The sequence below is a fragment of the Mustela lutreola genome, chromosome 1, assembly GCF_030435805.1.
Source record: "Mustela lutreola isolate mMusLut2 chromosome 1, mMusLut2.pri, whole genome shotgun sequence".
In the NCBI taxonomy this organism is placed as follows: Eukaryota; Metazoa; Chordata; class Mammalia; order Carnivora; family Mustelidae; genus Mustela; species Mustela lutreola.
In genome coordinates, this window is record NC_081290.1 from 1,286,981 (window position 1) to 1,358,682 (window position 71,702).

Below are 71,702 nucleotides of genomic sequence, written 5' to 3' on the forward strand. Positions count from 1 at the left end.
AATGTTCATGTTTTCAAATGAGACAAGTGTGTATTTGGAAATTGCTTCCTTTTAAAACTCATTTCATGGGGCACATGGTTGGCTCAGTGGGTTAAGCCTCTGCCTTCGGCTCAGGTCATGAGCTCAGGGTCCTGGGATCCAGCCCCACATTGGGCTCCCTGCACAGTGGGGAGCCTGCTTCCCCTGCCTCTCTGCTTACTTGTGATCTCTGTCTATCAAATAAATAAATAAAATCTTAAAAAAAACCCCAACTCATTTCACATTCAGTTTTCCCTACAGGGGGTGCTGGAAGGGTCCAGTCCCTTGCTGCTCCTCTGGTCTGATGACGACGGATGCAGGGCAGGGTGGTGGGCTCCGGAGGACTGCCTGGTCAAGCTCCACGTCTTTCTAGCTCTGTGACCTTGGGAAGGAAATAAACATCTCTGTGCCATATTTTCCCATTTATAACGCGGGGATTAGGATTGTATTCCCTAGAGGACTTGATCAAGCGATCAGATGTGAGAATGTGTGGTAATACCTGCCAAGTGCCCAGCACAGTGCCTCTCACGTCGTCACGTGGGCCGTTGTTGCTGTCATCAGCACAGAAACGCAGGGTAGAGAGAAACGGACACGTTGAGTCCGCATTCTGGCTTGTGCTCCTTGGCCGCGGGAAGACGTCTGTGGCACCTCTGCCCATGGAGAACGGAGAGGTCAGAGCTGATGCGGGAAGAAACAAAGAAGATAGAAGTGGGTTTTCTTCCTAAAAGCTTTTGTTGAAGTATGCGGCTGTTGAAGATTCGGTCTGACCTTGTGTCTTTTTTTTTTTTTTTTTTTTTTACATTGTATCATTTTTGAACTTGTATTGGTCCTAGTGCTGATGGAGCCCGAGGGGTGACCTTGCCCGGAACTCTTTAATGTGGCTGAGTGTCTAATGCAGAGCAGATCCGGGCGTCTACGGCTAGTTAGGTTGGAAGCAGCCTTTAGTGGGATGGTGTGCTGTGCTTCTGTCCGTGGGCTGACAGCCTGTCCATTCCCCTGTCCCGGCTGTCTTTCAACGGGACTTTCAAGAGGCGGGCCACACCAGCTGGGATGTGGACCAGTCCAAGGAGGGTGTGAATCAATGAAATGACAAAATGGCGTTTGCCTCAAGCCCTTTCGGGGGAAGCTCTTGGATCTTCAGCCTTCTAGCAGATTCCTGTGGGGGATCCCGGCTCTTGTATGGTTAGCTCTGTCCCCGCAGCAGCTCTACGTTTTAGCACTGGCTGCCTTCCCCTGCTCCATTGTTTGTGGCCTTTGTGGCCACGATTGCTTCCTGGGTGGTGCCATTGCCTAGCCCTAGTGTTCCTCTGCCTCGTGTAAGCCACAGTCCCACTCGCTGGTGCCCAGTGATGCACTCGACAATCAGGGCTCCATATGGGTGCCCACTTTTCTCTCTTCTTTTTTTTAAATTAACATTTAATATATTATTTGTTTCAGGGGTACAGGTCTGTGAGTCATCAGTCTTACACAGTTCACAGTACTCACCGCAGCATATACCCTTCCCAGTGTCCATCAGCCGGCCACCCCATCCCTTACAGTTTGTCTCCCTTTCTGGTTTCATCTTGTTTCATTTTTATCTCTATGGTCCTCTGCCTTGTTTCTCAAATTCCTCATATCAGAGAGATCATATGATAATTGTCTTTCTCTGGTTTATTTCGCTCAGCATAATACCCTTTAGTTCCATCCACGTTGTCGCAAATGGCAACGTTTCAGGTGTTTTGATGGCTGCATAGTAGTATTCCATTGTGTATATAGACCACATCTTCTTGATCCATTCATCTGTTGATGGACATCTAAGTTCTTCCCATAGTTTGGCTATTGTGGACATTGCTGCTAGAAACATTTGGGTGCACATGCCCCTTTGGATCAAACACACGATCTTTAGGGTAAATACCCAGTGGTGCGATTGCTGGGAAGTAGGGCAGTTCTTTTTTCAACTTTTTGAGGAAACTCCATGCTGTTTTCCAGAGTGACTGCACCAGCCTGCGTTCCCACCGACAGTGTAGGAGGTTCCCCTTTCACTCCCCCATTCTTTTCTGAGGTGAACTTTGGTTCTCTACCCTTGAGCGGAGTTGGTTCCTAGGGGTCTGGTGTAGCCTTGTTGCCGCTGTGGGTTTTGTCATTGTTATGTAGTGACAGTCCTCTCATGGTCCTTGTCGTGGACCGTGGCACTCCCGCTATCACCGGCACCATGGTGAACCTGACCCTTTCCCACAAGCACGGTAACTCTTATATTAAGCCCCGAACTGGGGGAGGCATAGCTTATTCTCTTAGCTTCTTATCACACCTATAATCCTGCAACTGTACCATTTATTGATTCAATTTCTCCAGGCTGCACCTCTCTCGAGAGTCATAAAACAAGTTCCCTGCAGGGCTGAGTTGGAGGCTGATTGATATCGCTCTGAATGATTTAACCCCTTAAACAGACCAACTTCCTTTTGTGTTGAGCATCAGCCAATTACATTGACCTAAACCTTGACTCTTCCCCATGTTAGGATAGGTCTCCCTCCTACCCCGGGCAGCCAGGGCGTGGCTGGAGAGGCAAAGTATTTCTTTGCCCATTAGAGAGCCTCCGGCCATCAGCTTCAAATACCCGGCAAAGACCCTTCCAGGGAGTCCTGTTATGGCTTTTCAAATAAATAAACCTGAGCAACTAACTGTGACAGGACATGAACCCCAAATTCCTGCATCAGGAGACGAAGCTTGCCTGTGATGTGGGTGTGGTACGTCAAGGGCGTGACCCTGGGCTCTTGTCCCTAACCTCCATGGCACAATCTCTCTCTTTGTTGTCTTCTTTTGTTTTACACCTGAGCCAAAGAACAGTGTTACTTTTCAGGCAAAATCTCATCAATGATTAGAGAACGTGCAGAGTGTCACCACGCTGGGCCCCGAGGAAATGACTCAGTGGACCATGGGGGCTGTCCAGAGTTGGAGAGTCTGGGCCCTGCTCTGACAGTAGGCTAGCTCTGGAAACCAGGGCATTAACCTCCAGGTGCCTCCAGGGGCACCTCGAGGGGAGGGGGATGGAGTAGATTGGACTAAATTCTGAAAACCGCTCTCTTTGATGGGAGTGGGCTTATAGCAGCCAGTGATGGGAAAGGCCTAGTATGTACCAGGCTTTCCCTCCCCTTCTTCTTGGTGAGGCAAAACGGGGGCCCGGACAGAAGCCACAGACTCTCTTGTGCCAAGAAAGAAGCGAGGCAAATACGGAGTTTGAATCAATAGCAGTACTTGAACACAGAAGATGGGACTGTTTTCCTTCTGATTGTTTTGATTGCTGCCAGGAGTTGTATCTGGCACGAAATCCATTCAGATCACCGAGAGCCCGAGGAGCACACGGTGCAGGAAAAGGTGGCGTAATTGGCACCATCGCGACTGTGCAGTGTCTGATCTTAGTGGGAGGAGGGGGGTTGTAGGAAAACTTGTAATCTAATTTTCTTTGTTGTAAAATAGAATGTTACCCATTGTATTCCTGTGGAATAATAATTATAACATCTCAGACAAACAGAGCGCCTTTCTCAGGAGGTGCTTAAAGAGCTTGATAGACATTCATTCAGGCTTGTAAACACGGCGGAGCCTGGCTTGCTTGCATTTCTACCGACTGAAAGTTCCTATTAGCCTGCATCTCCCCTCATCCGTCCTACTGGGATAAATGATTTTTATGCCGGCGAGCCTGATGCCGTGATGAAGTGCCTTCTGCCTCATCAAAGCATTATGAAACCTTTGGTAGAGTTGTGCTGTTAATTGCAATTTATGACGGCCCAATTTTTTGAAAAGTTGTAATTCATGTGTTGCATAGATGATAATTAGTTGGAATGGTTGATTAATCAGTCGGCTCTATTTTTTGACCGTAGCAAAGTACAGTATTTATAGTCACTGCAATACTGGTTCTCCCTGAGAACCACAAAGGAAACAGGATTCTGTCATTGATTATTATTTTTTTTAGCGAGGTATGGCTGACACGCAACATTGTATCAGTTTCAGGTGTACAATGTAGTGACTTGGTATTTGTCTGTTGCAAAAGGATCCCCACAATGAGTCCAGTTAACATCTGTCACCAGGCGAGGTACAGAATATTTTTTCCCTCCTGATGAGAACTTCTAAGACTCACTCTTGTAGCAACTTTCAGGTACTGAATATGGTATTATCAACCGGAGTCGCCATGCTGTACGTTACCTCTTCATGACTTACTTCCTTTATAGACAGAGGTTTGTGCATTTTGACCCCCTTCACCATTCTTTAGAAAGATTTTATTTATTTATTTGAGAGAGGGGGTGTGGAGGGGCAGAGGGAGGGGGAGAGAATCCCAAGCAGATTCCATGAGCTGGGCACAGAGTCCAACACGGGGCTCGATCTCGCAACCCTGAGATCATGACCTGAGCTGAAATCAAGAGTCCGTGGCTCAGCTGACTGAGCTATAGGCGCCTCTCCCTCTTCACCTTTGCCAACTATACCCCCATGGCCTCTGGCAACTACCGATGTGTTGTATGTACTTGTGAGCTTGTTTTAGTTTCAGTTTTTCTAAGATTCTACATGTAACTGGGTCATACAGTATTTGTCTTTCTCTGTCTTATTTCACTTATCATAATGCCCTCAGGGTCCATCCATGTTGTCACAAATCACAAAATTTCATTCTTTTTCTGTGTCTCTGTGTGTGCGTGTATCACATTTTCTTTATCTGTTCATCCATCAGCGGAGGCAGTCGTCTTTATTCTCGGCAGGCGTACATTCTCACTGACTCTGGGTAAATGATGCTTTCCAGAGCTTTATGTTTCAACTTCTGCATTAGTTCCTTTCTTTTTTTTTTAAAAAAAGATTTGATTGATTGATTGATTGATAGCACATGTGGGGGGAGGGGCAGAGAGAGAGGGAGGGAGAACTCGCAAGTGGACTCTGCACCGAGTGCAGAGCCTGATGCGGGCCTCTGTCCGTGAGTCATGTGAGTCTGTGAGTCATGACCTGAGCCGAAACCCAGAGCCTGCTGCTTGACCGACTGAGCTGCCCAAGTGCCCTCAACTTCTACGTTAGTGTCTCAGCTGAGTGGGAAGAGCGTAGGTAAGCGGTAAGAACAGCTCACATGCGCTGCTTATGACTTTGCCACCCTCAGCGTCAGGACAACCCGACTGTTAGCTTTATGATAAAGGTGAGTGTCTTTAAAATTGAATTTGGGTGACATTTAGTGAAGCCTCTTTACAAACAGATCCCTTAAGGAGAGTATCAGTGCGGTGTATTTAGCTGTGTTAATTGGTCTATTGCAAATGTTTTACTAAAGAGATAATAAGGTCTTAAATCCATTAAGATGAACTCGATAACTTTTTTAAATGTCCAAGTTCTTCATCATGAGATTTTAATAAAAATTATTAGAATGAATGTTGTGCTCAGGTTCACTGCAAAGAATAGAAAATTCAGGAATGTATATAGAAGAAAGAAAATAAAATAATTTATTATTCTGTCACCCTGAGGGAACTGTTATTGGCCTTTGGTATATCTCCTCCCCTTTCCTTCTGATGCATCCATGGAAACATTTTACAGAGTCAGTGCACGCTGCACGTGCTGTGTGCTGTCCCCACCAACGTTTTCGTAGGCCAGTGAATATTCTTTCAAAATAGATTTTATGCTGACTGCATTTATGAACTATAATATATCCAAACAAATCTTCCGTTGCTAGATGTTAGAAGACTTACAAATTTTGGCTTTATAATGCAACAGCAAGTATCTTTGTTCATTTATTTGTCCATCTGTCCATTCATTCAGTCAGTGTTTGTCCATCTGTCCATTCATTCAGTCAGTGTTTGTCCATCTGTCCATTCATTCAGTCAGGCCATGGGCCAACAGTCGAGGATGTACTGTTAATCATAACCCTTCTAATAGTTAACATTATTACTATTATGAACTATTGACTAGTTAGTAATAGCATTAGTGTATTAATTATTGCATCTGGAGTTTTTGCTGTGAGCCTCTGCCATGGACATCTTTGCTGTCAGCAGAGAGGAGCATCTATGCCATATCTCATTGGCCATGAGGCAGTTTTGCTATAAAAGATAAAAAAATAACTGGTTGACAGTTTGATTTGATTTCTCCACTGACACAATACTGTTACTTTTATATTATCTACACAGCCTTCATAACGGTCTACACAGTGGTGCGGGGTTTGGGATCTGGGAACGTCTGTCCGCAGACATGTGACAATCTGTCAAGAACCAACAAACACTGTGGTACGAAGCCCCGTTGCGAGCGCGTCCTGGTGTTTGGAAACTGATACCTCTCACGATGAAGGGAGATATTTTAGCAAATAGAGAATGTGATGCTGAACGAGAAGATGAAGTAACAAGCAAAAAAAAAAAAAAAAAGTGTAATACTCTGAATGAAATGCTTTAAAGAAAGTGCTTTGTTAGGTCCAGTCTACCAAGTAAAACCCACTATTTGCACATATTGCCATGAATCTGCACTATACATTTTGAATGTATTCAAACATTTTGTATTTTGCAACAAATCTTTTTGATTTTGTTATTCTTTTTCCTGTTTCTTTATTTCTTCTCTAATGAATACCTGTCTTTCGTTTTCATGATTTTTTTTTAAGATTTTATTTATTTATTTGACAGACAGAGATCACAAGTAGGCAGAGAGGCAGGCAGAGAGAGAGAGAGGAGGAAGCAGGCTACCTGCTGAGCAGAGAGCCCGATGCGGGGCTCGATCCCAGGACCCTGAGATCATGACCTGAGCCGAAGGCAGCGGCTTAACCCACTGAGCCACCCAGGCGCCCCGTTTTCATGATTTTTATCTCGTATGGAGATATCACCTTATGGCCTCTGGGTTATGTAGCAAAAATGCTTGCGGTAAATGTGCTTACGGTGATGCTACTTAGAACCATTAATTATATGAATATATGTTAGTATCGTCACCATCCTGATGTCAGTATAATAGTATCATAGTAGTAACTAAATTCTTAGGAGGTGAGGTGTTCTCATTCCTACTTTCCTGATAAGGGAACGGAGGCTTGCAGAACCGAGCTTCCTTAATCACTCATCCAGTACTTGGCAGAGCCGGGGTTCAACCGTAGGCAGGCCAACTCCCACCCTGCCTTTTTTTTGTGTGTGTGTAAGGTTTTATTTATTTATTTGAGAGACAGAGATCACAGGAGCAGGGACAGAAGGAGAGGGACAGGGAGAAGCAGGCTCCGCTGCTCAGCAGGGAGCCCGAGCTGAAGGCAGATGCTTAACCGACTGAGCCACCCAGGTGCCCCTTAGTCCTGCTCTTTTAACCACGATGGCGACTGTGCCAGTAAAAACGACACTTGCCCCGATGGACATGAGACAATTTAAATGCAGTACTCTTTGAGCGATTCTCGGTTTATTTTTTAGGATAAATTCTAAGAAATAGAAATACTGAGTCAGTGTATGAATAGCCCTTTTAGTGAACTATGTAGGACCTAAATGGGGGAGGACCAGAGACGATGGTGATTTACTTGTTTGCTTTTTTTTTTGATTCTGGGTGTCTGTCATCGTGCTGCTAGCTAGGCAGTCAGCAGAAAGTAGGCGCGGCGCTGACTCGGGCCTGGGGAGGCCCTGTGGAGAGGCTGGGTCAGCGGGACTGCCCTTCGGAAAAGATTTTTTCTCCTTGACCGGCCAGTTGTGACACGGCAGAAGGGAGGCGCCACAGGGAGGAAGAGGTCATCAAAGGAATGAGTCTAGACAAGCAAAGTGCATAAGCCTTTAAGATGAACATCATCTCAAGTGAACGCCTCTGCTCTCCAAAAAGACAGTTAAAGACGGTCTTAACTTAGTAGAGCTTCCCTGACACCCAGACCTTTGGCCAGTGACCCTGTACTCCTCCTTCTGCCGCTCATTACTGCCACAGTCTTCCTCAAGGACACATCCCCACAGGAACCGGTCCTCTGCCCGCCTCCGGTGATGCAGGATCGCGTCATGGCAAAAGCACGGACTTGACGGGCGGCTGTCAGTCGTGTGGGGTCGGACCGTCGTGTGGGGTCAGTCGTGTGGGGTCGGACCGTCGTGTGGGGTCAGTCGTGTGGGGTCGGACCGTCTTCCTTTTTAACTGGAGCACAGCTGGCGCGCGGGGCTGTGTTAGCTTCCGGCGTACAACACAGACACTTGACCGTCCGCAGTGCTCACTGCCATGTCGCTGCCGCCTGTCACCACGGAACACTGTTTCCTACAGCTGACGGCACCCCGTGCCGGGCCGTCTCCTCCCACAGCTCACTCATGCCGCAACTGGAAGCCCGCACCGCGGCTCCCTCCCTCCGGCGTCCTCTGGCAACTGTCCCTTTGTTCTTGCTTTATTTGTGCTTTTGTTAGTTCATTCATTTGTGGGTTTTTTTTTTTTTTTGTTTTTTTTTTAGATTCCACATATAAATGAAGTAATATGGTATTTTTCTTTCTCTGACTTATTTTACTTACTGTAATATCCTCTAGGTCCATCCATTTTGTCCCAAATGGTAAGATCTTATCTTCTTTTTACGGCTGAGTAATATTCTACAGTGTGTGTGTGTGTGTGTGTGTGTGTGACATTTTCTTTATCCATTTAGTTATCAACCGACACTTGGGCTGCTTCCATATCTTGGCTATTGTAAACAGACCTGCAGTAAACACAGGGGTGCATATCTTTTTTTGAATTGGTATTTTTTCTTTGAGTGAATACCCAATAATGGATCATTTGTTATTTCTATTTTTAATTTTTTAAGGAAACTGCATACTGTTTTCCACAGAGGCTGCACCAGTTTGCATTCCCACGAACAGCTCACAAAGGTTCCCTTTTCCCCACATCCTTCCGCACCAGCGAGGACAATCTTTTCGATTCTCAGTGTATTCCCTTAAAATAACACAGAGTCATAATGACAATGAAATGTGGTGCCATGTGCAGAGAAAAATGGCGGCTAACCTCTATCGAGTTTTTACTGTAGGAAGGGAACGGCGTTGTGTCACGTTCTAAGCATTTAAGGTGCATACGTTCACTTCTTCAGAGTAGTCTGTGGTAAGCTGCATTCTAGAAAGCTCTCTCGGCCTTCGCCCTGCCGTTACTTCTGTGATTATGTTACTTCATGCGACAAAGGCGACTTTGAAGGTGTGATTACATGACCGAACAGTTGACCCGAGCATAGGGAGATTATCTAGGTGGCCTGGATATGATAATCATATAATCACATGAGCCACTTTAAAGCTAGTTTTCTCTAGCTATTGGCAAAAGAAGTCAGAGATAGGCAGCACGAGAAGGGCTCAGCTCGACTGCTGCTGCTTTAAAGATGGCGTCCCGTGGAAAGAAGCCGGGGCAGCCTCTGGGAGCGGATGATGGGGCCTGGGCTGGCAGTTAGCAAGGAAGCAAGGACCTCAGACCTACAGCTGCCAGGAGCTGGTTTGGAAGCGGATTCTTCTCGGGGCCTCCAGGGAAGAGCCCAGCAGGCTGCATGTGGGTTTCAGCCTTGTGAGCCCGCCACGCAACCCCGCTGAGCCCACCCACAGAACCGCGACGGAGTAAACGGGGGATGTCTGAAGACGTGAGTTGGGCCAGCAGTAGAGAGCGAACGCAAGCCGCATGCAGTAGCCACCTGGAGTGTATGCCCATTTGCAGATGCCCAAACTGAGGAACAGAGAAGCCATGTCACTTTTCCGAAGTCTCACAGCTATTAAATATCAGAAGTGGGATTTAGGGGCACCTTCGGGGCTCAGTTGTTTAAGCGTTTGATTTTGGCTTAGGTCATGGCCCAGAGTCCTGGGATGGAACCTGCTTCACCTCTGGGCTCCCTGCTCAGCAGGAGCCTGCTTCTCCCTCTCCCCTCCTCTCATACTCTGTCTCACTGTCTCTGTCTCTCTCTCAAATATAAAATCTAAAAAAAAAGTGGGATTAGGTGCCACATTTTTTAATTTAAAAAAGATTTTATTTATTTATTTGACACAGAGATCACAAGGAGGCAGAGAGGCAAGGAAAGAGAGAGGGAAGCAGGCTCCCCGCTGAGCAGAGAGCCCGATGCGATGCAGGGCTCGATCCCAGGACCCCGAGAACATGACCTGAGCTGCAGGCAGAGGCCCAACCCACCGAACTACCCAGGCTTCCTGCCACATTTCTTGATTTTGCTAATGGGGGTTTAGCGAGTCCTGTGCCAGGGGCTTCTGGATGAAGATGGAATACTTGAAGCTGTAGTTTTACTCAGAGGAAAGGTCTTTTTATACCATCATGAACGCAAATATTTCATAGGCTAAAATGAAAAAAAGACGAAACCAGAGATTACACAGACAATTTGTTTTTGATAATCTCTTTACTGTGAAAAATATTTGACTGAAAAACTTGGAGAAGCACTGAGCTGATATGTATTCCAACTAATTTAGTTTAACACTTTTCCCTCCCATTTTATTTCCTGAATTCACAGTGACTTTGCTGCACCAGTTAGAATTCTGGAACCTGAAACAGGAGCTCTAGACCCGGCGACGCGTCCTGCCCGTCTCCTGTTCATTCAGTCAGGCAAGACGTGCAGGGTGCGTCTGTGATGCCTGGAGTGTCTCTCGCACAAGGTCATTCGTGGAGTAATGCACTTTTCTAGCTCTGCTTCCTTGCATACAAAATGAGGTGATTTGACAAACTTTCTTTAGGGTCTCTGTCTATGGCCATACTAATGCTTTCCCGTTCTTGCATGCCCTGACTTCAGGATTTGACAAGGTGGGGCACCGTTTCTCCAAATCCATCCTGGGCACCACCTACATCATAATCTCTTGGGACGCAGAATACCGAAGGAGATCCTGAGGTGGCCCCAAACCTTCCGATGGGAAACCCTGAGAGCTGGGGCCCAGGACTTCTGATCTTGTACCAGCTCTCGGGGTCACTGCCCTGTAGGCTGAGGTTTGAGATAAACAGCTACAGGGATGCAACGGAGGCCTGCGCCCTAAAAGTCATCTCTGTCGTTAGAAGACAAGCCTTATCGGTTTGGAAAGGAAAACAGGGCCACACATGTCTGTGTCGGTCGCAGGGCCTGACCACCCTTTTCCACCGTAAACCGTCACCCCAGCCCAGGCCAGAGGGGAGCTGGGCCTGGTCACGGAGCAGCTCTGGTCCAGCTCTGTTCCTGCAAAGTCACCTCCACTGTCCGGGGCCACACGTGTGCGGCCGCATCTAGCAACAGGGTCAGTGTGAGGAGAGGGTGCGCCTCTCTTTGCTTTTCCCTGAGGAGGGCGGCTGCGGCTGGCCGGGAGCCCCCCCACCCCAACCCCCGCAGCTCGCCCCTTGCACCCGCAACTCTCCCGGGTCAGTGAGCGGCGGGGGCAGCCGCGCTTCCCACCTCGGGTCCCGCCGAGGAGCAGGCAACTGGGGAACCGGGTCGTCCTGGCCCGCCTGCCCGCGCAGACCCTCCCTGCCGTCGCCTCCCGCGGTCCAGCCGGGCGCTGTCACCGGTGCCCCGGGGGGGGGGTGTGTCCGCGCCGCTGCCCGCTGCCCCCCGCCCCCGGCGCCGTCGGCCCTCCCGCCACCCCCTCGGCGGGCCCTTCCCTTACCGCGGCGACACCCGGCGGGGACCTGCCCCTCGCTCCACCCGCGGGGGCGGCGGGCGCGGCGCGGGAGGCTAGTTCGGCGGCAGGTGCGCTCGTCCCGGCCCCGGCGCCCCGGGCCGCCCCTCCCAGCCCCCGGCCCGGGCCACCGCCCCCGCTCCTGCTCCGGCTCCTGCTCCCGCTCCTGCTCCCGCACTGGGCGGGGCCGCCTCGGGCGCTGCGGAGGGAGCCCCGCGCTCGTCTATGGCAAAGTTCCTGGCCGAGCTCCTGGGCTGCGCGCTGCCGGCCAAGGGCGCCTCTCCCGCGCCGGAGGTGGGTGCGGGCGGCGTACGCGGGCCGGGGCCGCGGGAGGGGACGGGCGTGCGCGGTGTCCGCCACGGGTCCGTGTGCGGTCCGGGTGCGCGTCCGGGTGCGGTCCGGGATGTGGTCCAGGTGCGGTGTCTGCCGCGGTTCCGTGTGCGGTCCGGGTGCGGGTCCGGGTGCGGTCCGGGTGCGGTCCAGGTGCGGTCCGTGTCCGGGGACGCAGGAGCAGCATCGCCGGCACCTCGGGCCGATGTGGGCAGTCGGTGCGGGCTTCGGGGACCGACGCCGGCACCGGACTCCGCACGTCCCGCACAGACCGCCGTCCACACCACTCACCTGAACTGCCTGGGTTGGGGCTAACGGGGGGGGGGGGATGCGGGAGCCCTTCGCGGCGCGCGGGCCTGTCCCATTGAGGCGCTGGGGGCAGCGGCCGTTTAAGGGAAACCTGTGCCGGCCGCTGGGCCGCGACGGGCTCACAGGGGGCACCACAGCCCCCTTCCCCTCAGGTCTACACTGGGAACAGTGGATCCTTTGTCTCTGTCTACATGAAGGACTGCCCGACACCGAGGCCTTAACCAAAGGTCAGTGGTGGCGACCCTTCCTACAGCCTTACTCAGTGCTCAGGCCGGACAACCGTTCCCACCGCTGATCCGGGGCCACGCGGTCCACTGCGGCCGCAGTTTCCCGAGGGGCCGGGATGGCAGCACTTGGGGTCCCCCCTCCGCAACGCAGGTCACGCTGCAACGACGCTCCCCTGCCTGCTGTGGAGTCTCTTCTGCCCTTGGCCCCTCTGGGCGCTCCTGCCTTCCGGGGCCTCTGGTCACCGGCTTCCAGTTTAGGGCTCGGCATTGTCCCTGCCCTGTGACCGATCGGTGTCAAGCAGGAGGGTTGCGGTAGTGAGGGAGGAAGAGCAGAAACCAGACCGACAGCCTGGGTGCTCCATGGCCTGAAATCTAAAAAAAAGTGAAAAGCCTGAAGACATAAAGCTTTCCAGGCCTGCAGCAAAAATCAGCTGTGTTGCTTGGCCCCTTAGCATCTCTGCTCATTTCCTTTCCTTCTCCGTGGTGGGAGTGTTAGGTCGCACTTGGGGGTCATTCCAGGGAGGTGAGATGCTCCTTTGAAACTTTCTTTCTTTTTCTTTATTGTATTTGGGTTTTTATTTTTATTTATGTATTTTTAAAAGATTCTGTTTTTAAGTAATTTCTATACCTAGGGTGAGGTTCGAAACCACACCCAGAAGATCAAGAGTTTTTTGCTCCACCAACCAAGCTGGCCAGGCACCCCCTGGATCTTTGTTTTTAAATGACCAACCCACACCAAGCGATGTTGTTGTATGTACTGACTTTTGGCTGAATATTCCTGTTTTGTCCTCTAGCCAACAGACGCCCGACCTTGATTTCTTAGAGCAAGTGGCTCTCCACCATTGCTGGTCAGAGGGCAGCTTAAGAAATACACCAGAGATACACCACGACAATTAAGAAAACGAGTGGCTGTTTTGTCTTTGAAGAGCTCCTGGGAAAGGGAATCCCTTCAGCCTCTCCCTCGTGACTCTGAGTGTCTTGCTTTGTGTCATTTTCTACCCAAGTGGGGGCAGGAGCCTCTGAAGCCTCTGTCTCTCCTCTCTAAAGATGACTGATTGGGCGTTGCTGAACCCCCAGCAGGTACCCCCTTTAATCAGTGTTGCTAGAAGAGTTAAGACATCATCTCTTCCCTACCTATCGGGGAAAATCTGTCCGAACGGGTGTGTAACTGAGTCAGGAGTCTGTTTGCGATTGCTTTCTTCCCAGGCCACACATTCTTACTCATAAAGGAAGAAGCTTTTGTTGCGCTCTCTATATTTGGGAGGGAGAGAAACGTGTAAGAAAGATATTCTTAAACCTTTCTAAATATTCATTTCCCAAAAGCGAAAGTGCTAGGGCGTGAGAAAATTGAGGCAGCTCTGCATCTCCACCAAATGCTCTAATTCTAACTTCGGAGACAACCTTTAGTTCAGGGAGATCAAGAGATGGAGCTTTTCCTAATGAATGGCCTTTGGTTTCATTTTGGTTAGGGGGTGGCCGTGCGCGTGGTTTCTCCGACTCAGGCCAGTGCGGTGTGCGCAGGGGAGATTCTGCCTGAAAGAGGGCTGAGTTCTGACTGGACGTCTCCTGTGTTTGCAGTTGTTCGACACGGGAGATGGGTGACAGGTTGTGGGGAACACAGGGGCAGAGAGTCGCGGGTTGGAAAACCGGTCCTGTGCGTGCCTTGCGTGTCCCCTTCAGAGGAGAAGGGCGGACGGCGCGCGTTTGACACCCGGCACATCGTCATGACCCGTGTGCTCATCTCCCTTTACGCTTACTTACTATTTAAGTTCACAAACCAAGTCCTTGAGAAGCAGTTTTAGAGTTGCAAGAAAAATGAAAGGATGGTGAGTTTACCTCCGTCACAGCAGTGCCCTGAGCCCTGCGCTAGATTTTTAGAATGATGTTTGTGCCTCGCCAAAGGCAGAGCTGCTGCGGGAAGAGCGGCTTTCTGTGGGTTCTGCTGTCTAGAGAGGCAGGACACTTAAGCACAGGACGGTGGTTTCAGACCTGGCAGGTGCTAGCACACGTGTCCCGTGTGCTTAGCCCGGTGGAGTCTGGCCCTGATGTGCATTCCTGCTCCTGTCAGCTCTGACCTGTTGGGAACCTGCCCCCCCAAACCCCCCACCTCAGCCTCAGCAGCGCTTTTCATTGTGCCTTCCTGAAGTCGGCGATGGGTCTGGCTTCGGAGCAGAAAGAGGCAGGACAATTATATAATCAGAGGCGACTGCGTTTTCTCCTTCCAGGCCCCCTTCCCTCAGTCTGCAAACCTGCGTTGCTAGCGCTGCCATCCTCCATGATCTAACCTGGAGGGGACGTTCAGGAGCCACATCCGCTGGGCAGAGCGCATCTGGCTCTCTGGAAAAGGGGCGTTCAGGGGCGCCTGGGTGGCTCGGGTCGTGATCCCAGGGTCCTGGGATTGAGTCCGCATCGGACTCCTTGCTCAGTAAGGAGCCTGCTCCTCTCTCTCCGATAAATAAATAAAATATTAATAAAAGGGGTATTCGGTTCCATGCTGCTGCTTATGAATGTGGTCTCTTCTAGAATCGTCACGTCACACTTCCTGTATGTTCTGCTTGTTTCCGCTTTCCGGTTTCTGTCTCCACCACTGTTGCTGCCTGACTGTGACGACAGCTTTATCTTAGTTCATACATAACACAGTAATAACTGCCATTTATTGTACATTCTGGTGGGCATCGTTCTGAGGGCAGAACACACACGATCTCAGCTCTCTTCCCAGTAGGCCCAATAGAGGTGTGAACATCCGTGCTTCACAGACAAGAAAATTGGGGTTTACAGAGTTCAAGTAATCGGTTAAGGTCACTCTAGTGATGTACGCTAGAGTGAGGCTCTCAGGGGTCACCTACCTTCTTGGTACTTGGTGTTAGGTATGAGGTTAAGTTGTACTGTCCGCCCTGTTTTGGAAGTGAGGAAGCCAGGGCTCAGGGTTATTGCCTGAATTGTCCAAGGTTCCTCCCTACTGTCTGGGAGGTAAATCCTGGACTCTGATTCCATAGCGCTGCTCTGACTTACTTGATCTTGTCCTGGCCTCTGACTGCTGCCTCATCTACCCTGTCTTTGGGACCATTGCCAAAGCAATTTGCCTTAATAGCCCAACTCAGCACAGTGTTTATATGTCCCCAGTTCCTTGGTGGTTTGCCCTGGCTTGCAGATGCAAAAGGAGACGCTGCTCCCCTTGACAGTGTGGACGGTCACTCACAGTGTGGACGGTCACTGACACTGTGGATGGTCACTGACATTGTGGACAGTCACTGACAGTGTGGACGGTCACTGACACTGTGGACAGTCACTGACACTGTGGACGGTCACTGACAGCGTGGACAGTCACTGATAGCGTGGACGGTCACTGACAGTGTGGACGGTCACTGACAGTGTGGACGGTCACTGACACTGTGGACGGTCACTGACACTGTGGACGGTCACTGACAGTGTGGACGGTCACTGACAGTGCGGACGGTCACTGACACTGTGGACGGTCACTGACACCTTGGACGGTCACTGACAGTGTGGACGGTCACACTGATTGTGCTCACGCCCTGCAGTTCCTCTCCAGTCTTTCCTTCCTCTTGCCGTACTGCTAGCACTCCAGCAGCTCTTGCCTGCGCCCGTTTCCTGATCATGTCGACTCACCACCAAGCTGTTGGCTTTGCCCGGAGTGTTCTTCCCCTAAGTCATCTATTGAGTTTCCCTCCTGCAAGGCTCGGTCAGACCCCCTCCAGACCCAGCCCCTCGGACCCAGCCAGCCCTCCACCGCAGGCCCACTGGCGTGTTTCTACAGGAGACCTGTGGCAGCTTTCTGGAGTAGCTTCTCTGTGCTTGGTTTTCTGTCTTCAGTGGAGGTGACAGCAGTGCCATGCGCAGGGCGGGGAAGGTAAAATGGGTTCATGCTGGAAGGTGCGTGGTCATCGCTGAGTGCCTTGCCTGTTGTCTGACCTCTTCAGGCTCAAGAGCCCTGCATCTAGCACAGTGTTGTGCACAGCATTTTGCCTCCTTGAGTAACCGATGGGTCAGATTGATCTTCCAACTCTGAAGGCTGATGGTTTTCCTTGCTCTTAGGCTCCTTGTTGTTTTTCTGAAGTTCCAATTTAACCAGCATCCTGTATTTTTATGGGCCAAATCTGGCAATCCTCTCACCTGCCCCCTTCACCTCAGAACCCAGCCTCTAGAGTCCAATCCTACTCCGCTGTAGCAACCCTGTCCCCATCTTTCCCACACAATGGTCCCTCTTGTGACAGAGATGCTGTCCCAGGCCAAGAGAAGCAGCTGTTGGGACCGTGTGTCCCTACTGCCTCACTCGTGTGGAGATGCCGGAGTGAGCGAGATTTCCTCTGCAAGGGTCGGGTGTGCGTGTGTCAGGGCACCGCCGGCGTCCCGTTTCTTCATCCCTCCCGTGTTCACCAGCTCACACACTCATTCATTCATTTAACAAATGCTATTCAACCCTGGCTTTGTGTTAGGCACCCCATGAAAGCCTTGCTAAAAGACACGCAAACGGTTTCAACCGTGACCCACAGTAGGACAGGGATTGCACACTCGCTGCAGTCCTGAGCGCACGTGGCCAGTTATACCTGTAGCACTGAGATTGAGTTTCAAGAGTAATACATTTACTTATGACAGGGACGTACTTTGATCTTTGCAATTCTATTCTTTCCGTTCCATTTCTTCCATTTTGTTAAGAATTAAACAAGGAAAGACCCACTGAATTGATTTCCCGCGTTCTGACTCATAATTTGAAAAGCACTGCTCTGCAGGATGGTGAGATTCTATTTTTACAGAACAATTTGTAGTACCTCATTATCCCAGGACTATACTTACACATTATTACCCTGTATCAGGAGATTTTTGTGGTCTACCGTGGGAAGCCAATCACCATGAATAATATTATTTTTGGGGGAGAAGATATTTTCAGCGTTTCAAACAACTAACTTATCAAATGACCTTTTGTAAATATTCTGCCTCTGAATTGGGTACAAGGTTTGCCATGTTCCCTGAGCCCGTGTTACGATATGCTTCTTATTCAGGACATTGTAGTTGATTTCTATTTATTTCTCTTTGCATCTACGGACAACAGATGTGCTCCATGGGCTGAATGACTCCTTAGGCTGCATCTGTGGGTCTTTCCAGCTTTATATTTCAATTGACCCCAGCCCTTCTCTCTTGGAAGAACTTACACTTTCAAGCAGGTTTTTTTTTTTTTTTTTCCTTCTAATTTGCCTGGTACAGATCTTGATTTTGTCGATTACAATGAGCCCCTTTGTTTAAATGAATCTTTCGTGCTTTCATCCTCTTGGTCATTCTGACGGGCCTCGGCCATCTAAAGAACGAGCCCAGTGGTCAGGCTGTGTTGAAAGCAAATAATTTGGGTGCATAAGGCTGAGCTTCTGTGATTGGACGTCGGTGCACGATCAGAAGGGAGAAGTTTGCTTTGAGAGTAATAGCTCCTGTTGCACAGCTGGGCTTTCGATGGGGGTCATTTGAATTTTAAGCTAACGGGTACCGAGTTTGTCTTGTAAATTCACGATTCAGCTTGTTCGAGGGCCAGCTGGATCGCTCGCTCACATCTGAGCCATTGTCTACGCACAGGCAACTCTCCTCACCTTTTGTGTTAGCTGCTTTTAAACTCTGCATGCGTTTCACTTATAGGAATATTTGGTCTCTTTATGATTACATCTGTCTAATGGCTTCTTGCTGAGAAACCGTTACATGATTTTTTTCCTTTTTGTATTTTGATAGTAAAGGCTGGTGTTTCCTGTCGGTCAAGTGGCCAGTGCTGGCTGCATGTCTCAAGGGGCAGGAGAAGAGCTTCCCTCCTTGACTGATTTCCTTCCACTTAGTTCTTTCCAGTCTGTGGTAGTCTTCTTGCGCATTATGAATTTCTTTACTTCACAAGTGTTTGATAAAATAGGTCCAGTAGTGACAGTAGGTCCAGTAGTGACATTTGTACTTAAAAAGTTCTTCCTACTTGGAGTTGCCTACAGAAGTAGCCCGTAACTAAAATGACAACTTTTACTTATCTGAATCTCGTGATGAGTAAGGACTACACTTTCTACCCTTGGAGAATCTTAAATGTATCCTAGGCCCGTTTCTCCAAATGCCTGTAATATAGCAAGTGTCGTGTGACCCTGTCAAACCCAAATGGAGGACTTGTCACCTCCCAGGACCCACGGGAACCTCCTTCTCCTTTCCAAGCCCATTGGCAGCCAAAAGCACCACACGTCTTCTTACCTAGGGGAGCACTTTGGTGCCGTTTTTGCTTTCTTCCCTTTTCCTTCTCTCTTCGTGAACATCTGTCTGGGGCTCGGGCAGGCGCTTTCTTTGTACTCCTGTGGGTTGTCCCCGAGCTGACCGGCATTGGTTGAGTACGAACCACGCCCAGGGAGCAGAAGGGTCTGTGGGGGTTTCACAACAGGTGGTGGCAGCTTTGCCTCTGTCAAGCCTTCCTCTTGTCCCCGTTCCCGAATATGCTGCTCGTGTGCTACAACACTTTGTCATTGTCACTGTCCGGGCAAGCGTCCGTCCACACGACTTTCTGTTTCCATGGGCTCAAGTCTTTAAACTCTGCCTGGGTTATTTCTGAGGTTCTCTCTCAGCTGTCCTGCTCTGCCAGGCTGACTGCTTCCTGCCGTTAACTGTCCTCAGGGATCCTCTCGGGTCAAACACAAATTCTTTCTCCGGGGCCTGCTCGTCCTGTAACACGATGGCCTCTCTTCATTCTTTCCGCTCTTCCCGGTTAAACCCTATGCAGTCTTCAGGGCCACCGTGAAGGTCCGGCCCCTCGCGAAGGCTTCTCCAGTTGCGGGAGGTGGCCGAGAGCACACGGGCTGGAGATCCGGATCTTTGTGTTCTGGACCTGGCTCCTCCACCTCTTAGCTGTGTGACCTCTAAGAACATACTTCTTTGTATCTCGCTTTCATTTTCCGTGAAAGTGGAACGACAGTCGCAACTATCTCATGGAGTTTTATGAAGATTAAACAAGACGACTCCAGTAAGACACTCAGCGTAGTGTTTGCCTGTGGGTCATCGACACGTAAAACAATCAGGGTAATGGCGATGATGATAGTCCTGTACTTCACCTTGATCCTGACACGCTGTGGCACCTCTCTCCTTCGACCGTCTTAGGACATACCTTTTCCATTTCTGAATTCTCTACAGTGCCGAGGACAACATAGGTACGCAATCCGTGTTCATTAGTTTTGAAAACATGCCATATGCTGTTTTAGCAAAATCTGAGAATTAATTTATTTCTGAATAGATTTAATTGTGTCTTATGGAAGTGTCACCGCCACTGTCCTTTTGTGACTTGCCCCCTAATCTGTGGGATGTTTACTGCTGCTAACTTGGGCTGCAGCTGTACAAATGTTGATATTATATTTTTTACGTACAACTCTGGCAGAAGGAATACTTGACAAATGTGCCAGTTATAGATTCCATTTAAATGAAGTTCAACCGTAGATTGAAATATAATTAAACACAGAGTATTTTTTATTTTTCAGTTGGTTTGCAAACATGTGTCCTCTAAATAAGTCAAGTGAGGCAAATCCATGCTTTAAGTCAAGATTTTAGTCATCAGACTTCTGTGCTGCGTGTGTTGGTGGAGAATTCTGGCTGGGAGTCAGGTTAGCTTATTCTAAAATTAATTTACTCCCAAGAACACTTACCCAGTGGGCTTTCTTATCATATTTCCAGCGGGAAAGAGGGAGTAATGATGCCCCGTTTCTCTGGAAACTCTGTTGGATGGCCTGAAAGCATGGAGATTTACTTTCATGGAGATTATTTGAACTTGGCTGAAAGTCAAGCGAGGAGCCTGCAGAGAGGCACACGGGGCTGAAGCGGCCGCATTATGCATTGCAAAGAACCTGCACCAGGAGTCTTAGGATTTGGATTCTGAGCCTGGCTCATCTCCACACCGGCTGAATGCTCTTGAGGGAAATATCCTTACCTCTCTGAGTGTCCATCTTTATAGCTCTAAAGTGAAAGTAGTAATATTCAGTTTGCTTTACTCATAGAGATGATGTGAAGCTCCAGAATGGTAATAAATGTGGAAGTCCTTTATACATTGTCCGCCCTACACAGATGTGAGTTGTGATGATGCGATGACTGATGCTGTGAGGGGTGTGCAGAGACGTAAGGTGGGTCCTCGGCATCCCAGGCGCGCAGGGTCTGCTGGGGAACCGATGGTCAAGGACCGTGTGGATGGCCAGGATGGAAATGCTTCCACTTGAAACGCACAGAAGGAAATAGGAAGTAGTCGTGATTTACAGCTAGAGCTTTAACCCCTGGGAAGGCAGTCCTGGAATCGACTTATATCTAGAGATTTCCTTAAAGAGTAAAGCACTTGCTCAGGATAAAATGTAAATGAGTTTATGAATGAAATTCTATCGACATAGGGGAGGGCGGGAGCAGATAGCAGTGGCAGGAGGAATTGCAAGGAGGGGTTGCTGGGCTCTGAAGACGGTTCGAGAGTCTAGGATTGTAGATTGTAGAAACATATAGTGAGAGTCTAGGATTGTAGATTGTAGAAACATATAGTGGCTGTTGCTTAAACTCCCTGCTCTTTCCCTCTGTCTCCCTGTTCAGAAGACAGAACTTGGCCCCGCAGCAGAATCATCACACACTGTTTCCGAGAGCAGAACTCAGAGAAGGGAGCCCTTTCAGTTCACGAGGGGTGCTGACGGCTGGGGCAGAGTGAGGACGGTGGTCCCCTGGTGGAGCCGTTCCGGTTTACTGGTAACCGGGAGCCAGCAAGTCCTTTCTTTGCTGCCTGGGCTGGTTCCCGAGCTCACATGATGTAATCCCTCCGGAGGACGCCTACCAGTACTGAAGAAGTGGGATCCTTGGAAGAGAATCTGATGTTCTCAGGATGGAGGTGGCCAGCAAAATTTGGTTATGTTGTAAGGTTTCATTTGTAACCACATTTAGGTGCAGAATGTTGGTCCATATACTCCTCCTTAATCAGTGTTTTTTCCTATTCCGTTCTTGAATCAGTGTCCAGCTTTTGTGAAATCTAATGCCCCAGGGCTTTTTTTTTTTTTTTTTTTTTGTCCAACAAATTCCATGTTAGCCAAATTCCATGTGTGTTACAGTGTATTGTATGTCTGTTAGGAGAAAGCAGGCTGGTGTGGGAGAGCTCAGAGACACATACAGAGCCACACACAGGCGGGAAGACACACAGCAGCTTGCTTCTGGAATGGCCATGATGATTAAACCACACGGCCAGGGGTTACAATGCATCCAGAATCTCCCTGGCTTTATTTACCAACTAGGCTCCAAAGCCTTAAATATGCCACGTACGTACATGAGACTGAGTGTGTGGGACACTTTTCAGGGGCTCACAAACCAACCCTCTTTTCTTTTGCATTTCTCTTTTGCCTCCTTCCTCTCTTCCAGCTTAGGAAGGTCCTTGCTAAGAACCTGTGACATAGCTCTGTGCGGTTTCATTTTCTCCATCTCACTCTGCAAATAGAAACCGATTTCATTTTTTCTCATGTATAAAGAAATAGTGCATCTGATTTCACAGGCCAGAAAGAAATGATTGGAAGGCATCCAGCCAGGCCCTGGGGAACCCCCTAAAATTATCCTCTACCTTATGGACCGTCCAGATTGTTTGTATGTGTGGCTAGGGAAGAAGGGGGCAGGGAAGTGGGATTTGGGAAATAAAATTTTCTCATGCCCAGATGCTGTGAGTGAGTCAGATGGCTGGGTGAGGACCCTGACGCCTCCTGTGATTTTTAGGAGTTCATTTGCTCGGTGCCAGGTTTGGATGTCCAAGCAGCAGGGCGAACCCCCCGGGGGTTCCTAGTGAATTCAGCCCCCTCTCTGCACATTGTGTGGACTTGCCTTATGTGCGAATACTTCCTAGATAAGTGGGCTTCTTTACGGCTGCCTTTTTGATTTGGAATTGCTGTGGGCTAGAGAGATGAAGAAATATACTCTCAGTTACTAGCAGAATTGACAGATAATGGACAATAATAGAGTTCTTTTGAATTTACCAAAACACCTTACACACATAATTTTATTAGAAATGGAAAACCAGTAGGGGATTATTTTACTCTATTCATGGATGGAAAAACTAGGGAACAGGGAATTAAGAAATACTATCTTTAGAAAACAGCTTGGGTCTAAAATTGTCTAACCAACTTTGCACCTAATAAAAATAATTTACCAACTTTTCTATATGTAACTTCCTCCTTCATAGGATTAAGAAGATGGCACTATAAAAATACCACCAATTGAGGGGTACCTGGGTGGCTCAGTCAGTTAAGTGTCTGCCTTTGGCTCAGGTCCTGATTTCAGGGTCCTGGGATCCATCCCTATGTTGGGCTCCCTGCTCAGTGGGCAGTCTCTTTTCCCCTCTCGCTCTGCCTCCTCCCCACCGCTTGTGCTCTCTCTCTCAAATAAATAAATGCAATCTTTAAAAAGACCACCACCAACTAAAATCATTACTATGAAATTCTATGCAAAAATCACAAAGTGGTACTAAAAACTGGAAAGTATCTTACCTCAAATACAGTTTGGAACAATGCAAGGTATGCCTAAGTACCATAAAATATTATTAGTTAAATGAAAAATTAGGGCCTCCTGGCTGGGTCAGTTGGTAGAACATGGGATTCTTGATCTCAGGGTCATGAGTTCAAGCCTCACATTGGGAACAAAGTTTGCGTTAAAAAAAGAAAATGAACGAAGGGATGCTTGGGTGGCTCAGTTGGTTAAGCAGCTGCCTTTGGCTCAGGTCATGATCCCAGGGTCCTGGGATCGAGTCCCACATCGGGCTCCTTGCTCGGCAGGGAGCCTGCTTCTCCCTCTGCCTCTGCCTGCCATTCTGTCTGCCTGTGCTCGCTCTCTCTCTCTCCCTCTGTCTCTGGCAAATAAATAAATAAAATCTTTTAAAAAAGAGAATGAAAAACTAATTCCTTGTTAGTACAGTTTTTCTTCCCATTTCTGGCCTTGGTGATAAATGTGGTAACAAATGGGAGCACCTTTGGTTATCTCTTTCCAAAATCATTTCAAGCCCTTCTTTGTTGTGGGACAAAAATCCCGCCTGCTATTTCTAACTGCCCCCACCTCTTCCTTCAAGTTCCTTATATCACTGGATGAGTATTTCATTCCTTATATCGTTCCTTAGATCATGGAGCCAAGCCGTGAACTACAAAGAATAATTCGATTTTTCTTTCTCAACAAACCGTTCCCAAGGCACAGCATGTCAGGATGTTTGCCCAGGATTTTAGGCTAAGGGTCTCCTGTCCTGCCGGTGGCTGCGTGTTCTCAGTAGAAGAGAATAATCAACACATTTTGTGGCACAGTGCTTTCTAGATTGTAAAGCACCGCGACTGAATCCTCTTATGGTTCTCAGAGAATTATTATCCCCACTGGACAGACTTAGAAGCTGAGGTCCAGAGAGGTAAGCAAACGATAACCCCAGAGAACAATGGAGCTAGGTCTTCAGCGCTAGCCCTTCTGTTCCCAGGCGCCCCCACTCTTCCTGGGGCAACCTGAAGTGTGAGTTGTAATGCCCTCACCAGTGGAAGGGAGCGGTAGTAACTCTTGCGTTGGAGAGAGAGCTCCAGCGCAAAAGTTGATGCTTCCCACTCCCTGTATCTTTCGTGATATTAAAGACTGACTTTAAAAAAAACCAAGATACATAACGTTATATTAGTTTCAGGTGTACAACAAAGCAATTTGATATTAGTACATATTGTGAAATGATGACCACAGTAAGTGTAGTTAACATCTGTCACCATGCAAAGTGACTGAATATATTTTTTCCTTGTGATGAGAAGTTGTAGGATTTACTCTTAGTAACTTTCAGACTCACTCTGGTCAGCACGCCGTGTACAGTGCGTCCCAGGATTTATCTATTTTATAACTGGAAGTTTGTATTTTTTGACCGTCTTTGTCCATTTGCCTACCCCGGCCTCTGGCCATCACCCATCTGTTCTCTGTATCTATGAATCTATGAGCTGCTTCTTCTGTTTCTTCTGCTGTTTTTTTGTTTCCACACAAAAGTGGGATGATATGATATTTTTCTTTCTCTGTCTCTGACCTATTTCACTTAATACAGTGCTCCAAGATCCATTTATGTTGGACAAATAGCACAATTTCATCCTTTTTTAATGGCTGAATATACATCACATTGTCTTTGTCTATTTGTCTGTCAGTGGACACTCAAGCTGTTTCCATACTTTGGCTATTGTAAATAATGCTGCAGTGATCATGGAAGTGAAAATTTGTTTTGAGTTAGTGTTTTTGTTTTCTTTGGATAAATACCCAACTGGAATTGCTGGGTCACTTGGTAGGTGTAGTTTAAATTTTGAGGAACCTCCATACTGTTTCCCATAGTGGCAGCACCTGTCTCTTGTCTTTTGGTAATGGCTGCCTTTTGATGATTACCTTCTGGAGTGTAGCTGGATCTTTATTCTGTCACTCGTCATTTATTATTCGTGTAACCATAGGCAAATTACTTAACTTTGCTAAGCTCAACGTCTTCATTTATAAAGCGAAGACAGTAATTGTTATAAGGGTTAAATGAGAAAATACGTGTGAAGAGTTAGGCACTATGCTTGGCACATAATTAAGATTAGATGTTACCTTTCTTATTTTTCCACTTTGTAACACTTTAGCGTCGTTCCTGCTGTATTAATTATGTGGAGGTGGTCGATTTTGAGTGGACATGTGGTGGCTGTGGAGAAAGCTCCGCTACAGAAAGCTCCTATTCTATACTTTTTCTCTGGCCCACATGGAAAGCAAATTAGATGCCCCAGCCCTAGTGATGAGAAAAGATTGGTTTAATTTCTATCTTTCTTGGATAAATAAATCAATGTGTACTTTTCTTTCTGAAGTCTCTTGCCTATAACATATTGTGCTCTGCTGATTACTCATTGAGCGAGTATTTATTTAATCAGTTATGTGTCCTAGATGTGTGCGTGGTATTGTACGGATTCGAAAAGAAACAAGACATGGTCTCTGCCCCAGCTTACTTGAGGAGGGATTGGTTTCTAAGTGTAAAAACAGAGGAAAACCAGTATGCCTATTTTAGGGAAAAGATTTCACAGACTAACTCTTCCCAGCATGCTTCCAAGTGCTGTGACAACCCCTAAAAATATTTGTCAAAAGAAGAAGTCAACTTCAGAAGAAATTCTCCTTTTCTAGATTGATGCTATAAATAGGCAGAATAAGTTATTTGTGTCTTACAACTTTTTGAGACATAGCAACGATTAAAAATGGTAAAAAGGTGGCTTTATATCTGGGGTCACATCAAAACCTGCCCATTATCGTATTTTTTTAAAATTTTGTTTTGTAGTGCCTTAGGCAAGTTATTTTCTGCATATGTAAAATGCTCTAAGGAAAAATACCTCACTGGGCTGTTATGCAGATTATATGAGATATGATGTAAAAGCACTAGGCACAGCACGTGATCGCAAGTATCCAATTAGCAATAGTTTTCTTTCCGCGTTGGTGGATATGCTCCTTGTCTTTGTAGAGCAGAGGTTCCGATGAGTCCTGCTTTGGCAGCTCCTCCTCCCGTCATCTCCTCTTAGTCTTTCCCCTGGAGCGTTTCAGTTCCGTGTGCAGCTCAGCGCGGCCTTACATGCATAGTCCATCCAAGAGTTAACAACACCGTGCTCCAGCCTTTCTCGTTTCCTGGAGCTACTTAATCAGAGAAATCACTGTGGCCCTTTCCACGTAACTCATTGACGTCCAGAGCAACTAATTAGAGAGAGGGAGTATAGAAAATCAATCTTTACTAACATTGACATTTCTTCCAATTTAAGCAATTCGTTTGCTTACATTCTTTGTGAAAACCTGTTGAGATCTAAAATTATCCCAGATGACTACATTAGAGAGTCCTAATGGGTTTTAAACATTAGAATAAAGATGATTTGGACATAAAATACATAGTCAGAATTGGGAAGGGATCCAGCATATTCCACGAGCTCAGTAGACAAGTCGTCTGTACTCATGACATCATTGAAGAAGTCTCCTCTCAAGTTAGGAGGCAGTCAACTCTTTGAGAATGTAGCCTACCTAGGGGGAAGAGGTTTGTGGTCGGTGGTTCCCTTTGCACCTCTAGTTCTTGATCCTTCTCCTCTCTGTTCTCGGAAGCCAACCTGTATGAAATATATCCACGGGGTTCTCTTGGCTTCAGCTTTTAACTGGACTTGGCCAATGGGGATCATTGGTCATAGATGGAGGGAGTGGAGATTGTGAGGGCAGGGCGTTAATTACCTCAACTCCCTATATGCACCTTGAGATGCAAGGTCAACCTGAGTTGGCTGTGTCCCTCTACTTACGATCACCTTCCTGTAAGGTGGTCCTGTCCATGGAGCCCACCCCTTGCAGCTCTCCTTTCTCTTGTTACTTTATGCGTGTGGGCCGGGTGCCTAATGGGACATGTTACTGGCCCTAAATATTGTACTATGCCTCGTGGTTTTTCTTATAGCCTTTCTGTATCTTTGTAAATAGCCAAAATTTTACTGAATTTTTCTTAAATTACCCAATTTGAATATGTCATCTGTTTGCTATTAGAACTTCAAATGATAGAGAGCAGTAGCAACTTCTTCTTGAAAGATAGAGTGACTCTCTGAATTACTGGTTTGAAAAAAAATTCTGCCAATTCATAAAAATTCTGTGTGCCTCATCACATATTCAGGTAAAAGTGGGTAAATTCACAAGAATGGCATATAATGGTGTGGCTTGTGTTGGTTGTGTTTTGTGGTTGAATGGATGTCATTTGGGTTGAATGAGAACAGTATTAGAAGTTCAGTGAATGCCAGTGTCTTAAAAGAGTTAGAGATGAGTAGAAGCTGGGTGAATTGCATCTTAGCTTCTTAACTTGCACGTGAGGAATCTGAATTGCCTGGAAGTTAGATGAGTTGCCCAAGGTCAAATAATTAGTATGTGGCAAAGCTGGGTCTCGTGCCACGTCTTGCAACTCTAAGGCTAGTGATTGTTTTAGTGCTCCAAATTGTGGAAAAGAGTTAAATTTCGTTTTCATTATGCAAAATACATGGCTTTGACTTTAATTGGTCAGCTTGCAACGAACCAGAAATGTACTCCAGTGGAGAATTGCGGGTTTGATTTGTTTTTAAATAGGAAATTAAGTGCAAGGAAGGAATTTCAGTTTACAATGACCCATCTGTCACAGCAGCTCAGCCAAACAGAACAATGTTATAAAGATGTTAACATTGTTTTAGAATTTGTTTATTCATAAGGGAATTTTTTGCCATATAGTATTTTTAATTTCAGAAAATATTGTCTGTAGTATTGCTGAGTGATGAATTATAAAGATACTCAGAAAAAATAGTAAACCCTTTTAATAGTTTATTATTAAAGGAGTTTTGGGGAGGGGGGCCTGAGTGGCTCAGTGGGTTAAGCCTCTGCCTTTGGCTCAGGTCATGATCTCAGGGTCCTGGGATCGAGTCCCGCATCGGGCTCTCCGCTCAGCAGGGAGCCAACTTCCCCTCTCTCTCTGCCTGCCTCTCTGCCTGCTTGTGATCTCTCTCTCTCTGTCAAATAAATAAAATCTTTAAAAAAGGAGTTTTGGAGAAACTGGTCTCACTGTTTTATACTAGAGAAATATTTTATTTTCTATTATATATACTGTGTAAGTACCCAGATAATTGGAATAGTTGTTACGTGGAAGGTGTCAGTATCTCTGCCCTTAGGATAGCAACAACCTAATGCAGGGGATATGAGATAGAGATTATATCCAAACTGGAAAATAAACGGTAAAATTTTCTGTCTAAGCCAACTGTTAGGAGGGCCTACAAGATAACCCCTTCAATTAAAGTGTAAGTACCTGAAGTCCAGGGTAAAAACTTACATTTCTTTCATGGCAGGCAGGGAAAATGATATTTAGTAGATATTTGACAAATAAATAAAAGAAATAACAAAGGTGTTCTTGTAGGATTTTAGGAGTAAGAAGGGAGTTTGGTCCAATCTGCTTTTTTTATCCAGTTCATAGTTACAAGGTTAGATGGTTTATATGTTGGGAATATTACTTTCCTATATACATTGTATATGTGAGGAAAAAAGTTTTTTCCTATTTAGGTTTGAATATAGAAAAATTAGATTGTCAATTCAGTATTGTCTCTTTAATAAATAAAAAAGTGAAACTATTTATGTAAACAAATCAATAGCAAGTTGATTTAAATCTATTTTACTATGAAACATCATCAATTTTCTCATACAGAAAACCTTGAAAATTAATAAATCTAAGCAGTTTATTGGCTTTAGTTTTTGTGTTTTGATACTGACCCATGATAACAGTAACTAACACCAGTCGAATGTATCAGTTTTCCTTACAGTTTTGAAATACAGTAAGATGGTCTTTGCTGTAATTCTGCTTTCCTCGATAATGCTGCATATTACTGTATTACATGCATATTTTAGAATTTTGAACTATTGATATGCCTCTGTGTAATGCAGGTAGGTGCCATTCCCCTTAAAACATAAATAGGTCCTTGTTTTTGTAATGTCAAGATTGGCTCAATTATCTTTTGAAAGGTGGAGCTTTCAGAGAGACGGATTTGTTGACCATTATCTAATGGTCAACTCTATGCTCATCCAGACATGAAAATTCCATTTCGACACTGATATTTCCTCCAAAAAGAAAGTTATGAGAAGTTACACCATGGTCCTCCAGAGAGACTGCTCAATGCTCCCTTATCACTTATTCTATCAAATTAATTTTCTTCCTCACTTGACCCCAACGTGGAGGACTACAGATCTGACAGGTCACTGGACCCACACTGGGCCATACCTTCGAGGGGAGGATTCTTAGTGTGCACGTGTCCGTCTCTTTCTCCTTCTTCCTCCCAACAAGGAAGGCCACTGTGAAAACACACAGCTGACCCTCTCATTTCTCTTTTTCTCTCTTTCCCTTCCGTGTTGTGTGGTAGACACCAGCGAGCTTTCTTGCTATGTCTAGATTCTCTTCATTCCACAGAGCAGCGGAGGTGGAGTTCCTGTCCTAATGGGAAGATGAACACGAGACCATGAGAAGAACTATGTTGATTCCTTCACTGTTGTGTCTCTAGAACTAGCAATGTTTCCTGAGTAGCAGTGTGGTAGAACTAACACACTAATGAACAAATGCATAAAGCCATGCCATACCTTGTCCAAGAACTTCCTCTTCCCCCACAATCAGGGAAACTTGAAAAACATTCTATACTCCACATGTGTGCATACTAAAGGATGTAAAATACCGTTTTGGTGGACTTCTTCCTCCTTTCTCTTTGGCCTTGAAGGCTTGCAAATTTGACTTTCATATTAACCTGACTTCATCTGCTTTCAGATATTGAGGACAGATAGGAAGTTCTGTTATCATCACCTAATATGATTTGTCCTTCTTTGGAGAAGGCCCTGGACCCTGAAATACCTTAGGATAACATTGGTTATAAATTATAATATCTGTTATGATAGAAACTTTAACATTGTTTAAATTGCTTAAACCTCCATCAGAAAGGATGAATACCCAACTTTTGTAGCAACATGGACGAGACTGGAGGAGATTATGCTGAGTGAAATCAGTCAAGCAGAGAGAGTCAATTACCATATGGTTTCACTTATTTGTGGAGCATAACAAATAGCATGGAGGACGGGGAGATGGAGAGGAGAAGGGAGCTGAGGGAAATTGGAGGGGAAGACGAACCATAAGAGACTATGGGCTCTGAAAAAAAACCCTGAGGGTTTTGAAGGGGTGGGGGGTGGGAGGTTGGGGTAACCCCCAGTGGTGGGTATTAGAGAGGGCACGGATTGCATGGAGCACTGGGTGTGGCGCAAAAACAACGAGTACTGTTACGCTGAAAAAAAAAAATATTGTTATGTGGCATTTTTAATTTAAGTAGTTGAAACTCTTCTTTTTAAGTTACCAGTATCATTCAATTGAAGAGAACAGAGCGTAAAACGTAATGTGGTTTTATTTACTTTTTTTGGTAATTGTTCTGTTGGCCCATTTAGATTTTTTTGATTTTTAAAAAAATTTTTATTTGCATTTATTCTGTGCAAATTTACTCCCAGGCCATAAGTTTTTGTTTCTTCAGTTTCTTCTGGGATATATTTTTCTTCTGTGCAACCTCCTCTTCTGGTTTAGGAACAATCTGCTCTTTCTCAGTAAGGATCATCTCAATGTGGCAAGGAGAACTCATGTATGGGTTAATCCGACCATGAGCCCTGTAAGTCCTATGCCGCATCTTGGGGGTTTTGTTTACTTGAATGTGCTCAATGACCAGAGAATCGACATCTAAACCCTTAAGTTCAGCATTACTCTCTGCATTTTTAAGCATGTGCAGTAAAAATTCAGCACTCTTCTTGGGCCACTGACCTTGTGTCTAGCCCCACTGTTTGAAGCCTGGGCACATCTACCAACTCCAGCATTGTAGCGACGGAATGGCACACACTGCTTCTGCAAAGTGACATCTTTCAGACACTTGGTGGCTTTTCGGATATGCATACCCTTGATGGCCTGGGCAGTTTCACGTGTGTTCTTAAAGCGAACACGGAGATTTGAACCTCTTGACTTGCATGGTTTCGTAGGTTTTTCTGGGTCAAGCGAATAGTGAACCATTTTCAGAGGTCACCCCAGGCCGCTGAGAGGAAGAAGACTAGATTTTTTTGATTTTTTAAAAATAAATCTTCAATCACAATTAATTGGAACCTTTAGGTAAAAAAATACAGAGGTTTTCTTCACAAGACAAATTGTTTCTGTTATATTCTACCATGTTCATAATTTTGAAAGGTAGTTAAAAAAATGAAAATGGAAAATTTATTATTAAAAAATGCCACATTAACTTGAAATATTAAACTCTCTGTGGACTTTTGCTACAACAGTTTTTAAGACAACATAATTGGCTTTTGTGCTTGAGTCAGTGTCTTGTTCCCGGTTGTTGTGACTGTCCATGGTACTGAAAGTACCATCTTGTTTTAGATATAGTCGCAAAATGACGGTGATGTGAGAAATTTCTAGACTCATCCCTCCATTTTCAGTGAAAAATTATAGAGCATTGAACTCATTTACTACAGCTTGTAGTGACTGATCAGGACAAGTATCCATGTGTTTTTTCCACTTTGCCTGGGAACCCAGGCTTCAAATCTTAGAGAACCCCAGTAGAGTTAAATGCATAAAACTCTGGGGTTCAGTCTGAAAAAGCAGTCTCTGTATTGTGAGTCTTCATAAACCCTTTGGATGCAGGGAAGTATGTAAGTATCTTTTTCCTTGTTGGGTATGCTGATGAGATTTCACCAACTTGTAACAACCCTACTGGTGAGGGCTATGCATCCTGTTTGGAAAAACAAAATAAAACAAAACAAAACAACAAATCATTCTGAATTATCCCTTGGCTTTGAGTCTTTTGAGGGCCTTCTTAAAAATCTGACTGATTTTGGAGTACTTCCCAAATGAGCAACTACCTCATTATCTTAGCATAATGAGATAATGTTAATTTAACTATTTAAATTCAGTGTCCTTGAATGGTCTTTAAAAAAAAATTTGGGGGAAGTCAGAAGATTTGGTGGAATAAATCTTGAGACAACTAGGTAAAAAAATCCAAGATAAAGTATGAGCCACCCTTAAAAATAATTCCTAGAAGAATTTTATTTGGTAAGGCTTTATTTCCCTTCCCAGTTTAAGATGTTACTTTGTTCTTGTAAGTTAGATTGCTAATTTTATTTTTCACATAATTTTTATCTTGGTTTGACTGTCTTTAGGAAACATTTAAAATATGTTTTGGTACTTCCTTTGAAAAAATTAATATTATTTTTAGAATATAGGGAAATTAAAAGAAATGTAGACCTTTGTGTTCCAAATGTATCAACATTTGGGGGAAAAGAGCAATCCCCCCAAAATATCCCCAAAACCAAAAAACCCACCCTTTAAGCTATACCTCTGTATTCATTGTATCACTTATAAGTGCATAGTATTTACTCCTAACTGTATTAGGAAAAAATTAATTCATGACATTCTCCTGGCTTGTCCTTTTTATCTTGTACTATAGATTGTTTAAAAATGAATACTCATTTTTATAAACCTTTATCATGTTATAATCGACATAGAGTAATTTGCTATTCATGTGTACAGTTGCTGTAAGCATATAACTTGATAGGTCTTGACATACGCATATACATACGACATGATCATAATCAGGATAATGAACATACCCATCACTCCCAAATTCTTTCCTGTATTCTTTTATCGTCTTCCCACCTGTCTCCAGCAACCACTCATTTATCTTCTCTCTTTAAGGGTTAGTTTGCATTTTCTGGAGCTTTACATCAGTGGAAACCATAGTTTGCACTCATTTTTCGAAGTTTTATCTTATTCTTTTTTATGGAGCGTAGTCCTCTTTTTTTTTTTTTTTTTAATGTTCTTTGATCTCTGAGTTGGTTTCTATGCATTAGATAAAACAGCCAACTCTCCGACTTGAAGGAATGGCCTCATGTAGGAGATGGAACCTTGTTATCAACTCTGTAGCTCTTGGTTGTCTCTTAAACCTTGGTGATGGTCCAGGCAGCCTGCTTTATTCTTAGTGGCTCTCAGTAGTTAAACATGTGCCAAGACTTGTTATTGTCCTAAAGGGGAGGATCTCCATCAGCACCAGAGTTAGGTTGATTGGAAGCCAGACCCATAGGCAGCAGGTGTAGGGTATGCAAAATACACCTTTCTTTGGGGAAAACACCCAGAGATGTGTGTTTCTGGGTATTCCTTCTGTGTTGAGAGTTTTACTCTTTTTTGTCTTGCTTGTCTGTCATTGTTTTGTGATCAGTCCATGTTTTGTGTGTATCAGTAGTTCACTCTGTATTTTTTTGAGAGTGTTTTTTTATATAGGTATGTCAGAATGGGTTTATTCATTCACCTGTTGATGGACATTTAGATTGTTTTAGTTTTTGGATCTTAAAGTTGCTATGAATATTCATGGACAAGTAGATGTGTACTTTCATTTCTCTTGCATAATGCTTAGAAGTGGAGTGGCTGGGTCATTGGTAGGTGTATACTTACTGTTTAAGAAATCACCAAACTGTTTTTTAAAGTGGTTGGCTGGTTTTGCATTTCCATTAGCAGTGTATGAATGTTTCGGTTCCTCTGTATTCTCACTAGCGCATGGTATGGTTAGCCCTTGTAATTTAGCCATTCTAAATTCTCATGTGGCTTTAATTTTTATTTTCCTAATGACTAGTCATATTGAACATCCTGTCATGGATATGTTGTCTTTGGTGAAATGTCTGTTGAAATCATTTGCCCATTTTGATTATTTTTATTATTATTGAGGTTTGGGAGTTCTTTATTTATTTTGGATACAATTATTTTATCAGATAAATGATATGCCAGTATTTTCTTCCACTCTGTGGCTTATCTTTTCATTCTCTTAGCAGTATTTTTTTCACAAGAAGAACTTTTTTTTAATGAAATTCAATTTACCATTTTCCCTTTTATTGATCATGTATTTGGTGTATCTAAGAAATATTTAGTCCAAGGTCACAAACACTTTTCTCCTGTATTTTCTTGTAGAAATTTCCATTTTTCATTTTATAATTAGGTCATTGATCCATTTTGAATTAGTTTTTGCACATAGTATGAGGTGTAGATCAAACTATTTTTGCATACAGATATGCAGTTATTCCCACCATTTGTTGAAAGATGATTCTTCCTCCACCAACTGCTTTTTAAATTTTTTTTAAAAGACTTGTTTATTCCCTTTTTTTTGAGAGAGAGAGAGAGAGCATGAGTGGGGGTGACAGAGAGGGAGAGAGACTCTCAGGCAGACTCCCCCGAGTGCAGAGCCTAACATTGGGCCTGATCTCACAACGGTGATCATGACCTGAGCCAAAACCAAGAAAAGGGCCCTTAATTGGCTGTGCCACTTATGCGCCCGCCCAAATTGCTCTTTTATCTTTATTAAAAATCAGTTGTCTATGAAAATACTCTATAATTTCTACTCCATTTTGAACCTATATCTTCTCTAAAAAATGAACTCTTTAAAAAAAGAAGCAGCAAAAGCAAAAAAAAAAAAAAGGTTTATATAATGTGAATCTATTTTGAGGCTCTCTGTTTCATTGATTTATTTGTCTATCTTTGCATTAATACCATACTATCTTGATTATAGTAGCTTTATAACAAGTCTTGAAATCAGATCCTATAGCTTTGGTACTCTTTTTCAAAGCTGTTTTGGCTCGTCTAGGTTTCTTACATTTCCATATGAATTTTAGAATCAATTTATCAATTTCTACAAAAAAACATGACGGGACACAGTAATTTTGTTATCTTCTGATCAATAAGCACAATATATTTTTCCAATTCATTTAGGTCTTTTAAATTTTTTCTCAGCAATGTTTTATCACTTTTAGTGTTTAGGCTTTATATATCTTTGGTCAGATTTATCCCTGAGTATTTAATATTTTTAATGTTAATGTAAATTGCATTGTTTTTTGAATTTTAATTTCTTCTTCCGCTTTTTTTAAAGATTTTATTTATTATTTGACATACGGAGAAATCACAAGTAGACAGAGAGAGGGAGAAACAGGCTCCCTGCTGAGCAGAGAGCCTGACATGGGGCTCGATCCCAGGACCCTGAGATCATGACCTGAGCCAAAGGCAGAGGCTTAACCCACTGAGCCACCCAGGCGCCCCCCCCCCTTTAAAAGTAGGCTCCATGCCCAGTGTGGAGCCCAACATGGGGCTTGACCTTCTGACCCTGGGATCAGGCCTGAGCTGAAATCGAGTCAGATGCTCAGCAAGATGAGCCACCAGACACTCCTTGAATTTTAATTTCTGTGTTCATTGGGAATATATAAAAATATAGTTGGTTTTTGTATGTTGATCTTTGATCCTACAACATTGCAAACCTCACTTCTTAGTTCTAGTTGCTTTTCTGTAGATTCTGTTTTATTTTCTGTGTAAGCAATCATATTGACATATTTTTCATCTGTTTCTTTAAAGATGTTACTTCATTGTCTCCTCCTGCACCTTGTTGCCCGCGGGAACCTACTGTCGTCCTTAGAGTTGTTCTTGTGTAGGTAATGTGTCTGTCTTTCCCCTGGCTGCTTTAACATTTTTTCTTTTTTATCACTGCTTAGAATAATTTGACTATGGTATATATTGGTGTCATTTTCTTATGTTTCTTGTGCTTGAGGTTAATGGGCTTTTTGGTCCTGTGGGTTAATATTTTCATCAAATATTTATCCAAATGTTGTTTTATTCCCTGCCTCCTCTCTGCAGGGCGCCAGTGCACACACAGTAGACCTCTTCAAATTGTTCTACAGTTCCACTGCTCTGCAAAGGCTTTGCCATTTGTTTTTAAAATTCTTTTTTCTCTTTATGTTTCATTTTGGAAAGTTCCTATTAGTATGTCTTCAATTTAATAATATTTCCTTCTGTAGACCTGATATGCCCATAATCTCTTCTAGTGTATTTTTTCTTTTAGACATTGCAGTTTTTATTTCTAAAAGTTTGGTTTTGGTCTTTTTCCTGTCTTCCCTGACTTTACTAAGTTTTTGGAAAATATGAAGTATGGTTATAACGACTGTAATGTCCTTCTAACGTTTGTGTCAGTTCTGGATTACTTTTAATTGGTTGATTTTTTCCCCATTAAGATTTGCATTTTCCTGCTTTCTTGCGTGGTAGTCTTTGATTGGATGCCAGGCATTGCCTTTTTGAGTGCTGGACATTTTGTATTTCATAACTATTTTTGTACTTTATTATTTAAAAAAATTGGTTAGGGTCACCTAGAAGTGTATTTCATCTGGGGCTGATTATTCCTCACTTCTGAGATGATACTTCCAAGCGTCCTGCTCCGTGACCGCGTCACGATGCTTCCTCGTCTGTGGTGTGGGAGCAGGAGCTCCTCCCCCACTGGGTGGGCTCTGGTCCTCTTAGGCTGTTCTTTCCCTGGCTTCGGCTCATTGTCTCACATTCGTGTTCACATCAGTTCCCTGATGGATTATTTTTACAGATACCCTCTGTAGATCTCTGGAGTCCTGTTTCTGTGGAACTTTTTCCTTTTCGGTACTCTGTTGTACAAGTTCCAGTCGCCCTGGTCTCCTAGACCCTCAGCTCTGTCTTTTCATCTCAGGGAGTCAGCTGGGTCCCTACGGATCTCCCCAGGCTGCGGCCTGAGCCTTCTCTCAAGGCACTAGACCGGCGCAGATGTGGTCTTATTTCTTGTCTCCCAAGGAGCATCGTTCTTTGTTGCCTGCTGTCCAGTGTGTTGACAACTATTGTTTCATGTATTTTGTTGGTCAGCTGATGTTTGTTTTTCGGGGTTTCAGAGAGGAAGGTAAATCTGGTCTCTGTTACTTCAAGTGCTCTTGGAGAAGTTACGCTAAACCATGTGCTGCACGCCGTAAGTACAGCTGCAGGAATTAAGTAAAAGGAGAAGTAATCTCCATCCAGACTGATAAAGCACACGGAAAAAGGGAATGAGCTGCCATGAGCAGGTTAGGTAGATGGGTAGATCCAGTGGGAGTGTGGTAACCTTGCAGTCACAGAGAGCCCTTCTTCTGTCCCAGAAGAGCTACGGAGACGGGAATGAAGCCTCTGCTGTTGGCTGTTGGAAGGCACCGGTCTACATACTTACCTCAAGGAATTCTTTTTGCTTTTCTGCATCTTTTAGATGGAAACTATCAAGAGATACAGTGAAAAACAAATACATTCTCATTTGAGAATGTGTTGTTTGTTAACATGATACCAGGTTTTAATTTTCAATATCATCTTATTTTACTGTATGAGTTTTTATTGTAAATAATACACAAATGGTACACAAATAGGCTTTGAATCAAGCACATCTGGATCTGAATTCTGCTCTGTCACTTACTAACTGTATCTTCTCTTAGTTTCAGTTTCTTCATCTTTAAAATGGGAATAATGAAAGAAAAAAAATAGAATGGGGATAATGATGATTGTTAGGATTAAGTGAGGTCATTCGTATAGAGAACATGGAACAAAGCCTGGCAAACACCGAACCCTCGGTAAATGACTGGTGCCGTTACACGTCATCCTCTGACGGCGGGGTGGTGGTCATGGGGTGGCGGTCACGTGGTGGCGGTCACGTGGTGGTGTCACACGTTATCCTCTGACGGCAGGGTGGCAGTCACGTGGTGGCGGTCACGTGAAGACAGTTTGTGGCATTTACCCTCTGGCACAAAAATGTTTTGTTTTGTTTTTCTGGTCAACTCTTTGAGCTGAAAAAACTATATTCAAACGTAACATGACTCTTTCATTTCTTAAGTTTCATTTTATTTAGTATTCTCAGCCTTTGCCTACATGAGAATAGACATCTGGGCAAAGTTTGAAAAAGTGTTAGATTTGGACAACTGGGCTTATTTTTTTAAAAAAGATTTTATTTATTTATTTGAGATACACAGAGTGAGAGAGAGAAAGAGAGGGCAAGCACAAGCAGAGGGTAGAGGCCGAGGGAGAGGGACAAGCAGGCTCCCTGCTGAGCGAGGAGCCCAGTCGATCCCAGGACTCTGGGATCACGACCAGCCTGACTGACGGAGCCCCCAGGTGCCTCTGACTAGCTGTACTGGATTGACCAGGTGACCTTGACTGAGTTGACTCTTATTTATGTGTGTTTCTCTTCCCCACTTTTTATCCAGATTCTTTCTTTCTTTGTCTCCATCATCCCTGTCATGCTCAAGCTGGCGTCTTTTCCCAACAGTTTATCCTTTGTGGGTGTCACTCTGGGAGGGCTTTGGCCGGTGGATCGCAGCGTTTGTGGGAACCCGGCCCCTCAGCTCCTTCAGACCTTGCTGAGAACCTCTCGCACACAAGTGGGAATGTCCCGAGTTCCGAGTCCAGCCGCTGTCCTCATACTGATCCCCTGTGCTCTCCAGTAAACACCCGCTGAGGACTTCGGGGTTGCCGCTTCTCTGATTCATCAGCTGCCCCTTGGCCTTTTTCTCTTTCCTCCTACCTGGCACAACAAATGGGTCTTGTGGCTGCTGGTGGTTTAACCCCATCTACGCAGATTTCAAGGTTCCTGGGGAAACTGTATCATTCAGTTGTCACCATCTGATGTAAATACTGCTCGTGAGTTTTTGGTTTTGATATTCTAGTTGCTCTGTCTTTCTTGACGGAGGGCATTTGGGGAGATTTAAAAACGACATCGTGGCTGCCATCATATTCCCAGAATTCCTCCCCGATCAGTCTATTTTTCACATTTATCTCTTCATTTGAGATATAGCCAACAGTTTTCTGGAAGCCTTGACCCAAAGGTTAATGAAATGGAAACTAGATTGTGATAAAAAAAAAAAAAAAAAAAAAAAAAAACAAACTAGCTTAGCTGGAGGTGGCTTCTTGCTGGTGGGATTCTTTTAATGCAGGCATTTAATTTTTCTGGATGTGTCTGTGGCTTAGGATACATTACTTCCTTATTATTTAATTTGCAAGTGTGATGACAGTGTATATATATTATTTTTTATGCACTTCAGATATGCCATGTGTCATTTCTGTTCTTCTACTCTATAAACATGAGAATTGCTCAAAAATTTCTGATATAGCATCATTAATTCGAATTCAGGTATTGGTTTTGTTCAATATCATCAGAATTATAAATGCATTTCACTTTTGCTATGTTGAACACTTTTTAAAAAAGCTTTCTTGGTGAGCTGAGGTTGCTTTCCCTTCTTTCCCTGATTTCTTATTTTTCTTTGTCTTAAAAATCATTTATGTTAGAGTTGGAAGAGGTGAAAGATTTTTTTTTTTTTTTTTTTTTTTTTTTTTTTTTTTTTTTTTTTGGGTTTTCATTGGCTTCACGCATGGAGAGTGTCAATTAAACCAATCCAATTTCTTTTGGAACTTTGCCCTTTTTTTTTTTTTTTTTTGAGGAAATTAATCACTGTAGAAATAAACATGTCATCTGGTCATTTGCAACCTTATGGATTTTTGTTCAAGTTTAAAATTGATTAGAAGTAGTGCTGGTGGTGGTCTGGGGTGAGTGAGAGAGGAAGGAAGCAGAATTAATTATCCCCCCAAATCTATCACACTCCAAGGGCATTTTCTGCAGAATCATTACTGTGAGCGTATTGTCAGACCGTGAAAGGTGAGTGTATTAGCAATTTTACCTGATTCACAGGAGAAGAAAATAGGAATCTGAGAATTTTTAAAGTCCTGGCAAGTCTAATTAATCCCCAAACCTCCTCCTTGGATTCTATGTTCTGCTGTAGAGAAGGCTGGGCTTTTAACAGCAGTAATCGCTAATGACTTAATATTTGCCTCACAGTAACCACTTTCACTTAATTTTCAGAGCAATTCAGAAAGGCCTCATTTGGAAACGGTAGAAGGTGTTGATCCCATACGTTTTGCGTGCAAGCACATTTCAGTATAGCTGGATGATTTGCATCAAGAAGAGGATTTCTCCTCGTCTGACCTCACCTCTTTGTCCCCAGTACAGCCCACCTGCTCCTCCCGCGTCGCGCCGAGTGCGGTACAGTTTAGGGCAGTTTAATCCCCAGTTCCCCACGCTTGCCAGGCTATTGTCTGCCGGCTGAAAAGCCTCTCAGCATCAGCTGCGTTAGAAAGAATTAACCTTTCCATTCTTCTCTTGCTCGAAACTCAAATCCCGCGGGAAGTCTTCTCCTGTTAAATGCTGTTTATTCCCCCTAATGGCGCCGTTGGACCACATCCCCCAGCACGTGTGTGTTTCATTGAATGATGATACTTCTCATCGGACATAATAGAGCTTCCAATCCAAACTGAACTCTTATTAAATGATTATTAACTAACTAACCTATCACCTTTCCTTATAGGAGAACCAGTAAGTAAGCCTCGTATGTCAAAATTCTGTATTTATTCAGGTTTTGAGTATTTGAGGGTAATACAGGTGATTTATGTACACAAAAGAGGATGAGTTTAGATGGACTGGGTGTTATACTAGCATTTGGTTATTTGCATACTACCTCTTAAGTATAGCACGCAGTAATAACTCTTTAAATGTATTTTGAATGCCAAACTAGCTACTACTTAGCTAATTTAGCTGCTAGCTATTTTTATAAAAATCACTACTATGTATTACTGTGTGTCAAGCACTCTGCTAAGGAAACGATTATTTTGTCCAGTCTTCCCAACACTGGGAGGTTTGTACTGCTATTACACTCATTTTATGGGAGGTGACCTTGGTGCTTAAAGAAGCTAAATACCTTGCCCCAAATCACCCAGGTAATAAGCGGCAGAGATGTGGCTTTCTTTTTTCTTTTCTTTCTTTTTTTTTTATTTGACAGAGGGAGAGATACACCGAGAGAGGGAACACAAGCAGGGGGAGAGGGGGAAGCAAGCTTCTTGCTGAGCAGGGACCCCAATGTGGGGCTCTATCCCAGGACCCTGGGATCATGACCTGAGCCCAAGGCCGCTGCTAAACGACTGAGCCACCCAGGTGCCCCGAGATGTGGTTTTATTACAGGCAGTCTGCACCTAGAACTTTTGTTTTTAACCGTTCTATTCAACTCTTAGCGTCAAGGCTAAGAACACCATGACAGAACATCTTTTTCCTTTGTCCCTTTCGTCATACCCGGGCAGATTTAAACGGTCCAGAGCAGCGTTTTACAAAACCTTTTCCCAGGCAGTCTGCTTCAGATTCACTGTATTCCGTAACCAGTTCATGGACTGAGCATGGCCTGTGGGATGCAGATTACAGCTTGAGTTCTTTCTCCCGTTATCCTGGTTTCATTCAGAGAGCCATACCAATCCTTGCTTTAGGACTGCTTCTCGTTTCCTTGTTCAGACGAAGCATTCAGTGTCATGGAACTCGTTTGAAACGTTTCTTGTGTAAATTCTGCACATGGAAGGGGAGGGGTGTGGTGTCTTATCTATCACATTGGTGCCTGTGCAGGATATCTTCATTTTGTCCCTCTAGACCTGCTCACCATTTCCATTCATCCTCTTGCGTGGCCCTGGAGAGTGATGCGTACGGCTTCACGAGGGGCTCCCTCGAGTCTGGTCAATGAGGAGCTTGGGAAGAAGCCAGGAAGAAGGGAGCAGCATGAGGTCGGGTTAGTAATTCCGTGGCTCCGTCTGCGCTGGAATTTTGGGGCTGCTGCATCCCTCAACAAAGGCCATCGCTTCTGTCAAGCAGTTCTTTCTGCTGGACTCTTCCTTCTGGTTCTTCCTTCCTTTGTCCTTGGGGACTGACGATACTGACTGGGGCCGTACTGCCACGACACCTGAGGCTCCGCATTTCCCCTTGGCATTTCCTTGCACTCTGGCCTCACGCTGGGTAAATACTCCCTTTGTTACGCAGCCTCAGCGCCTGTCTGTTTCCTGCTGGATCCTACTTGACATGACACCCTCGCTGGCACTGATGCAGAGATACTGTCACTTTAACATCCTGTTATGGGCTTTAAAAATACAGGTCCCTTGGACCCGTACTAGACTGACCGAGTCCCAGCCTCTGGGAGTCTGTGTTTTGAACAAGCATCTCTGGTGAGTCTAATGCTCACTAGAGATTCAGGCTTAACCCAAGTCTGATGTCAGTTCAGGAAGTAGAAACCAAGTTTGAGTGAGTCCTGGCTGTGCAGATTTAACCATTTTGCCGGTGTGCGAGCTTCCTGAGTCCACGTGACAAAGTGCTTTGAGATTCAGTAGTTGAGAAATACTGTTTGTTCATACTGTCCGTGGAGCATTTGTAGTTTTTATTTGTTCTTTTGTATTCTTTCTAAAAACTGGCTTAATTCTTTTAAGTGAACTGATCGGTATTTCTGACTGCCGCACCGTAGCTCCTTTTCATGGTTATTCTTTATACTTTTCTTGAGATTATGGACATGGATTACTAGCATGTGTACAAGTTAGTTGTTGTCCTAATACCGTTTGTTGTTAATAAATCAACAACAGTGTTTGAAATAACCATCACTGTTAATGTTTTCTAGGACTTTTTTTCTTTTTAAGGGAGAGTTTTGAAATTACTCTAAACAATGGCCCACCAGAAATGTCAATGTCCTAATCCCTGGCACCTGTGAATGTGTTCGGTTACTTAGCAAAGAGGAATAGCATTGTTGATGAAATAAAGTTGCTAATCACAGGACCTAGAGACGCTGGGATTATCCTGGAATATCTAGCTGGTCACAAGGGTCCTTCACAGTAGGAGAGGGACGCAGAAATCAGGGCAATGTGACCAGAGAAGGACTAGACTTTTTGGCTTTGAAGATAGGAAGGAACTTGGAGCCAAGGACTGAAGACTTTTCCTCTAGAAGCTGGAAAAGGCAAGGAAATGGATCCTCCCCTAAAGCTTCTGGGAAGGGGCACCGCCTTCTAACACCTGGATTGTAGCTTCAGGGAGACCCATGCTGGGTTTCTGACCTACAGCAATGAAGTTAAGATGTTTATATTGTTTTAAGCCACTTAATTAGTGGTATTTTATCACAATAATAGAGAACTGATACAAGGGGTTAAGGGAAATGAGGGGAGGGAGGTTTCAAATAGTAAATCAATACTTAAACTGGGGTCATTTACCCTGCAAACCCTTGAAGTATGGAAAGGCTGTAATTGCCATGTCTGAATGTTTGAAAATTTAATTCATTCCTTTGGAGCTTTAGTGGGTGACATCATGACTTTTTGATATTTTAATTATGAGGTCTGCACGAGAGTGAGAGCTGGGGACCTGTGGTGTGCTATTGGACCCATTCCAAGCCCGGGCCCGACTATCTAGAATGTAGCTGACTCTCCAGGAACGGCAGGTCTGCCCCCAGGGACCAGAGCGCCACAGAGACCCTGTTCTTCTGTGTCTCCGGGAACGCCTCAGCGCATCACTGAGCCGGTATAGGAGGCTGGGCAAGGAGCCCGAGCGCTTGAGTCTGGTTAAGTTTCTCATCTTTTCCCTTTTCTGTTGTATTTTTTACTTTACTTATTATCTCCCGATTCTCATACTGAAATTTTTACATTTTCTGTCATTTTTAATTCCCAAGAACTAAGTTTTGACTTCTGGACGATGACCCAACTTCGGTCAAACTCTGCTGAAGTCTTTCCGAGGCTCTTGTCGCCGGCAGGAGCCCCGCCAGGCCGGTGTCGTGAGAGCCCGCCGGGCCGGCGCTCGGTGCTGGTGCGGCTCCTCAGCCTCGTGCCTTCCACACCTCCACGCGTCCTCGTGTACCGCCTCGGCTCTCCGCCCGCCGACTCCCTCGACTCCCTCGGTGCAGCCCGTCGGCCACGAGTCCGGGGCTGTCCTTCGCACTCCGGCTTGAGCTCAGCTTCTCCCCTTCCTGGGATGGTCCTGAACCCCTGTTGCCGTCGTCGTGAACAAAGTCTTCCCTGCAGCGCAGTTTCCTCGGACAGCCCGTCCTTCATATACTCTCTTTCTCGTATTTCAGTTCAGTGTCTTCTTTTATCAGTCAGAGAGCATTAGTGACTTTTTTTTTTTTCCATTTTCCCTTTTTAAAAAAAAAAAAAATTTATTATTATTATTTTTTTAATAAACATATAATGTATTTTTATCCCCAGGGGTACAGGTCTGTGAATCGCCAGGTTTACACACTTCACAGCACTCACCAAAGCACACACGCTCCCCAGTGTCCATCACCCACCACGCTCTCCGTTCCCCCTCCCCCCAGCAACCCTCAGTCTGTTTTTTTCGAGTCTTTTATGGTTTGAGTGATGGGTTTTTTTAAAGACCTTTTCTCTGGGTGCCTGGGTGGCTCAGTCGTTAAGCATCTGCCTTTGGCTCAGGTCATGATCCTGGGTTTGAGCCCCACATTGGGCTCCTTGCTCAGCCGGAAGCCTGCTTCTCCCTCTCTCGCTCCCCCTGCTTGTGTTCCCTCTCTCTCTCTCTCTCTCTGCATCTCTCTTTGTCAAACAAATAAGTAAAATCTTTAAAAAACAAAAAACCAAAAAACCCCTTTGCTGTGTATTTTTTCTATAAATTTTGAGATTTTTTTTTTTTTAAATGTTTTCTGTTTTTCACTTTGAAGAGTGAGGCACTAAAATGCTGATGGGAAGTCCTCTGCATGATTGGTGATGTGAAGGGCTTTAGTGTAGGGAGATGGGCCATTTCATTGCCCCTCCCCGTCCTGCAACCCTCCCCCCCCCCCCACCCGGGCACCATGGCTCCTTTCTCTGGGGGTGGCGTTTGTCCAGAGAGAAATTTCCCAAACTCTTGCCGGGAGAGAGAGAAGTAGAAATCTAGCTGTGTGAGTTCTGGAAGCGAAGGTGAATGAGAAGCTGAGAATCTCATCTTTCAATATGTGGTTTTTCTGTACCTCACCTGTTTTTGTGTCAGATCCCTTATTCTCGGTGTCCCTGGTGACCCCTAGTTCTCAGCCTCCTGGATGGAGACTGTCCTCAGGGTGGGGAGGTGACGCAGAGAACTCGCACGGTCCCAGGCAGACCCCTGGCCAGTCTTTCGTTTTAACCCTGCCCAATTTCCCACTCCTTTGGAGGTACTTAGAACCTCTAATCACCGAATCTTTTCAACATTCTGAGGAAGTAATTGGTTGGTTCCTTGGTTTCTTTCACTACCATGTTAGGGTTAAATACTCCTCAGATCTGCTAAGTCAGTACCACGCGTCTGTCTGGTTTCCATTCTCTAATATTTTGTTTCTGTCTTTTCTTAAAAAAAATTTTTTTTGACTTTCCTAAAGGTGGAGTGTGAGAAGGTGTTCAGTGCATCATATTTACTGGAAGTAAATGCGTGCATTTGAGGAAGGTTTTCAGGATATTAGCTGATTATCTCCTGGTTTCCTCTAGGTCAGCAAGAAACTCAATTCATGTTACCATTCCCAGTCCCTCCCGACAAACTCAGAATTAATAAATGGTGATGAAACTATTGATTTAGTATGTAAATAGGTGCACTATGTTTGCTTGACACTTTTTAAAGGGTATGAAGCAGCACTGTATTAAATAAATCCAATTTAAGGAACATAATTCACAATGGAGAATAAATTACGAAGCAGAAACTACACCGCCCGCCATATTGCATTAGAGCTTAGGGTTATCTCAGTAATCACTTAACAATAGGGGTCCGTATTGATTCTAACTGCTAATTATGTCAGGAATGTGCCCCCAAGTTAGAATTTTAGATTTAATTCTGTGTAATCTGAAAGTACTCCCTGAACTCTGAGTTGTAATTTAAACAGAAAAAAAAAATTGCAGAACACAGCAGAACAACAGATCTGACTCGCTCATCCCACCACGTGCAATGATGAGGAACTTTTCCATCATCTTGAATCATGGCAGGATCTGGCCTTGTCCTTTGGACCAATCCTAGTGGACTAAAGCTCCCAACCAACGCAAAATTAATTCACGACCCCAAACTATTCCACGGAACTAAGCCATTAAGATTGGCTATTTCCCCTGTTCGTCTGGGGTATTTGAGTGAAAAATAAAACCTGGTCAGGACTGAAGGAGAAGAAAGAAGAATCACGAGTAGAGATGTAGGCCTCCTGTTTCTCTGGACTAATGCCCTGAATCTCTGCCCTCCTCGAAGGATGATGGGAGCCAACATTGATGCCAGGAATGACTCTTGGGTCAACCTTGGTCATATGCGTCATTTACATAAATTAAATTTGGTTGCGGCTGAGATTTTGAGAAATGTTTTAGGTTATTATTGATCAGCTCAGCTACCCAAAGGACTCTGTTTATGCTTCCTGAAGTGTCGAATGAATAGTACATTTTCTTGGATGTTTGGATCCAACACAGGGTTTTAAATACCTCGTTAGTAGATGGATACGAATTTTTGGCTGTCAGGGAGATGCAGCAGGTTAGCTGAATTGACTCCCACTTCGCTTCATTCCAGACTCATGTTATAATATTCCAGAACCTTCCCAAATTCGAAAAAATGCTTCTTATTGAAATCAGAGTTCAATGACTTCATGCCAGGTGGTTAGGAGAAGAGTTTCCAAAGAATCTTCTGGCACAGGTACATTTTGATGACTCAGATAACCTTTCAAAATATCCTTTCGGTAAACCTCTTTTACCTGTCAAATAAGATTTGTGATCAGATACTCTTTTAACAATGCCCAAACATTTTCCATACAAGGGAAGGTGGGTTTTCATCCTATGTCTTTAGCTTCAATACCATGAAAGAGACTTAATTTTTTTTTTCTCAAACTACCTTTGCTAAATATCTGACTAGACTATTGTATTGTTAATATTTCAGTCTGTAAGTGTGTGTTAATTAAATGTCTTAACAAGCCCCAGGCTACAGAAAACATGTTTTCTTCTTTAATTTTATGGAAGCACCTACCCCAATGCTTGTCCCATGGTAGATGCCTAATGAATGTTTTTTGGACTTCAGCACTTGTTAAATTTGTGGACCACCCACTTAAAATAAAAGCTCTTCAGAAATAAAATATTAAATGAGACTTAAGCCTTTTAGGCAACTGAAGATGAAAAAACGTTTAAATCATAATGTAAATAAAGTAAATACGTAAATTAACTATGACCTACCCATAGGCAGAGTTGATATTTAATTAGTATCAGACAAAAACATAAACTGCTCTGAGCACATCCTCCTCTGGGTGCCCCCAGCACCCTGGACCTCCCTACAATACAGCGGTTAAAGAATCAAAGTCTGGAAGACGGGTTGCGGGGGTCGGGTGGGGGTGTGGGGGTGTCTTTAGGGTTTACAGTCGGTTCTGATCAGTCCATGTCTGGGATACAGTTATTAAGTTCTTGGCTACAGGCTTCTGTACTCACCAGGTGCTTTTTGTTTAGGGAATGCAAATAAATTTCAGTATTAGCTGGATGCAGATTTCTATCAATAAACAAGGAAGTTCTTTCTGGGGGGAGTGTTTCAACATTTCTCAGGCTCTTTTTGATGGAAATTTCGTTCACTTGCAAAATGCTGCATGGTACAAAGCTGTACCTATTTCTTTGGTGTAGGACTTTTTAGAGCTTTTACTATGTGGCTTTCCATGTTAAATCTTGCGGGAAGGGGTATCTCTCTTTCCCAAACTTATTTTACTAAGGAACCCTTTTTTCCCCTGTGGAACACCGATTGGTTTCCACTGACACAATGTGTACTGAAGTCCTCAGTACCCACAATAGCCTTGCTTCTCCTCATAGATGCTAAAACAGCAGCACTCTTCCCTCTTTGAATGATCAGTTTTCTGGCAAGGCAGAAGGAAGGTTCGATTTGACTGCTGGTTGGTCAGGCCAGGCTAGGTCGAGTCCTGTTAGAGGAACGCCGGACCCCGCGTCTCAGTGGCTGAACAGAGCAGTCGCTGGTGCGTGAGTGCTGGGGTTTGAGACACTGTCCTTCCAGCGGTGGCCCCAAACCAGGGCCGCTGCTTTTTCTTTATGTCAGGGAGCAGAGGGAACGTTTGGCGAGCTCTGCTCTCTTTACCAAGACCGTATTGTGAAAGTCAGGATTATGTAGTTTCATATGTGAATCGTCCATTTTTATTTTGATAAATGAGTAAGAAGCTACATGTTGTCACCTTCCTCCACAAGCTGATTTTACCACTGCAGAGTTGCCACTGGCAAGAGTCACTAGGCTTTCTTAGCTACCCTCAGAGTGTACACCATTTCCACCATTACGTGTTCAGGTGGTTAGCCCAAGTTTTTAAATATTCAACCTGTGCTGTACACATACTGCATTGAGGGTTTGGTTTTCAGCATCCTGGGATTGAGTTCCACATCAGGCTCCGTGCTCAGCGGGAAGCCTGCTTCTCCTTTGGCCTCTGCCTGCTTGTGTGTGTGCTCTGACAAATAAATAAATAAAATCTTAAAAAAAAAAAAGATTTTATTTATTTATTTGACAGAGAGATCACTAGTAGGCAGAGAGGCAGGCAGAGAGAGGGGGAAGCAGGCTCCCCGCTGAGCAGAGAGCCCGATGCGGGGCTCGATCCCAGGACCCTGAGATCATGACCTGAGCCGAAGACAGAGGCTTTAACCCACTGGGCCACCCAGGCGCCCCACTGATATCACTTCTTAAAGTGGTATCTTGGGGACAGTTCCTGTTAGTCATCTTTCTACTGGAATGATGCAAGACTATACACATACTCTGTGTATTAGTTTCCTGTTGCTGCTGTAACAAATTGCCGTGAACTTAGTGGCTTTAGCCAAAACAGATTTATTATATTTCAATTCTGGAGATCAGAAGTTCAAAAATGTATCTCACTGGGCTAAAATCAAGGAGCCAGCAGGCTTGTGTTCCTTTCTGGACTCTGAAAGAGAGAACGTGATCTCCTGCCTCTTCTGGGTCTAGAAGCTGCCCTTATGCCTTGGCACCTGGCGCCTTCCTTCACAGCCAGCAGTGGTCATGTTGGATCACTCTGACTTCTGTTTTGGTCACTGCTGTGATTGTATTGGGCCCTACTGAATAATCGAGGGTAGTCTTCCCGTCTCCGGGGCACCTGATTAGCAATCTTAATTCCATCAGCAACTTTAATTCCCCTTTGCTGTGTAACCTGATGGTAGTCCCAGATTCAGGACAGTGGGACAGTAGTCCCAGATTCAGGACATCTCTGGGGGACCATTGTTCTGACAACCGTATGAAGGCTTTCCACATACTACCATGCTTGTGAGAGACCCAGGATCTGAAGTGGAATTGCCTGATTTAAGTCTGAACCCCTTGCTTTCTCACTGTATGATTTGGGGCAAGTCAATTATGTTCTATATGCCTGGGCACCCCCATCTATAAAACAAGAACAGTAATTTATTTTGGAGACTGAGGTATTGCATGCAGAGTGCTCAATACGTGCCAGCATATTGCATACAGTAGATGTCCAATAAATGCTGGTTATGACTATTTACAGCACATCACATGCACGCACGGTGCTTTGTGTGGCACAAAGGTTTCACAGTTGTTGTTTTGTTAGATTTCAAACCATGCTGTGGCATGTATTGTTAATATATTTCCAGGTAATAGTGAACTTTATTTTACTGTTTTTTAAAGATTTATTTGTTTATCTTAGAGAGACAGACAGACGGACAAGGGGGAGGAGCAGCAGGAGAGGGAGAGAGAGGATCTCAGGCGGACTCAGTGCTGAGCGAGAAGCCGGATGTGGGGCTCGTTCTCACAACCCTGAGATCATGTCCTGAGCACAGATCTAGAGTGGGACACTTAACCGACTGAGCCACACAGGTGCCTCTACTGTGAATGTATTTTAAGTCAATGCTATAGGGGCACCTGGGTGGCTCAGTGGTTAGGCATCTGTCTTCAGCTCAGGTCATGATCCCAGGGTCCTGGGATTAAGCCTCCAGGCTCCCTGCTCAGCGGGAAGCCTGCTTCTCCCTTTCTCACTCCCCCTGCTTGTGTTCCCTCTCTTGCTATGTCTAAATAAGTAAATAAAATCTTTAAAAAAAAAAGTCAAAGCTGTGATTGTTTAAAAAAATGTGGCTTAAAGGCAACTTAAGGGGGAGATCCACCATCTCAATACCTTGTCATGATTATTTAATTTTTAAGTATGTGCAACTCGTTACCTTTGCACATTCTGTAGTTATTTGCCGGCTTCTAGGGAGCAGGGACAGGTTTGTTCCTGCCGTAGACACTGGGCATCATTAGGATGTTTGGAGTTCAAGGAAATGTCTGAAGGGATCCCCGGAGGCCAGCACAGCCAGACTGAGGGCACGGGCTGGGACGTGAGGTTTTGCATCCTCTCATGTCTTCTGCTCCATTGAACGTCTCCTCCTGGGTCCCCTCACCGTGATGTGTTCAGATCTTTTCAGCTCAGTGAGGACACGGCAACTTATTAAGAGCTGACTTGATCAATTCAGTGAATTTGGCTTTAGCCGTGTGCGAGGAACAGAAAACTAGTCTCAAGCGGGCTAAATCGCTGAGGTGTTTATTAGGTCATGTCACTGAGAAGTCGCAGTTAGGTCAGGCTTCAGGTCAGGCTGGAGCCAGTGGTTCACTGATACCATCATTTTGTCTCAAACTCTCTCTTCGCTGTTTTTGTTAGGACTGTTTTAGCCCAAGATTGGCCTCCATGTGTGGTCCTAAGAGCTGCCAGCAGCTTCTAGGGGCTCCTTGCCTCCTTGCTCACGTCCTGCCGGAGGAGACAGTACAACTCTCCGTGGTCGTCCCTTAGAGGCCTTCGAGAAGCAGTTCTCCATCTCATTGGCTTGGATGGGATCTCAGCCTCTGCCGTCATCCCTGAACGGACCCTAGGGGCCATGAGAGATGGCGTACGCCAGTGCACGGTGAGGAGAGGAGGCTTCTGAGGAGCCAAACACAGCGCATGTGAAACAGCTCAGTGTATGGGGCATGAAGGAAGAAGGTCTCCTGGGGAGCGAGATCCGGCTGAGCGGGGGTCCCAGTGCCTTATACCTTCACGAGTGGCTCTCTTTAGTCATGGTTCTTGCGCACCATCGCATTAATCCACGGGCATTTCCTAAAGGGGTTGTTGCGGAGATCTGCTTTTAAAGTGCTAAATACCTCGTTTATTTATTTACAAGGATTTTTCAAACATACTCATGCCAGCTGCCCTTCTAAGCCCTGGGGATTCAGAAGTGAACAAAACACTTAACTCTAATCTTCCCCTAAAGTTTTGAATCTTACCACCCAATAGAGCCTCTGAACTGCCAGGACCCTTGGTTAGTTTCATGGGTTAATCCCCATCAGATTCTCATATGTTTATTATTGTGTCAAGAAAGTTAAGTCTTCGTATTTGTACTTAAGTAGAAAGAAACCATTCACTTATCTCAGAGGTAGCAGTTTTGGAAAGGAGTCAAGTAATCTGGTTGAAAGGTGTGTAATCAGGAACGGAGATTGACATGATTTAAACTTCTTGAGTTAAAGTCATAAACACAGGGGGGTTGGGAGGCGGGACAAAGTGGTTGGGAGTGGACCGTAGAAGGAGCTGGTAGCCTGAAGTGCGTCGCATGGGGGCCTGGTCTGAACTGAATCGAAAATGGTTTGAAGCCATGCAGTTGCATCCCAGTTCGTGACCTCTATTGGGAGGCCCTAGAGAGGAACCTGGGATTGAACCTGTCAATTAAAGTCCTATTTTCTCTGCAAGAAGTAGGTCCTCTGGGTCATTCTGAGAGCTTCCACTGATGATGAACTTCACATTTTAACTGCTTTCTCTCTAAATAACTACGTCCTGAGGGTAAAAGGTGCAGCTCCCACGGTACATACAGAACTTACTTAAGCCGTGAATCGACTTTCTGTGGGTCAGTACAGGAAACCCCTTGGGGCAAGAGTCTAGCCTCGGCCAGGACCGGAGTTGAACCAAGTCGCTCAAACTGTATCCGCTCCTGTGGTTGTCATTTTCTCTCCCTTTTGTAACGTGTCAGTGCTAGACGAACAAAGAAGCCTAATGATATGGAAGCACATTTGGTGTTATAATCAAATAAATTTCAAAGAAAATAAGATGACTGACATTAATGGTATTTTTAGTAGTTATTATACATATGACAATTAGTCATGATGCTATTTTCTGCCACTTCTTCTAGTTAATATTACTTTGACATAGCTGGGTCGCTTTTGCGTTCCCCTCTGCTTTGTTGGTTTTCAGGATCCGTAAGTAGCGGTGAGGCTTGCTGGGATCCTGAGGGGCCTCTGGGATACTGTCCGCCACCTTGCCTGAGGGCTAAGAGAAGGTGAGAAGTCAGACAGCAGAGTGAAACATGAGCGTTCAGAATACTGTCTGTTATTCGTGAGTGCTCAGCTGGAGGATGTATTTCATCATACTCTCCCCCTCAGTTATCGGCTCTGCTGGACCAAGGCTGACTCTCTGTGAGTGGGGGAGGGGACCTGAGATGGGGGATTTTAGGGGGTGACTTGGGGCTGCCTTGGGGAAACAGCCCAAACAACCCCACGAGAAAGAAGAGTTCAACTGAACACGTCCCGCTCATTCCTCCCAGTGCATCCGTCAGACAGGTCCCTCCCGCCGAGAGGTCGTGGGTGTTAACCCCGGATGAGCTCCTGTCATTGGGAGCGAGTGTTCCCTTTAACTGCATAAACAGTTTTTCTAGATGCTTTATGCAGTTTGATTCCCTATGTGTGCACTGGCGCAGCTCTGCCTCCCGGATTCCCAGCAGCCGTGGTTCTTCTTTTCTTCTGCTCATCCTCATAGACTAAGTCCGGCCTCTGGGCTCTGGCTTCTCGAGGTCGTCCTCCACATTCACCTACATTATGTCATTTTACTAAGTCCCGTCTTTAGTCCTACTCAGGTTTGTAACGTGTCATGTGCCAGTCATTTTATGTTCATTATCCTGTTTGAGCCACAAGCAGCCTGGGGACGAAGGCATTCTCATTTCCAGAGGCAGAAACTCTCAGAGAGGGTAATTCATCCAAGGGAAGGAGGGACTGAGCAGCGGAGAGAGGGCTCAGACACGCATCTCTGCACTCGCAAGCCGAGAGAGCCTGGGAGCCGCACCTCGTAGCCGTAGTGATGAGTAGGTTTGAACTGGGACGAAATGAATCCCCTCTGCCTTCCAGATGAAACGGGTGAGTTCACAGAGGTCCTGGGAGAGGCGGGAGGAGACGAGCCCAGCTGGACCCCGAACTCCCTGAAAAGGTGGCGGGACAGTAAGAGAAAACGAACTTACATTTCTTTTTTAAATGACAGTATTTCTCTTTAGATTGTGTTTATTTTGGAGAGAGAGAGAATGAGAAAGAGCGAGCATGAGGAGGGGGAGGGTCCGAGGGAGAAGCAGGCTCCCTGCTGAGCACGGAGCCCGATGCGGGTCTCGATCCCAGGACCCCAGGATCATGACCTCAACCGAAGGCAGTGGCTTCACCTGCTGGGCCATGCAGGCGTCCCCTAACTTACATTTTTATTATTTTTTATTAATTATTTTTATTAACATATAATATATTATTAGCCCCAGGGGTACAGGTCTGTGAATCGCCAGGTTTGCACACTTCACAGCACTCACCATAGCACATACCCTCCCCAGTGTCCATCACCCCAGCCCCCTTCTCCCAAACCCCCTCCCCCCAGCAACCCTCAGTTTGTTTTGTGACATCAAGAGTCTCTTAAGGTTTGTCCTTAACTTAGATTTTTAAAAAAAGACTTTAAGTCTCTACACCCGACGTGGAGCTTGAACTCACAGCCCTGAGATTAAGAGCTGCAAGCACCGCCGACTGAGCCAGGCAGGCGCCACTTACATTTTTAATGTAGGCATCTGCCCTCCTAGTCTGATTTTACACGGACAGACGTTAAAGCTGGGCAGGCTTTAGAGTTCATTTTTCTAGCTTTCCTGCAAACATGGATTTGGGAAAGGCTTTGCTTTCCTTTGGGTGGGCACCCTGGGGTAGAGAGAAGGTCCGGTGTGTGCATAGTTGAGCAGTTTGCTGACCTGCTGTCCTCAGACAGGCACCTGTTCTCCGTTGTTGCCGCCAGAGGGGTCATTTCTCCTAAGACAGCTCTTCCCTTTCCTCCTCTCCTTTGGTCCAGGAGGCCGGCAGGAGGGAGTGTGTGTCAGCCTGCCCTGCCAAGAACGCTTACGGCTCCATGGCCAACAGGAGCTTCTCTGTTGTTGACGGAGGAGAAAGAAAGAAAGTGTGTATTCAGTTTTTTTTCTTGGGGGGCGGGCGGTTGTGCCCATGCGTACCTGATTCTGAGGACCCCTGGTTTCTTGACCATCTTTGTCTCTAGAGCAGGATGTTTGCCTTCATTTTCTTCTTGGCGGATGATGCCATAAACCTTGTCTTACTTTCTTCTGTGGAAGTGGTGTGTGTCCCTACCCAAACCTCTAATCTAAACATGAGGACGACCAGTCAGACGCATCTACCTATAGACGTGCACTAGGACCAGTCATCAGGTCTGCTGCCCCATGTGCACAACAACTTGCTTTTGGTTTCAAGAGAAGCTTGCCAACGTTAAAGCTCAGGGCTGGTGTGCTGGTGCGTTTATAATGACAAGTTTTCTTTTTTCTTCCTTATCTGGATACCTAATAAGAGCAACGAGCATCTCACCCAGAATGATGGGGAAAGCCCTGGGTCTGTGGTGTGTGAATGACTAAATATTCGGCTGAGGCTTGGAGGCTCCAACTGGGATTTATTGGCCTATTATGTGGTACGGGACTGAGTTACGCTGCAAAATCCTTAGTTCTAAGAAGGGTGGCAAAAAGAGATTTTAGAACATTATTCGTAATATTTCTTGAATATTTAGGGTTTCTCATAGCAGGCCGTCTTATTGCCAGATTTTGGTACATTGGTAATTCTTATTGGCCTTTCAGATTTACTCATTTCTCCTAATACTAAAAAGCAAAATAAATGAAAAAAAAAAGGCAATAAAAATTCATTCTTTTCATTTCCACATGGCTGAAGGATACTATACAGTGAGTACTCTAGGAGATGTAACCTGATTTTAAATTCTATCAGTAGATGCCGAGAAGGACAAAACCACGTTGGATTGATTTCTCTCACTTTGCCTCCATCTCCTTTGCAAACCAACTGGGAACAGCGACACAGTTCTATTCCATCGCTTTCTTTCTTGGTGGGGATAGTGAAGGGGTCCGTCGGTCATTTCTTTAGATTGTGTCTTTGAGATATTTGTGTTGTTCCTGGAGTAGTTAAGAATTTTGTCCTTGAACTGATAGCCAAGCAGGGACTCATTTACAGAATTCAGTAGAAATATGTAACCCACATGTCCTGGACTTCGGCAAGACCACTGAAAACGTGCTCACAGGTCATATATGATCTGTTTTCCTAGAGGCCACCTTAGTGCCCTGTCATAGATTGAAACGGGCAAGGTGATGCTGGCCGAGAACATGGAGACTGTTAAACTAGCCAGGGATGGAGAAATTAGGTTTATGTTTAGCTTGAAGAGGTCACCAAAAGTAGTTTGTCTCAATTTTCTTCGTGTAATTGCAAAGAGTTATTTGTGGTCAACAAAAATTGGGGGATAATCCTTCACTCCCAGAAGGTACCCTCATCACCTGTCCTCCTGATAAGGGCTCATAGTTTCTGAAAGCTAGCCATAGGCTACCCGTTGTGCTAAATGCAGTGGGATACTGGGAAACGTTAAGCAGTCACTCTCAAAAACAAACAAACAAACAAACCAAAACCCAAAACCAAACCAAAGCAAACCAAACACCCAAACAATTTTCATTTTTGGAACCTGCCAATTTTCTGTGATGTAAATATTCTTTCTGCGGCCAGTTGCAAGCCGTGGCCGTGATGTTGCTGAAAGGGGAATCGGGAAGAAATGCCGCTGTCGGCTCTCAGGAGCCAGTAGGAGTGAACTCAGCCTACCACGGGGCAGTATTTCAGTCGTACTGAACTCTCACGACGACGACTGTGGTTTAGCTGTGGTGCGAGTCTCATTTCACAGCGGAGAGCCCTGGAGCTCCCAGAGGTGAGCTAACTAACTCCCCCGTGTTGCCCGGCTGGTGACCGGGAGAGCCGGGCGGTGCTCAGGACGGTCTGGCTGCAGAGCCCGTGCCCTTCCCCACAGCCCGTGTTACCCACAGCCCGTGCGGCGGTTCCACCTCCAGGGCAGGAACTTGGTGCGGAGTCGTGTTGGGACTACGAGGTTGTGGAGCGTAAGATTTTCAAGTGAGACGCTGCATTGCTCGATAGATCTGTGTCTGTGAAGTTCATCTCTGTGAGTTACTGAGGCTAGTGGCGAGGAGAGGCCATCAGCTGGCGCTAAAATAGTGCCCACCGGGGGAATATCTGGAAGAGAAGTGGAAACTGTCCCACCCCAGGTGTTCAAGTAGAAAGATGGAGGATGGGGAGACCCTGCGGACAGATGGTGACAGCAGGGGAGGGCTCTGTCAGCAGGGACTGATGACGTCTGCCCGCCGGCTGGCACGGGGTGTGCACAGATTAGGTCACAGTCACGGTGCTGATGGTGGCATTAGACTGGCTCGCACGCGTGTAGGAGAGCGTCTCCGTCTTCCTATTTTGAATACATTTAATTTCACCAGTAGTAACCCATTTTTAGTATCTGTTATGCCAATTAAAAGCCACTGATTTCACCCATGAAAACCATTTTCAACATTAAGCGAATTGTGAAAACCTCTGGTGTTGGTCAGAAGCAAGGATAGCTGAAGGCTTGTCGTCGTCGCCTCGGACTGAGGGGTCGGAGGTTGACGAGCGCCGGAGTGAGTGTCCAGGCGGGGCCGCTGGCCTGACTTACTGTGAGGTTTAGCGGGCAGCAGAGGGTAGCCTGCTGGCACCAGACGGGAGTTGTGCGGGACGCAGCCCTTGTCCGGGGCTACTTAAGTATTCTGAACGCTCTTCGTGATCCCAGGACGCCATGACTCCCTCCCTCTCCAGTGTCTCCACGATGACAGAGACCAAACCACGGCTTTCCGCGGTGGTGGAAGATCACAGACAAGGGCAGAATGTGCTGTTGTAACAGGCTTGAAGGGAGGCCCTCGGGTTCGACAGAAACGACTGGCAGTCACGGTGACGGCTGAAACCATAGAACTTCCTAAAGGGAAGTTTTTCTGGCATGTGAACTCTTCTTCCCTAAAAAATGAACTGGAAAAAAAAATGCTAGAAAAATGCAGAAAATAACCCCCCAGAAGCCTCTGTGTAGTTCCTTGTTTTTCATTTCTTTGAAATTCAGTAAATATTGCTTATGACTTGAAGACCAAATGAAATGCACAGTAACAGGAAACTCTGCCTAATACTGAGTCTGTTGTTTTATTCCTTGTGATTTTGTGTGTTAATTCAGACAAATTGATGGCTCGTCCCATTAAAATGAAAAAGGAAAATAAAAAGAACAGACAATTACCCTTCCTAACCAACCTGCAAAATAAAATATTTATAGAAACTAGAGTTCTTAATTAGCCAGGGGCCATGGATAAATGAGTTTATGAAAGGCCACTTGAAAATTAGGATTGCAAACACATCTGAATGTTTACATTGTTCAGGGTAGATCCTAATGGGGATCTCAAGTAATTCAATGATAAAAATCAGTTCCTTAGGAGGTATTAGATATGAGGTGATGATTTTGTTGATACCTGTGCCCTAGAGAAGAGGGCTCAAAATTTGATGTGCAGCATTCGAAAGACAGATTTGAATGGATGGATTGTTACCTTTCATGGTGGGCCGCTTATGCCTGGAATAATTCTACACTTTCTGGCTGTAACATCGTTGAGTAGATTCCTCCTGTCTGCACTGTCTTGTCTTTGCTCTCTCCCTGACTTCCCCAGCGTGAACTGTGGGGGCCTGCGCGTGTGCTAAGTCTGGGATTTCTCCGACAGTAGGTAAGGGAAGTCAGGGAGGACACTTGGATTCAGATCTGGGTCCGTTCTGGGTCTCGGTGGTTGGTTCGGAAGGACAGGTCCACCTGTCAGTGCTGGGAAGTAGGTGAAAGTTAAAACGGTACCCGGTGAGAGGTCAGTTCAAAGGCAATGGCCCATGAAACATGGATAAGAAGGATGCGGCCCTCTTCCCCGCCAGGCCTCCCCTTCCATGCCAGGATAGCCGTCGCTAACGGATTGTGACATCCTTTTCTCTAGAACTGGATGTGGCCTTGGACTTCTTTCAACACGGTGTTCTAGGCAACGAGGACACGTAAATGAATGAAATTCGTGCTCTAATTGGGTGACTCATGGGGCGATAACAAGTCACAGATCAGGCACTGTCTGGAACAGCCACCAGCCAGGCCACAGACACTGTTGGAGCAGACTGTTGGCTGCTGACTGGCCTGGACGCCAGTCCTTGGAAGAGTGACAAGAAGGCACAAAGCACTTGCTGTGAAGGGCCCGGGCTGCGGGCAGGTCACCAAGACGGAGAAAGGACTGAATCCTAGCACTCGACGAGGAAGTGGAGACCGGGTTCAAGAAGAAAGAAAAGCCCTGTTATCAGGACTGGGGAACAAGGTCAACGCCGAGTTCACTGCCAGGAGAGCGTCCTATTGCTCCCCGGAACAATGGCGAGAAAGGGGAGACGGAAGAACAACCTTATTGGGCTCCTGGAGTGTGCCAGGGACTAAGCGATGCTTCATGGACCCGATCTGACTTCAGAGGCAGCTTCTATAGTCCCTTCTACCTAAGAGGAGGTTTATTCCTGGGCTGCCTCCAGGCCTAGCTACAGAAAACTAGGATCAGGCCATCACCTGCCACCTACTCTCATAACTTATCTTTTAAAATCCCCCACGAGAAATAAAGCTCTTGAGGGAAGACTAGGGACCTACTGCTTCTTTGTATTCTTCCCAGGGTCCTACTTGCCTTAGGTACTCAGTAAATATTTGTTAATCGATTGCTATGTCCTGGTACACGCAGCACCTGCTTTAGAAGAAATGTATTTCTGGGGACGGTGTCTCAAAGCAGATCTCTGTGAGACCAGGTGCTGACTGTCCTCGCACGGTGGTCTTGTGTGGTCACCGAATGAGGAGGTAACAGCAGGGAGAGATGAAGTCTGTGAGTGAGTGGTCAGAATTCTCTCTGTGGGAAGCGCTCCACGTTGAGCCTCTATGGGACGAAGAGTCTGGGCTGAGAACTGCGAAAACCAGAAGGAAACACTGTCCTGAATTCTGACAACCTCCCTAGGCTGGGACTTGGCAAGTGCCAGGATGTGTCTTCCACACCCCGTGTTCCCCTCAGGATACCTTTAGTGCCGAGATTCCTGTGTCTCTGAGTCCACCCAAGGGAGTTTATGTTCAACATACGCAGTGTCTGGAAGGTTTAAATGAAACCAGCATTAGTCCTCTGTTTCGCAGAATGAAGATTATGATACGGCAGGGTGTCTGACTCTTGATGTCAATTGAGGTCTTGATCTCAGAGTCATGAGTTCGAGGCCCATACTGGGCTCCGTGCAGGGTGTGAAACCCACTTAAAAAAATACGATACACTTTCTGTTAGGGCTGTCAGGTTAAGCTTGGGATGGCAGAATAATTTAGGAAGAAACTTGTGTCCAAGTAAAAAATAACTAATTCTAAGGACTGGCCCAATCAGCCTTTTTTAATAGGGGCCAGCCCCCCTTAGATATCTGTGGTGGATGCTGAGATATGCAGGTGAAACAACATGGGCTTTGGGGCTGCGTTATATTTTTATTTTGTCACTTACTTATTTGGTAAGGTAATAAGTGTTTCCGAATCCTGGTTTCTTCATCTCTAAAATGAGGATAAGAGCGCCTGCGCATGCAGTGTTTATAAGGATTTAAGAGAAGGCGCACAACTCCGCGGCACGAGTAGATGCCCAACAAAGTGTGGGTGTCCTTACCAAACTTTTGACTGGTTTTTGGAAAGTGGGAGACGCACCCATTCTTAGCTGTTTTTATTCTTTTCTGACTTCTCCTTTATCAAACCAACAACATGTAAAGTCATTGTGATATATCACGGTGTTTTTTGGTATCTTTCTTCATTGGAGATGGAAATATTTGTCATTTATTGTCTCGTCACTCGGGTAACAGAGCGTAACGTGTGTGTCAATGCAGAACCATGCAGTACGCGCTCACAGAGCGTTGGATGCAGGCCATTAGGAAATTCACGCCGGAGAGCGGGGGCGAGGTGAACCTCTGAGGTCCACGTGCTACTGCCAGAAGCAAACACGAATCCCGAAATGCGGGTATTGAGGATGTCTCCCTACTGCAACCTCAGCTCTGTCACGTGCCTCTTCCAGAATCAGAGTGTCGGGTATTTTGTCGCTTTCAGTCCCCGTCCCGTCTAAGTGATGCCCTTAATTCGGCGTGGTCCCTTACATCTGTTGGGTGTCGACGCAGATCAGTGAGACGTACGGGGCAGTTCTAACCCATTAACATCTTGGTACACTCTTTTCTTCTTTAGAGAGAGCGAGAGAGAGCGTGCGCACTGGCGGGGGACGGTGGGGGGAGGGGCAGAGGGAGAGAGAATCCCAAGCAGGCTCCAGGCCCAGCATGGAGCCCAGCGCAGGCTTGATCTCGCGACCCTGAGATCATGACCTGAGCTGAAATCAGGAGGCGGAGGCTTAACTGACTGCGCCACCCAGGCACCCCCGCGTTTTTAATTTAAAGAAAAACATAAAAGCAGAATAAAAGGGAGCTTGCTACGTTGTATGTGTGGCCCTAGTCACTATAGAGCTGTTTAATATTCTGGGAAAATATTTTTACAAGCTCAGTTCCAGTTACCATAATCATGACAATAATTTTTCACACCCCGGCCCCTATTACATTCGCAACCAAGTTCTTTTCTTGAGCCATTATTCAAATGGATTCTGTCTGCATTCAAATTAATCTCGAGATCGTAGAAATTAACAATGGGAAAGGCGCATTAAATCACCTCGTCCATTTGTTTGCTAGGGGAGAGGAGAATTGATCTTTACATCATAATCTCCGGTGCTTTGTGTAGTCTGTTTTAAATGCCTTGAGTAAGTGTTATTCTGAGTCTGGGTGGTCAGCTCATCAAATTCCAGGGGAAATTCTTTTTCACAGTCTACTGGAATATATATGGATTTTCTGATGCTTTGCAATTTGCCAGTGCTCAGAGCTGCCAAGAATCAGGCAATGAATTTTCTAGAGGAGTATGAGTGTGCGAGTGTGTGTGTGTGCGTGTGCGCGCGCATGGAAGAGGGTTGGGTAGATCATGTGAGGGGGAGAGAAAGACAAAAAGAGGGCAGCTTGAGAAGGATGATACATTTGATAATATTTGAGGTCTGACTGTTGTTTGCCCTGTGTGGCGTGGGGAGTTGAGGGAAGAAATAGGCAGAGTCACTCGGCCGGGGAGGCAATGAAAAATGTGGTGGGTCTGATGCCGGTTTGAGTGGTAATTAATGAAATTTTGTGAGATCAGTCATCTAAAAGCCAATGGAAAAATTCTTTAACTTAAGGTTATACTTCATTAATCTTACACATGTATAGTTTAACTTACAGGCTCTCGAGTAGAAGGTCCGAGTTTGGGCATTCTAATGTGAGCTGTTTTTCTTTCTTTACAAATCCAGTGGCAGCATTCCGATTGATGACAGGTGGATGACAGACAGATGACAGGTAAGAAGGTAGTACAGGCCTCAATATGCACCATCAGCTCTAGAAACAGAGCATTATGAGCGCAACGAATCCTTGGTGGCTGTTTTGTTGAACTCAGGTGAGATGGGAAGCCTGAATCAACCTCTGTAAGGGTTAGAGCACGAGGGAGCTCCACCAGATTTTATGGTCTTACTGCAGTGTCCTCCTTATTCACACGAACACTTACTAGAAGCCAGAGAGGGAGTCGGGACACTAGAACAGACATGAAAAGCCTGAGACTCTTTCTCATGGAATATTTAAGCGTCATAAAGGACTTGGAATTCATTCGCCCTCTGTTGTGCTGCCTGAATTGCCACTGGGATGTCCGGGACCAGCATTTGTTCAAGTCCTTCTGTGGTGACAGCAGTCGTCAGCATGCACGGCTTCAGTTCCAGTGGCTGGAAGGTCCTTATCCCCTGTAGACTGGACCCTGCGTCCTCACCATGGCTGCCCATGGGTCCCACACTTAATCTCTTACGACAACTCCTCACACTTTAAAAAAAAAATAAATTATTTATTTGAAAGAGAGAGAGCACGAGAGGGGAGAAGGTCAGAGGGAGAAGCAGACTCCTCATGCAGCTGAGAGCCGGATGTGGGACTGATCTCGGGACTTTAGGATCATGACCTGAGCTGAAGGCAGTTGCTTAACGAGCTGAGCCACCAGGACACCTTCCTCATGTGTTTTAACACCTTGTTATTCCCCTTCCTTCAACCCTCTAGTGTTCCCAGGCCAGTTTCTTAAGCTAATTCACTCTTTCCTAGGCCCGGTAACCCCCCTGCCTGGTTCACCATGACAGGCAACCCCATCCTGCACAATCCTCCTGAAATAGATGCCTTCAGTGCTTGAGGCATCACGGGGGCTGAACATACAGCCGCTGAACAGCTTAGTCGCCCTGTGGCACGTCAATCTGGTACTGGAAACCTCCGCCTACACCAGCACGTTTTCCTCAGTATCTCCCATCTCACTCTCTTCTCGAATCTCAGTCCTCATTAGAAGAAACGGTGCAAACACCACCTTTGCTTCCAAGCCCTTCAATCTCTGAGGAAACGATCCATCTTTTTTGATAAGCCAAACACACAGCAAGAATCACTTCAAGCCTTCCTCTCTTCCGTCTTCTCGTCAAAGAAAGGAAACCAGCTGGTATTTAACAGCTAGAGAATTCTCTCAATGCCAGCTAAAGTGTACGGACTCTGCACTATGCCCCACCTACAGCGCCCTACTGTGACCTTCAGAAGACGTTAGCCTCCATGTCACAGCCGCGGCAAGGTGTCTTTACGCAGGCTACTGGTTTAAGGGAGGTCCTCGTGCAACGGAGGAAAGGCGACCCCCACCCCCCACGGGCTCCCAGACAAGCCCTCCCTGTCCCTGCCCCCTTGGCTGCCCTATTCCCTCCTCCAGGGCCACCTTTGTGGGCTCACACTCAGACAAGCCAGCAAATCAGATGGCTGATGATAGAGAAAACTCTTGGAAACTCTTGCTGGTTAAGGGATGGTGTTAGGAAAAGAAACAAATCAAATGCTAAGAATTGCTTTCAGTGGAATGAGCCAAACGAATTTGTTTCGGTTTGGTCGTGCCGGCCAACCAAACCCAGTTTGCTCAGACATGTACTATTTTACAGGGAAACATATTACCAGAGCCCCTAAAGGATGAGGCAGGCTTACAATTTGAAGGTGGACTGGCTTTGGTTCCTGCGGCTGTGGGGTCCACCAGTCCGGGACCCCTGGCCCTGCCCTGTGTGTGGTGCTCAGACAGAAGGCAGAGGAGCCGGCCCAGCAGGCTGTCTGCTGCTTGATGGTCCCGGCTCTCAAGGCCAGATATTTGTTTGGAGACGAAAAGCTGAGCTCCTAAGGCAGTGGAGAGTGCTGGAAGAAAGAATTAGCACATCCCTCCTAGGGAGGCCAAATGTTAGATCAATCACGTCTTCTGCGGGGGAATGAGATGTTAATTTATGCGCATCCCCATCCGGAGACTGGGAAGCAGGTTCTGTAATCTGCCTGATGCTGGTGCTGGCTGAGCTGCTGCTCTGGTCAGCTTTGGGCTCCGGTCCCGGACAAACGCCGCCACTGCAGTGGTCACCTATGGGATCAGCAGACCAGGCCCTGTTTCCTAACTTTCTTTTCCCTCCGCTCGCTCCCCACTGTTTCTTTCTTCCTTCTCCCTGTACAAGTCTGAGATGCTCTGGTGATAGGATAATCAGGAACACTGCGTCCACTCAGAACAATTCGTGACTGACTGGAAATGCTTTCCTACACCCTGCAAGGAAACAGTGAGTGAGCAAAAAAAGAAATAGGTTTATTTCATGTGGTTTTGAAGAGGCCATTTGGAACCATGGAAAATAACAGCCAGCTTTGCAAAACTGGAAAGTTGACCTTGCAGTTTGTGTAGGACTTTTTTTTCCTTGTCAAGAAAAGCCTACCGTCTGTCTTTTCTGGGGAGGGGGTTGGAGAAGAGGTAATGAAACCATCAGCAAGAAAAAACGGAATTTACCCCCTAGCAATATGAATAATTGGAAGTTCTTAAATGGAAACTGGCATGGTTACAGATGACATAACATTTGTTGATGCAAAATGGGTTGTCCCCAGAGGCACAGATGGCTTAAATTGTTCCTGTCCCAGAGCTTTTATGAGCCCAGGAATAAACTATATTTTGTAGTATCTTTGTGGCAGTGCCCCAGATAGCAACAAAGATGTGTTTAATAAAGCTCTCTTTCTAGACAGAGCCGGGAGGCTCACAGAGCAGCGCTTTGTACTGAATTGCAAGTGTGATACGCCACTTGCTTTTTGTTGGTGTCTGTCTCATACGGGACACCCTGTAGGATTTAGCCCTGTGCTTCACCTTGATGAAGTTCTCACTTCGATTTCTGATCCATTTCCTCCTCTTGGAGTGTTTCTGACTCAGAGGCGCAGGGGGGAAAGTCTGTGTGGTTGGACTTGTGAAGAGCAGAATGGAAGGTGTGCTTGGTCCGGTGTGTGGCAAGGTCCGACTGCGCAGACCGAGTGAGGGCTTCCTTCGGGTGGAGCCTCTCATGCGGATGGCTCCTGCCAACCTCGCAGAGCTTGGAGAAATATCGTGGCTGCGGGCTCTGCGGGCCGTGGAGGAGAGGTTTGCGTCATTCTTTCTGCGGCTGCTTGGGTCTTGATGTCCGTTTGCCATGGTTCCCTGATGATTCACAGAATCACAGATGAAAAAGCCCGATCTCAAAGGGCTATCTTTGCACTGTGTCCAAGTTCATACTCGTGAACTTCTAAGCCTTCTATAGCCTATGTTTCAGGAGAAATCATCTTGGAGCGGACCGTATCTGTTTTTCATGTGCGCTTCTTTTCTCGGTAAGTTGTCCTACACAGTGCTCTGGCACTGCCATGAGAACGCTCCTGGATTCTGAGAAGTACAACCTCCCTCCGTGGCTGCACCCTGGGCACAGGCTTCAGCGAGGACTCGCCCGTCTCAGAGTCCAGACGCCACGCCTTTCACTTTCACACACTCTCTCTGCGTTGCTGCAGCTGTCACCATATTGGCTCTTTTATGTCACCAAGATGGCTACACTCGGGGCTTTCTGCCGCTCTGGTCTCCACTGCTTGATCTGTCCCCGCTACCTCTCATGACTAATCCCTTCACTCAACACTCTGCTGGAAATCGGCAAAGAGATCTCTGTCCTTGTTGAGTTCCTATTCTAGTTGGGAGAGAGAGAATTAAAAAAATAAGTGGGAAGGAAAAGCAAGCAACGTGAATACACATATGTGAATGAATATATGTGGAGGTGCTAGTTCTGGGTTCAATCTCGGGATCCCGTGCTGCCCCCCTTCCCTTCTGAAGAGCTCTGCCAGGAACCTTTGCCTTTTTTTTCTGGGTAGCCACGGAGCTAGGCTTCCTTATCTTTCTGGGAGATCTATTACTGACCCCCATAGAAATTGAGCAAAGGGGGAAACTGCTGAAAATGGGGAGCTGGATCCGTTATGGCGCAGAAACAGACCCAGTATGGTCATCTGAAAATCCGGGCCTTTGACTGCGTCCAAATCCCTGCCCTCGACTTGGGCTGACTGACCTAATTAACGGTAGCACGGAAATGTTGCGCTTGTTACTCCTCACTTCCAAAAGAACATTTAAATAAAATGTTCATAAACATAGTCTTATTTTAGCCTCACAGGGTCTTGGGTGGCAGACAGAGCAGACGGGTTCTTCCCCATGACAATACCATACCCATAAACTCTAGTCCTGCTGTGTTTCCCTGAGCAAGTTACTTAAATCCTCAAAGCCTGTTTCTTCACCTCTAAAATGGGGATACTACTCCTTCTCTTTCACAGTTCTGGTGCGGTTTTGAGGAAAACAATGTAGATAAGACACCTTGGTGATGCTGACACATCGTTAAGAATGCTGCGTGTCAGCCGTTGTTGTAATACTGCTATTTACAGTCAAGGAACAGGTTCACAGAGCCAACCGTGTAACAAAGCTTGGTCAATGTGAGTCACAGGCATGGCGCCCTCTTAATAAAAATATGCTGTTTTTGAGAAATCTCTTCATGATTTAAAAAGTAAAGTCAAAACAAAACAAAACAAAACAACAAGGTAAAGGCTGAGCAACTTTTTGGAGCCCCCGGCTGGCTCCTCACACATGGGCAAGGCTGGCAGCTGGAAGTCAGGGTCCTCCAGCAGCAGGGGAAGCCGTAGGTGGCAGGAATGGAGGAGGTGGCCCTGAGAGGGGGCATCTTTCTCTTTTCGGTAGGAAATGTGATGAGAAGTACGATGGATATACAGCCTCGTTAGTTTGCGTATCTTCCATACCTTTCTCCTCTCGATCACATTTTCCATTTTACTTTTTAAATAAATACATATGTAATAAGTAAAAATGGTCCCGCCACTTATTTGCTATACTTAGGGCTGTGGCCTAATCTCCCGATGGCTGTTTCCCTACCGTAGCGATAGACCCATATGGGGAATAATGTTAGGGGACGCCTAGTTGGGTCAGTTGGTAGAGCATGGGACTCTTGATCTCAGGGTCATGAGTTCAAGCCCCATTTGGGTGTAGAGCTTACTTAAAAAAAAAAAAAAAAGAAAAGGACTCATGTAAGGAATAAATGAGTGTATACCAAGCATTTAGTATAGATCCCGACTTATCCCTTTACAGGCTCAAAAAGTGTTAGCTGTCATCATCGTCATTTTAAAAAGGAATGGGAAAATCTTGTGGTAGTATATTTCAATATATTCCAAGTTAGAAACATGTAAGCAGATCTCCTGGGTTACAGATTTATTTCATTCTAACTTAAAGATAGAAACAGAACATTTATTGAGCCTCTCTGTACATCAGGCCCTTTGCTGGGAGTTCATCTACTCCTTGCTGACCTGATCCTGGTGGGAAACCCAGGAACTGCTAGGACAGAAACTAATAGTGTTCCCATTTGTTGTGATGTGGAAACTGAGGCTTGGAGAGAAGAAGGGGTTCTCAAAGTCATTCAGCTAATAAAAGGCAAATGAGACTAAAATCCAGGTTTTCTGGCTTAAAGCCTAATGCTTTCTTCCCAGTCATGCTCCCTGTACCTGCTTTTGCCCCTCTCTGCTGAGGCCCTGCTTTCCCGGAGTCCTGGCTTGGTGTCATGGCCACCCAAGTTCCTGCGTTTGGGGTTTTCAGGGTCAGCTTTCGCTTTCCTGCTTTACAATGACCTTCAATGCTTGAGAAGTTTTTTTTTCCCCTTACATGTAAAATATCCTTTCTTGCAGTTTCCCAGATCCACAAATTCAGCCTTGTACACTCTGTGTCTCCTTAAAGAACTGGAGGCTGTCTGCACTGAGTCATCCTCAGGGCTTATGCTGAGTAACTCGAACCAGGTCATATCAAGAGAAAGATAAGCCCAGAGCTGGTCAGAGTGTCACAGGGCTTACGTGTGTTTCAATCAATGAATGAAAACTGGCCAACTTGGTCCGTTGATTGTAGCCCGAGTCAATAGGGTAAAGTTTCCTTACAAGATGGTAACTTAGTTTTGTTTGATTTGCGGCCTGGTTTCAGTTCCCTGCTTGCCCTCTCCCCTTTGCTGGGGCACAGCTTCATCTGCTTGGGCCGCCGTTGCCGCGGCATTTCTGGGGACCCACTTGAGTGAATACTGCAGAGCCCCAAACGGTCCCGCAGCAGCCGAGGCTTGCGTGCCCCGGGCCGCAGGGTCCCCCTGGCTGCAGAAATGCAGCAGCCTAAAGGGGCCGTCGCTCTCTTGTGTCCTGAGAGGGATGGGTTACCCCCTCCCTTCCCTGTCATAGGCTGAAGTCAGACAACCCCTTAGGAGACATTTCCCGTCTGTTCCCGTGGAGAGAGAATGCGGAGGGCCAGCTACGTACGTGAGTCATTCGTATATCCACTGATGCCTCAAAAAGTTGTCGCGGCCTCTTGTGTGTCTCTCTAGAATGCTGCTCCCAGGGTCTGGCCTGGCGCCTTACGTGACGGTTTCCTGTCGAATGAGTGACTCGGGGAGTGGAGGACCAGCACGGGGCCGTGGGAGCCCGGAAGAGGCCGATTCACTCCTCGGGGTGAGTCTGGGAGGAAGGGGTTTGCAGGAAGATGAAGGGCAAGGAGACTTGGTCGTGAAGTGAGGAAACGCGCTTTCGCGGGCCTGCGTCCAGCAGAGCGTGTTCTCCAGGGCCCTCGTCACGAGAGAGGACAGATGGTGGCAGGGGTGGGCCCGGCCAGGCCCGGAGAGACTTTTCAGGATAAGACGTCTGGGCAGCAAGCGATAGAACCGGGCGTGGGGAACCAGGGAGCTTGGTCTATGTTTTATTTGTTTATTCAACCGACGCTTCCGAGCACCGACTCTGAGCCCGCGCTTGCTGGCATTCATTATTCCGTGCGCTTCTCAAATTCCTCTTAGGGCGCCTGGGTGGCTGAGTCGGTGAAGCGCCTCCCTTCGGCTCAGGTCATGATCTCAGGGTCCTGGGATGGAGCCTGAGCCCTGCGTTGGGCCCCCTGCTCCGCGGGGAGGCTGCTTCTCTCCTCCCTCGGCTGTGTCCACCCACACTCATGCTCTCTCTCTCTCTCCAATAAAATCTTAAAAAAATATAAATCCGTCTTCATAGAACAACTATTATTCCCATTTACACACGGGGCCCTGAGGCACAAAGAAATTAAATAACTCACCCAAGGTCATATGGTAAGTGGTAGACAGAGCCAGGATCCCAACCCGGACAGCCCGGGGACAGGGCCGGTTTCGCTAATCCCGTCACCATACTGACGCCTGCCGATGAGCAAGACAGCGGACCAGAGACCTGGTCTCTCAGGACAGGAAAGGCAGAGCCAGAGCGGGACGACCAGAGACTGTCTTGTATCAGGGGAAGGAGGCCTTTCTGTACTGAGACGGATGATCCTTGGGTTGGTGATAGTGGAGGAACCTACATTTCTGTTGCATTTAAAGAAAAGGTTCTTTGTAACTTTTCTGACCTTTGCTATTGTGTGAAGAGGAGGAATTGGGGTGGGTGTTGGGGAGAGAGAGGGAGGGAGAGAAAGAGAGACAGGGAGAGAGAAAGAATGGGAATATTAATTGGGGGAAGTCTAGTTCAGTGTTCTGGGGACTCAGCCAGACTCTGTTCATTCCCAGAAGGTGATCACTGCCAAAGCTGGCGCCCGTGTGCCCAGATCTGCTTGTTACCAAGTCTGGACTGGTACTTTTGTTCTACGTTGCCTCAGACACAACCAGAACCTCCAAATAAATTATTATTATTTTTTTTTTTGTATTGTGGTAAGGACACCCAACGCGAGATCTGCCGTCTTCATTAATCTGTGGGTGTCTGGCGCAGTCTTGGGGAGGGCAGGTCAGGGGCCGAGCGGCTCATCTCTAGAGCTCATGTGACTGAAACTTCATGCCCGCTGAGCAGCAGCCCAGTTTCTCCCTCCTCCAGGCCCTGGCAGCCACGACCCAAACAACTTTAAGGTGTCTGAAATGGTCGTGAGCAGAGTCTGGTGCAGGGAGAATTTGAGGTTTCCTTCTCCAAATTACCTTGAAAAAACTTTGATGCAAAGTTTTAGCAGACATAGACGTAATGATTACCCAAAAGATATTGTTTGTGTATTTCCGATATTTCTAGAAAGATATTAAAACGATTTCTATATTTAGGTTTAAGAAAAAAAACTGGTGGCAGATTTCTCGTGTAAACTTTTCCACACGGCGCTCTTCTGGCGTCCCAGGTTTGCTCTAAGGGGGTCGGGAGGAACGCCACGGAAGGCCACTGCTGACACGATTCATGATATGAGACAGTCGGGGGGCAGTGGTAGTTCAGATCCGCTGGGCTGGACTGCAGGAACGACCTGGTGAAAACACCGTGTAGGGCGCCTGGGTGGCTCAGTGGGTTAAGCTGCTGCCTTTGGCTCAGGTCATGATCTCAGGGTCCTGGGATCGAGGCCCGCATCGGGCTCTCTGCTCAGCAGGGAGCCTGCTTCCTCCTCTCTCTCTGCCTGCCTCTCTGCCTGCTTGTGATCTCTCTCTGTCAAATAAATAAAATCTTAAAAAAAAAAAAAAAAAAAAGAAAAGAAAACACCGTGTAGCTATTGTTTCCCATAGATTTTGCTTCTAACCAGTGTTTAGTGCGTCGTCCCTAAGCCAAGTGTGTGTTGGCTTCCGGACACAGGCGCTCAGGCTCATTTTTCTCTCCCTAACAGCACCGTCATCTCCAGAGGGCAGAGCCCGTTAGAAACCTGCTCCGGGCGGCTTCATCACGAGAGGGAGATAGAGTCAGCGGCTGTCGGGAACAAACAAAGACATCCTCGACAATGGCAATTCGTCTTGCTACCTGCAACATGCCCTTTGGTGTGAGCGCCGCCTGGGCTGGCTGGCGTTATCTGTCTCGAGCACACGCTGCTACATGGGAGTGTGCCCCTGGCAGGCTTCCTTCCTCTCTCCGCTTCCTGCTGCCCGTCTCCGCCGTTCATTCTTCCCTATCAGTGTGCTGTCAGCCCGCGCGGTCCTGGGGAATTAGAGGGGAGGGCAAGTGCCGAGAAACATCTTAGGAGAAATGATCTTCTTTGCAAGCAGGACTTGATCTAGTTTCTCTTTTGCCTGTCAGTGAGGCCTTGGGAAATCAGATGCCTGGGAGCTTCCCCCTGGCGGGTGCGGGGACTGTGCAGCTGTGCATCTGTCCAGCAGCGATCTCACTTACGCAGAGCCTCTCTCGTCTTCCGTCTCCCTACGGAAAGGCTTCCTTCCTTCCTTTCTGCAGCCTGGGCTCGGTCCGGGCGACGGAACACGTGCCGTTGCAGAAGAGCCTCCAGCAGCGCTCTCCTCCCTTGTGTCTCCGAGAAGGCTGCCGCCGCCTCCGGCAGGAACCTCGCCGCCCCTTTACCCCGGACTCACCCCCGCCGGTTGTTCACACGTTCAGCTCAGGTGGGACCTTTTCTCAGCATCGCTTGGCCGGGTTCCCATCTTAGCTGGCGCAGGGAGTTTTTCAGGGCACTCCGATGCCTTCCCCCGTCCCCCAAAGAGAACGTAGTCGTATCCTTGCTGGTTCAGTTTGCAAACCAGGCGAGCCTCGTGCCCGCGCGTGGATTGGGGCTCGCAGGAAATGGAGGTTGTTCTCAAAAGACTTTCAGCTGCGAAGAGTTGAACGCAGCCACTATTTCCTGGAGGGTGGGTGAGTGGAAGAACCAACACGGGTAAAATACTGAGGGACTAGTGACAGCAGGAAGGAGCCAGGCTCAAGAATGAAGCTAGTGGGGCCTGGAGAGAGATGGTGCCGTCCGGCAGGCTGACCCGCGGGAGCTGGGGCCACAGGGAAACGCAGCCTCTACCAGAAGCCTGGCAAGGCAGGGTGGGGGTGGGAGAGAGTCATTTGTCCTCAAGACAGAAGAGGTAGAAGGAAGCGTGGATGTTGAGCCACAGAGGACACACTTGCGGGGCACAGAGCAAGGCAGAGAAGCTGTGGAGAGGGCGGGACCGCGGGGCAGGGAGGCCGGGCGGCTGCGGTGGGGCGCAAGCCGAAAATGGCACATGAGCATTGCCTTTGTTCTTTGAGCCCTTTGGCAGTGTGGAAAGCTCACAGATCCATTCTCGAAATAATGTTCCTGAACACAAAAGAATAGGCAGAGGATGACAAAGGAAGTAAAGCTACCAAGATACTAAAAATCAGTTGTAATACGATAATATATATGCTGATTAACACACAAGACTAAAAAAAATGTAGTGACAGATGTAACAGTTGCCCGACTTTCTAATAATGATGAACGTAAATGACATTTTAAGACAGCTCTAACAGTTGACATGAGTATGGAGATACCTGTGGTGTTCTTATGGAGGATAAAGTCTTAGGTTCTTCCAACATTGCCGTTCTTTGTGCTCTGCATTTCTGTTGAGGGAGATGCCAGATTTGAGTAGAGTTTACTGACATGGATCAGTGCGTAATTTCCCCCATCTAAGCTTACAGACCTCTGCATTCTATCCAAGGGTTCCTCACGGTCTGAAGATCCCGGGTGAAGAACACTTGCCTTAACTTATATTTAAGGACAAGGAATGTTAAGTTCTGGGGGAGTGGTGTAAGCCTGAGTCTGAGGACAGCAGGTAGCCAGGATCTAGCTTCTTAACAGGAACAAGATCTTCCCCATG

General features: G+C 46.1%; 1 long non-coding RNA gene and 1 pseudogene across 2 annotated transcripts; one reads left to right on the forward strand and one right to left on the reverse strand.

Moving 5' to 3' along the window:
• Nucleotides 1-12,232: 12,232 nt before the first annotated feature.
• Nucleotides 12,233-51,609, forward strand: LOC131819259 (uncharacterized). 2 transcript variants are annotated; one of them, XR_009349128.1, is made up of 3 exons: nt 12,233-12,391; nt 13,186-13,471; nt 50,210-51,609. It is a non-coding gene; the product is annotated as an uncharacterized LOC131819259 (long non-coding RNA). The 2 variants fall into 2 exon arrangements; XR_009349118.1 differs by lacking the exon at nt 50,210-51,609 and adding an exon at nt 20,969-21,258.
• LOC131819038 (large ribosomal subunit protein uL22-like) lies at nt 30,351-30,964 on the reverse strand (annotated as a pseudogene).
• Nucleotides 51,610-71,702: the final 20,093 nt, after the last annotated feature.